The sequence below is a fragment of the Panicum virgatum genome, chromosome 9N (genome assembly GCF_016808335.1).
Source record: "Panicum virgatum strain AP13 chromosome 9N, P.virgatum_v5, whole genome shotgun sequence".
Lineage (NCBI taxonomy): Eukaryota > Viridiplantae > Streptophyta > Magnoliopsida > Poales > Poaceae > Panicum > Panicum virgatum.
In genome coordinates this window covers 15,563,578-15,635,273 of record NC_053153.1, presented here as the reverse complement: position 1 = coordinate 15,635,273, position 71,696 = coordinate 15,563,578, and the positions used below count along the sequence as shown (strand labels likewise).

General features: G+C 47.8%; 3 protein-coding genes and 1 pseudogene across 3 annotated transcripts in view; 2 read left to right on the top strand and 2 right to left on the bottom strand.

The window, feature by feature from the left end:
- Positions 1-11,022, top strand: part of LOC120688757 (putative wall-associated receptor kinase-like 16) — a 15,386-nt gene extending 4,364 nt beyond the window's left edge. The window contains exons 2-3 of the mRNA XM_039971130.1: positions 8,741-8,887; positions 9,443-11,022. Coding sequence (XP_039827064.1) covers positions 8,741-8,887; positions 9,443-10,605 — 1,310 coding nt within the window. The 3' untranslated portion in view covers positions 10,606-11,022. The remainder of the gene's footprint in view (positions 1-8,740; positions 8,888-9,442) is intronic.
- A 13-nt stretch (positions 11,023-11,035) lies between these two features.
- LOC120688756 (hsp70-Hsp90 organizing protein-like) lies at positions 11,036-12,250 on the bottom strand. Its single transcript, XM_039971129.1, has 4 exons — positions 12,083-12,250; positions 11,884-11,963; positions 11,687-11,739; positions 11,036-11,049 (listed from the first exon to the last, which is right to left on the bottom strand). Exons 1-4 carry the CDS (start codon positions 12,248-12,250, stop codon positions 11,036-11,038), a joined length of 315 nt encoding a protein of 104 aa, XP_039827063.1.
- Positions 12,251-48,692: 36,442 nt separating this feature from the next.
- Positions 48,693-60,384, top strand: LOC120688755 (wall-associated receptor kinase 2-like). The gene is made up of 4 exons (XM_039971128.1): positions 48,693-48,798; positions 49,863-50,747; positions 58,103-58,249; positions 58,805-60,384. The coding sequence occupies exons 1-4, from the start codon at positions 48,693-48,695 to the stop codon at positions 59,965-59,967; spliced, it is 2,301 nt and encodes a 766-aa protein (XP_039827062.1). The 3' UTR covers positions 59,968-60,384.
- Positions 60,385-60,397: 13 nt separating this feature from the next.
- Positions 60,398-67,077, bottom strand: LOC120688754 (annotated as a pseudogene).
- Positions 67,078-71,696: the final 4,619 nt, after the last annotated feature.

The window sequence follows — 71,696 nt, the reverse complement described above, 5'->3', positions numbered from 1 at the left end:
CACTCTCGTGGTATAATCAATACGATTACAGATGGATTCGCAAGTGCACGGATATACCGTTATAGCATTTCACCCGGAGAGTAAGGGTATCGTCATTTATTTGTGTCTCAAAGGACGGCAGTGGCAAATGTATTGTACTCAACATTAACCATGACATTGTGCCTCAATCAATAGGCAATACTCTAACAGGGGTAAGTACAGATAAAGAATAAGCAAGGGTAATGCGACACAGCACACATCCACACTCCAAGAGGAAGGAATAAATGAGAGAAACTATAAAACAAAGGACTACTCTATCCTACGTCAAGTCAGCTGGAGCATAGGCTAGGTTAGGTGTCCTAGTGCTTCTATCCAAAGCTGGGATTATGTTAGATCATGGTTAGGATTGCATGTGCCAGAAAAATGGGATAGCGGGGAGAAGGTCCCGCACCGGAGTACATCCAGTCCCGTTACCTCTTTGAATGAACTCCTACACCGAACTCGAACGTCGGGGAGTACGCTAAACGCAACACCGCTGTTACGCCGGACGGACAGGGCTGTCACCACCTGTCGTCTACCCCAGTCACACCGTGGAGCACGGTCATATCCGAAGGATCCCACATACCCGAGCACCACGCTCGTGTATGAAGTCACTACTCTAGTACCCCCAGGTCTCCCACCCTTCGGATGGACGAGTAAAACACTATAGCAAGCCCGAAAGCACAACGAACATCTATCCGTACCCGGATCATCTGGCCTAACCAAGATCGTAGCATAACTTATGAACGATCTAAGCATGGATTGATAAACTATCAAGATAGTAAAGTAACCATGGCAGAACTCTATATTATGAATAGAAGTCTGACAAGTCGGATACAAAGCCATACCAGGAGCCGAGGATTGCTCAACGACCCCGAGTACGACCTGCTCGCTAAAGAGAACTAGCCTAGCTCCACTACCTAGCTAAGAGAGCAAGAGAGAGGAAAGCCTTCTTGGAGAGAATGGAATGAAGTGTGTGTGTGTGTGTGTGTGTGTGTGTGTGTGTGTGTGTGTGTGTGTGTGTGTGTGTGTGTGTGTGTGTGAGGGGTGAGAGGGGGCCCTATTTATACTAGTGGAGGTCGGTTCCCACAAAATGCACGTATGGAAGGTAATCAGGAGACTTGGGGCCGACTCCTCCTCGAAATGCACCTGGACGGGAGGCCAGCCAGGTTCGGCCGACCCAGGGGGTCGGCCGGCCCCACCTGGCCGCCTCTCGTCCTTATCCTTCTCTGGCAGGCTGACATGTGGGTCCTGATATCTTTCTTTGTATGCATTATGCGTGGCGCGCCCGTTTGCTCGGCCAGATGGGCCCTCCTTGTAAGTGGGTGACGCCAGACGCGATATTTTGCGTAGTTGTATGGCGTCTACTGCGTGTTTTCGTCTTATTCCGCTCCTGCTCATCTGAAATGTACAAAACTCAAAAACAACTGTGGAGCAAGGTTAGTGATACAAATATGCGAGTAAGGCATGCAGTTTTTCTTTATTATTGAGTATAGTTGACTGGTGAAAATGGCACTTAAGCACCGTCAATAGTGGGGCTTGCTCGGCCACTTGCTGGGCGTCCTATAGCGTGGTGCTGTGGCGCGGATGCGACGGCGAGAGGACGAGAGGATGGAGGGGCGGCGCAAGTGGGAGGGGCGGCAGCCAATGGCGAGGCGCCGTGTGCGCGGCCGGCTCTGCTTTGCCGTGGCTCGTCGGGGTGGGCGCGAGCGCCGAGGCGGGCAAGGGGGGTACGACGTGCGCAGAGGGCGGAACGGGCGAGCAGCAGCCGCAAGCGGGGGAGGCGACGCCCAGGGAGGGGCTCGGCGCAAGGGGGGCCGGCGTACCGAGCTCTGCTCGTGCAACGCGTGAGGGAAAGGAGGAGAAGAGGGAGAAGGAGAAAGGAAAGGAGGCGGAAAAGAAAAGGGAAAAAAGAAAAAAGAAAAATGGAAAAAGAAAAATGGAGAGAGAGAAAGAGATAGAGCAGTCGGCGGGATTCGCGGCGGCGGTCGGCCACGCGCGCGCTGCGGCGTTCGGCCGGTCAGCGACGAGCACGCGGAACGAGAGAAAGGGAAAGGGGATAGGACGACGATTGGTACTGGTGTCGAGACGGCGGATTGCCGGGACATGATTTTGGGAGATTGGGAGCTCGTGCGGAAAATAATTTTGGAGTGATTTGAGCTCAGCGTTGAAAAAGGTTTTGAAAATAATATTTTTAGCGGGTGATTTATTTGGGCAAATTTTCGGGATGTTACAAACTCCTAGCTAACACTGAGTCAGACACTACATCTGCTCTCGGTACTAGGATTTCTGTTGAGGCCTTCAACAGAAATCCCCCTCAACCTAGCGAACTAATTTGAGTTCACTAGTCCGGGCGAGAAAACCCATAAGACAAGCTCCGACAAACAAGAGGGATAACTTAAACTGAACTAGAAGTAAACTACTTCCGCAGACAAGTGCTAGTACTTGAAAAGATAAACGACTTGTGAAAAGTAAAGCTGACTCAAGTAAATAAAAAAGATTACTTATATTGATAAAGTCAAAGAAAAAGATACAAGAGTTTATACCGAGCTCCGATGACGACTCCGGATCCCCAAGACAAGATCGACTGGACTGTAACTCCCAACTACTAATCCTACTCTAGAAATGAGAGAGTGAAGAGAACTCCTTTGGTGTGTGTTTACAAGTGATGAATGGGGTCCTATTTATAGTGGCCAGATGTCGGTAAACGAGTAATCGCTGCAAGAGTACGCTACCCCTGACTTGGTTTGAACTTCACGCGAAAGGGGAGCTCCGGAGGCTGCAGTGTGGGGCTGGGCAGCCTGGCCTAGGCCGATCATCCTGGCTCTAGCACCAAGTGTACACCGACTTCGCTTGGACGTCTCTGATTAACTCCAGGAGGTCGGAAAGTTGGGTATTTTCCTCGGATGTTGGAATCTCAGGTCGGACGGCCCGGGGGAGGCCGGGTGGCCTGGTCCCGAGGCCTGTTGGCCCTCCGTTTCACCGACTTTGAAGATCAACGCTCCACATTGCCTCTGAGTTGGGTAACTTCCACGTTTACAGATCTGGGCGCTAACTTGTGGGTCCTCTACTTGATTCACATGTCTTCCGGATCCACCGACTAAATTAGAGGTGATTTCCCAGTTCAGAGGCATTGTGAGCATGTCACGTTGCTCCTGTAACAAGGGTGTACCCCTGTATGTTGAGGTGTCAGGCCGGCCGGCACGGTTGAGGCCGGGTGGCCTGGATTTTCTCCGTTTTCGACCATCTTTGGACTATGATCTCCTATAGGCACAACTCATCCAATACTTGTGGAACTTATTAGAATTAAATAAAATATACATAGAACATAGTGTAAGAGATCAATTTATTTCCGAGAAATTGGCAATCAGAACGTGAAATAATGTCCATCAACAGTAGCCTGAGGCCGATCCCCGGCGGCGGCGGTAGGGCCAGAATTTGGCTGTGTGTGCGTCGGGCGCTTGCTTGACTCGGCTATGGCGACGCCGGCGGCCGGTGCTTGATATTGCTCGGCATGGGCGGCGACCAACCCTCTTCACTGCGGTGGCGCCAATGTCCGCGTCTGGCTCGGCCCAGTTTCATTGCGGCGGTCGGTGCGGCATGGTCCAGTTGCGTCGGTGTTCGCGACTGCCACGGTCTGCTGGAGCGGCGACGTATTTGACGCGGCAAGGGCCTGGCTTTGGCTTTTGGCGGCGGCTGGTCAACCCCGTGCCGCTATGTGTTGGCGGCTTCCTGATGGCGGGTGCCGGCAATTGTTTGCTCGGACGTATGGCAACATCGCAGTGGTGATGTTGTTGGCTGGGATACGGGTGAAAGCCCATCCCTCCTTGGGACCATGTTGATGGTGCTATTGGCGTCATTTCATCGAGCATCTCTAGCACGAGGCTCCTGTCGGAGGCCAACGATTTGGATGTCGGCCTTTCATGTCTGATGTGGCGGGTGAAAACCCAATGTCATTATCTCACCATGCTAGCGTGTTTGGTGAGATGAGATGCTTATTAGATTCCTCCAATGTGACCACGCGTATGCATTATAATATAGCTAGCTCTGGCAAGAGCAAATCGCGGGAGTCCTAAATTCATCGTAGCTCTCCAGCCTGTGGCCAAGCATTGCTGCAAGTCATCAAGAAAACTGTTTTTTCATTCATTTATCATGCTGTGGGAGTACGTGTGATGATTTTGCATAGTGTTCCGTTCGACAGTGCAAAAGTTGTGCAGAAGAAAATGAAGTACTACAGAAGAAAATGATGTACTGCAAAAGTTGTACAGAAGATGAATACTCGATGGTTTTGACAACCACTATCGTACAATACATTTCCAAAATCCAAATGAGCTGTGTGGGATTAGAAGAGTACTTCAAGTCAAATCTACTATGATTTTTTTGTGGTTCTAAAGTTAATATTTCCTGCCTAAGGTGTCAATTATTGGCAAATGAGGAAATTAAGTAGCAAAAAACATCATTTCTCAATTAAGTAGCTAGGCAGCATGTTCATTTCTCAAGGTGTCAATTATTGGCAAATGAGTCATTATGGCTGCTGCAATCGTCGAAGAACTTCATACCGCCGCCACCCCATCTCCTTGTTGGTAAAGGCGGTGATGTCAAGGGTGTCCAGTCTCAGCGCCAACGCATCTTGCCGACGCTGCTGTCACGCCACACTTAGCTTCCTCCTGGCGATCGCGCAATGCCTTGCCTAGCCAGTCTGCGCAGGAACAACCATGGTACTAGGTTGAAGCAAAGGGTGGGCTTGCACCTGCCACTGCATGCTGGTCGGAGAGAGGGGAAATATTATGCCGATCAGCTCATGCTAGAGAAAAACTAGGATTAGCCATTCTAAACTTTTTGTCAATCTAAACAAGTATTTTGGTTCCCTCCAACACTTCAGTGAAATCCAATAAAAGCAAAGGGTAAGTTTAATGGAGTAATCATATGAGTGCCATCAATGTAAGCCCATGGAGTATATATGTGCAATCCTTCGTCGTTAAATTCATCCTGGCTAGCTAGATTGTAACCTGTAACTGTAAGCATGCCAGTGTTGCCACCCACAAGCCCACAAGTCATGCAGTAATTATGTTTCATTCATTTGGCATGCTGCGGCTGCGCTCCGGTTTCGTGCGATCGTTTTAGTGCTTTCATATTACTATTCTGTTGAAAAGGTTGAGTTGTGGAAATGAAAATAGGCTGACGAACTGCGTTATGCTTTAGGCATTTATTGTAGCTGCCCGAAAAGAATTTTGGGCGCACCTAGGAGAGGACCCCTTACAAATTTTAGCTGCAGGTTTGGATTCAGATTCGAACAAAAGATCGTTGTTTCACCAGAAAATTTTGCGAGTTCCAGTAAAAACAAAACGGTTCGAACGAAAAATGCCAATTTTCAATTTCTTTTAGGATTTTATTGAGGCTCTCTGGTCAACACGGTACAGGATCAACTCAAAGAAGTAGCCTCGTGATTCATCGTCACCACGGTCTCTGCTTTGCCGGCGCCCGGCGTCGCGCTGATTTCAGAGATGTCGCCTGCGGTGGCCGTGCGGCTGATCTTGAACACAGTTGGCAGCTGAGGCGCCGAGCCATTGGCGCTTGAGCAAAGAAACTGAAACACCCAATCCGATCAGGGACAGGGACAGCCGCTCATGAAACTCGGATACGAATCCAGACGAAGGAATCCAATGCCAGAGCAATGCAATCTTGCACGAGAGCGTTGCCAGTTGCCAGATCAATCAATCTGATCGAGCAAGCTGATGCACCTGGCGGATCGGAGCGGCTACCGGAGGACGTGCGCCGCCGCGTTGGCTCGGCGCGTCTGCCGGACGGTGGCGCGTCTCCTCCTGCGCTCTGTCGCCGAAGGTATACCATAGGAGGTTAGCTTATACTCCCTCCGTTCTAAATTATAAGTCATTTCAAAAAATTTGGAGAATCAAATTTTTTTTAAGTTTGATCAAATTTATATAACAACATGATAACATTTACGATACCAATTAAGTATCATTAGATTCTTTGTTAATTATATTCTCATAGTATATCTATTTGCATAAATTTTTGTGTTTTTTCTATAATTTTGGTCAAACTTTGAGATAGTTTGACTCTCCAAATTTTTTGAAATGATTTATAATTTAGAACGGAGGGAGTATTAATTTACATTTGTACAGATTGATGTATGGACCTTGATATATAGTACGCTTTATGCGAAATAAATGGAGTTCTCCAATTATTTTTTTCTTTTGTCTTCCCGGCCTAAACAAGGTCTAGTTTCCTTGATCTGATCCGATCCGTACTAAAAAGAGGTTGTTTCTTCTTCTTATTTTTGACATTTTTTTCATTTTGATATAAAATAGTTAAGGATATCAAGTCTCATGGCTGGGTAGCGTGTTTGGTGAGATGAGATGTAGGTTCCTCCAACATGGTCACACCCACGCGGATATACCCGTATTTGCATTAGAGCAAGTTAATAATATAGCTAGATGCTGGCTGCAACAAGAATTCTTTCAGCTCACTCGTAGCCCACCTCTCAGTCCATTCTCCATTGTGTTTGCAAGAATTCTTGCAGCCCATGTCTCAACCTCTCAGTTTATTCGTATACTAGTTAGTTCTTCATCATTAATATATGACCCATTTATTTCTTTCTCAAGTGAGTCATTGCAGTGCTTCTCATAAGCTCTGCGATCAGCAGCAGTTGCATTGTCAGGGAGATCATCAGGATATGGCTGCTCAAGAACATACTCCTTTTTCTCTTGCCTGAGAACAATTCTCAGGTTGCGGTACCAATCAATAAAGTTTGTTCCATTCAACTTTTCTTTCTCAAGAACAGAACGCAAATTGAAAGCGGAATTGTTACTGGCAGACATGATCTACAACATTAAAGTAAAGCAAGATTTCAGCACTAAGTTTATGTAAAGACTTTCATTAACTGACTTAACAAAAGACAACCTACTATATCAAAGTCATCTTCCCTCTAATGACATATAGTGGTTCAAGATCCATAATCACTAAAATTCTAGTGAGCTTTAGCATCACGGCTAGAAAAGTAGTGATACAGGTAAGTGATAAATTACTAATCACATCTCTATGCGACTCTTGTTTGTTGGGTGGCATCCAATGCCCCGGCCCCAACCCTATGCCTTAAAGCCCAAAACTGTTTTGATAGCTTTGCTGAGTAAACCAATACTATGCTTGTGAATGTCCGACATCCACCCTATACAAAAGTGATAGCTGAGGGTACTCTACTTTGGTAAACCTACCACACAACGATCAAAATTTATAGGTGCAGCTATTGGTAAAAGGCATCAAAAACTCAACCTTTTCTGAGGGAAGCTATTCTATCATGATTAAAGCATCCACCATATGTAAAAGCATGAAAGAATAGTATGACAGGAAAATAAATATCACAAGCATATAATCATATTATATTGTGAATAGTATGGCCTCTTGCATCACAATGGGCACCATCGCCATGGCTCCAAGGTGACCTCCATTGCCATCCGTTCTGTCTTGTGGTGATCATCATCGCCATCATGATTGAAGCCTCCATGAAAAGATACTAAGCTACTACATCTAATAGCTAGTGAAATAATTACATGAGGATTCAAACATCACAAGTCGACACGCAGGTCGTTATACAATAATGGTGCAACCTCAACCCGGTTGTGTTAACTTGCGACACGCAGGCCGCACAAATCATCACATACATCATCACATGACATTGAGGCCATACCATTCACATCACACCCTGCAAAAACAAGTTAGGCGTACGACGTGTTCTACCAAAGTAGCGCTTGAGAAGCCGCTACAGCGAGAAAGCAACGGCGGTCCGAGCCATTCATAATGCCTCAATTTTCACTAGGTCAATCACCTTGACCGTGCAAACTTTGCACTTGAGAAGACTGCATCTACACATGACCTTGATCTGTTGGTTCAATCTGCTGACTATGCACACAGTTAGTCCCGATGGTGATTCCAGCCGGTAGGGACATGTCGTATGCATAACAGAGAAAGAACACAAACTAATCTTTTGTCATATGCCGCGCAATCAACTCGCTCCAGTTTTAACCCCTTATGACCAATTGATCTAATCAAACCGTGCAAAAGTAATAGATCCAATCTACTACAACAACATATCACCTATATGCAAAAGATCCAGACCAAAAACTACGCAAGATGGCTCTGGTACCACTGTAGGGAAACGGGTAGGCTACGCTAGCATCACTACCGCATATACCCAAGATACTTGCGAGTAGAAGATCATAGATCGTTACCACTAGACGCACAGCGCAGCGGAAGAAGTCGCGCGTCGATGTAGAGGAAGTAGTCGATCACGTCCCACGAACCGAGCTCCTCGTACTTGATCCCAGCAGCCGATCAGCGCAGCAGTCGCAGCAGCGCCTCCACGGAGTCCACACGTACGGGGATGAAACGCCGGGCGTCGGTGTGCTAGCACCGCACGCACGGCAAGGGCGGCGGCCGAGAGAGAGAGGGAGGGGCGGCGACTAGGAGGTGGCGCGGCTCACTGGGGTGTCGCCCCCCTAGCCCCTCCCTCGTATATATAGGGCGTACTAATGGGCTTCTATCTCATAGGCCCATTAGTAACCCTAATCCCTCTTGGATCAATATCCTCTTGGGCCTTTAAACCGTATTGTGATGATGGGCTCTTGGGCATATCACCAACACACTTAGTCTTCTTCCTCCGTCGGTTTCAATTTCAAATGGGTGCGATCGACCCGAAATCATGCAGATATCAACGAGTGCAAGCTGCCGCCGGAGGTCAATGGCTGCTTCGGCGACTGCTCCAACACGGAGGGACGGTTCGTCTGCCGGTGCCCGCCACGAACCAATGGCGACCACACTCAGAAAGGTGGCTGCGCCCCGGCTGCTTTGACAGGTCAGTACCGTTAATTTGCCTGCCCAAAACACATTACCAACTGCTGCTTGTTTTCTCACATACCGGTAACTTTTGCCAACTTAAATCATCTAGTGTTTTTGTCTCTTGAACCTCATCAAAGTAGAGTTCGCAAATCTCAGCGCCAAAACCAACAAAATATTTTACAGATATATACCCCTCATCTCATCTCCCTCCGTGTTGATTTTCTTTATATATACCTCTGGCCTTCGATCCTGACGGAGGCTGAAGTTGACATTGTTAATGGAACAGCTAAGACAAACTGACACATGTTCAGATTAATTAATAATAGTGGATTCTAACTACCATGTGGTGCGATCTCTCTCGTGTCAGCTAGATATATACTACTTGTAATCGTGGAACTAAATCATGTATCACAGTTGTACACAAATGCTCCAAACGTGGCGCCACATATATGCAATCATTTCAGTTCAAAAACATGTGCATGAGGACAACCAAACATTACCATTTTATCTTTATCATTTGAATATTTTCTTTCCGTTTCACATCTCTAGGATTTGGCTATGGAAGTGACAGCAATATACCTTCACACACTTTCAGGTTTCAGCGCTGGTATAGGTCTTGGTAGCGGGGCAGGCCTTATACTTTTGCTTCTTGCTGCAATATTTGTTACCAAAAAGATCAGACATAGGAGGATTAGAAAGTTGAAACAAAAATTCTTCAGCCAAAATCGTGGGCAGTTGTTGCATCAGTTAGTATCACAAAGGGCCGACATTGCTGAAAGGATGATCATCACGCTGGATGAGCTCGAAAAGGCAACAAACAACTTTGACAAATCTCGTGAGATTGGTGGTGGAGGGCATGGCACCGTGTACAAGGGGATTCTATCGGACCTACAAGTAGTAGCCATCAAAAAGTCAAAAATAACTGTCCAGAAAGAAATCGACGAGTTCATAAACGAGGTAGCAATCCTCTCCCAGATAAACCATAGGAACATAGTGAAACTTTTAGGGTGTTGCTTGGAAACTGAGGTCCCATTATTGGTTTATGAGTTCATTTCCAACGGAACTCTTTTTTACCATCTTCATGTCGAAGGGCCAACTTCTATAACATGGGACAGTAGATTGAGGATTGCCACTGAAACCGCAAAAGCTCTTGCATATCTTCACTGGTCAGTTTCAATCCCTGTAATACATAGAGATATCAAGTCTAGCAACATACTTCTTGATGATGCTATGACATCAAAGGTTTCAGACTTTGGAGCTTCAAGGTACGCTCCGGTGGATTCCACAGGGTTAACCACAAAGGTGCAAGGAACTATTGGATATCTGGACCCTTCGTACTTCTACACGGGCCGTCTTACTGAAAGAAGCGATGTCTTTAGCTTCGGTGTCATTCTTGTGGAGTTGCTCACCAGGAAGAAACCATTTTCATATTTGACCTCCGATGGTGAAGGCCTTGTTGCACATTTTGTGAGCCTTCTTAGAGAGGGGAATATTTCCCAAATATTGGATCCACAAATTATAGAGGAAGGTGGCAAAGAAGTCCAAGAAGTTTCCGTACTTGCAGCATCATGCATAAATTTAAGAGCTGAGGACCGACCTACAATGCGAGAGGTGGAACATGCACTCGAAGGTCTTCAAGTATCCAAGAAGAAAGGATCTATGGTAATGTCTTTCAAAAAAGGATATATGGTAAGAGATGAATTCGAGGATGATGATGGTGTTGCGATGAATTGACCGTTATCCAAAGAAGTGCAAAGCATCGGAGAATGTAATCAATATTCGAGCAGGGAGATACAGCTTGGGAGGCAGCTTAGGAGCCATGTGGTGATTGGGATGCATTTCTTGGAATAATCTCAGCTCTGTTTGTTGTTGGTATGCATTTCATACGGGCATTAACAAAGTTTAGCCTTTGGCATGCCCTCAGGCCGCTCTGCATCATTTTGGATGTCCAGGATTAAATTTTGTCATGCTCTTATATTCTCAAATCTCAAGTCATGTTCTTCTTCTCTTCACTAGTATGCATATGCTCCTTTATTTAGATGTCAGATTCATGTATGGATGTAGTTCCTGTTGTATGTTCCTTTTTGTTTTTAGACAACTAACATGATCACGAGTTAATTGGCATGCTTGATCATCTAGCATGCTTATATAGGTTCTGGATTATTCAAGCATGTAAACCTGTCAAGAGAACATCACCAAGTCACTAGCAGTGCATGAACCTCCAGCTTCTTGCCCGGGTGCTCCCAGAACGGTGGGTGGAGAGTGGAGAAAGCCAGAGATGATGCTGTACGCGTCGTCATCTGCGCCCGTCCCCGCGCAGACATCGTCAGCAGCAATGCTCTTTCAGTGGATCATCCAAGTAGGCCTTGGCATGCCCGCGCCGAGCGTCCAGCGCATCATCCAGGCGCCAGGCAATCCAAGTGCGTGGTAGCTACAAGTTATCTGAAGATCTCCGGGCACAGTAAATGACTCCCGATGGCGTCAGGAACTCAGCAGAGTGACAAAAGAAGTAGCAGAGTATTCAAGCATGGGAACACTCGGTCTGAAGCCCAGAAAAAAAATCCTTCACGTCGTGTGATGCTCCCAGCCAGCATCATATATATAGGTGAACACATCGTGATTCAGCCACTCACAGCAGGCTTCCCAACCTGGCAACGAAGAACACCAAGCGCTGTTGTTCCAGAGTACAGCAGACCCTGATACCGCTGCGTACAGTGTTTCTAGCTGCAAACTACTGACCACCGAGTGTTTCTACCCAAACCTCAAAAACATCCCAAGAAAAGAAAAAAAGGGAAAATGGAGATCCAGTTTTCACGTGTGCTTTCTCTAAGCCGCTCACTGCCGACATTCTTCAGTTCCATTGCCTCCCTACAAGGTTAAAGCCAATTAGTAGAAACTCGAAAACGGCGTATAGTTGGTGGATTCAAATAAACAGAACGTTGTTAGTTGTAGCAGTCCTACAGTTGCTGCAAGGAAACATAAGAAGCAATGGGCTGGTCTCTACTATCTTACCAGTATAGCTTATCGAGCTCATCGTTCAGAGGGTCCAGCTCTAAACCTTCAGCGATTGTGTCACATGCTTTTTCATAGTCCTAAGTAACACGATTAAAAGCGCATGGCCAGTTAAATTACTTATATGAGAGATGAAAGGGACAATGAAATATCAAATTCAGTTGGACACTGGAGCTGGACCCAGGGTGTTTTGTCGCACCTTCATGAGCATCAGAGCTTGTCCGTATCGGAAGTAGGCCTTTGCCCACTTTGGCCGCAGTATCTTGCATTTAACTGCATCTCGCAAAGCCCTTCTCCCATCACCTCTGCGGAACCAGCAAAGACTCCTGTTTGCGAACAATTCAGCATCATAACGATCCACCCTCATTGCCTGCAGTAACATAAATTAGCTGTGACGGTGTTACTGCTGTTGCCACGTTCCAGAAATGCTGCATACGTTAGCTCATAGACTTGCCATTTGCTTCTTAGGTACGACTGGGCTGAAATAAAATAATGTGAAGCAAAGAGCGATTCCCTCACAGAATTTCTCCCTAAAGCTAGACGCAAGAGGTCATCGGGAATATACATCACATCACTCAACCTCCTCCTGAAATTACTTAAAAGAGGTGGTGTTCCATGACCAACCCAAGGCTATCCAAGCTAGTTGATTGCTGGTTTCCATCTCAGAATATTTTACTTGTGGATATCGTGAGACAACAAAAAATGGAGGACAACAAATTCTACCAGTAGTACCAAGTTTTGTGAACACAAGAGCGTGCATGGTACTGCTTTTTCCAAGAAATATGCTTTGGTGATTGTGATGTATCATCACACATGGTACTCAGAAAATGTGAGCTGTTTGATTGACCACACCAAAGGGTATTTTAGGGATTCGATCAATTCGCAAAAAAGTACATACGGCTGAATAGATACCATTACATACCACGCTCTTGTTCTATGATTATGTTCAAGAAAACCTTTAACAAGGATGATTAAAAAATTAAAACGCAATAGAAGCTGCTGTCCATTCAAGGTCTTACAGCGGGGAGGTAACATTTCTGAGCATATTATAAGATCCCAAAAGACTTACAGATCAACTTAGCTTAGGTACTTTATTAGGAAAACTGGGATCTACCACAGAATTTAGGCAACTCTCAGATAGATGCCAATATCTCAACACCATCAGATTAAACTGGGTGAATGGATGACTCGTTTAGACTACTCTCCATACTCTATGGCTAAAACTAATTGCCTATCTAGACTTCCAATTTATAAGCTTCAACTAGTATATGCTCCATAATTTAGGAACCTTACAGATACATATGTACACTATCTCAATATCATCAAAATGAAGTTTATGAATGGATGCAATTACCTCCAAGTGTATAAAATTTGACCAAGGGGCAAAAAATGTCCCCTAGCTGCCTTAAGAGAGTGGAGTATTGAACCCTTTAGGGGAACAACTAGCACTAGGCTTGAGCTCGGGTGGGTGGTCTCTCAAATGGAGGCTCTACCAACCAAGGTATCAATCGGTTCTCTAGTTTCAAGCATTTTAGGAAGTAAATGGTTTCTTAGCTTCTTACAGACAGACAGCTCTAGGCAACTAAACTTTACAGTCAGCACGATGAGCTGTACACAAAGAGATGCTGACACTGCAGTTAACACAATGAGCTGTATACAAGAAGATGCTAACTCTAATCACTAAAATAGTTAACAATTTTCATGCTGCTGATGTTAATATAAGTTTAGTACAACATACCTGTGTGTAGTATGCTGATGCATTTCTATAATCTTGCTTCCCAAATGCATCATCACCCTGTTTTTTCAATTCAGACTTTCTTGTTTCAACAAAATCATCATCCTAAACAACTTTTGAGTCAGAGATGGATCCAAACGATATAAGCAGTTAAACAGTAACTTAAAAGGATTCCCATTTCCCAGAAACCCTTGTAGGTATCAACTATCAAGAGTATAAAAACTAGGCATATATCAGTGATTCCTAGAAATCCAATCATCCATATTGGCCCGCTGGTAACACACAGGAACAATCATTAAACAGCTACATACTTATTTATTTGTACACATTTGTGTCAAAAAAAATCTTAACTGCTAGTAACCACCAGTTTTTTTCCAGTATTTCATGGTAAACAGACAACTGCTACCAGCCTAGCTAAGTCTAAAATTCTTCCCACAGCCAGTTTCAGTAATCTTAATAAAGAATAACCAAAGAGTTAATTGCAGTACATGGCAACTAAAATATGCATGTCTGCCCAAAGTTCACTAGTCCTGCTTGTTGCAGTGCAACTGTGCAAAATAATTAAACATGGAAATTAGTGGTTTGCTAGAATATATCCTACTTATAAAATTTATTTTCTACAGGGAAAATGAATTGAACTTAAATGAACGAGCATTCCAATAATACAAGCTATCCAAGAAAGCATTCAAATTAAACAAATTTCCTAGACGAAACCTAGACAGAGAGATTAGGCAGCAATGCAAATGTGTTTGAACGCTAGCATTGTTAATCTTGATTTGTTTTTCAAGTCCTGACACATAAATATTACTAAAGTTGCACAGCCAAGTGCATAAATAAAAAGAATTGCTACAGTGGCATACCTCTAGTTGCTTTCTTTCCAGTTTCATGTGATTGATTATTCCATCAACGCTCCAATTTGTCACAGCTTGAATTGGGGAAGTGAATGGGAACAGAATTTCAACATCTTCACTTGTGCCATATACAGCAGCCCACTCTACTCTACTGGAATTCTACCATACTGTTGAACAGAGTATCGCAAGAAGACATTTAATATAAAAATGAGAAGAGGACACTTCCAAGAAAATAATAAGGATAATTATGCTCGCAAAGAGACCTAATGAAACTATGCAATGCCACCGAATAGATGCCTAAAGAAATCACTAGTCCAGATTGCAATGAGTAATTCTTGCCATACCCCAAATTTCCTTGATACGACACCATTGAAAATTAAAATGGACCAAAGTAGTACTGAAGGTTATAACTATGCATATATCCAGATTCCAGACTATCAGACTAACTAGTGGGATTTATGCTAAGCCGTTGCCACACACAACGGTCGAGTGATTTGCACGATAGTTGAATTAGGCAAGATGACACATCAACTCGGTACTTAATTGTGACAAAATGAATATCTCCCAACCTTCTTGCTCAACCACAAAGGTACAAGCACACCTTCTGGCAATTCACACAGAAATGCCATCCATCTCATCGAGACACAACTTTCATTTGTTTTCCATAAATCCAACTTTTTCCTTCCCACACACACACACTTCCATCTCAAAGCCTTCCGGGAAGTCCTGATCGAGGTACTGTCCTTCGGGGTCGCGGTACTGGTCCTCGCACACTTGCTCGCGGTACTGCTCATCGACGGGTTCTTTCTCGTTCATCCCCGTGGTCTACAGCGCACACAAACAAGCACACAATAATGAAAAAAATAAAGGTTTTATCGTTGAGCTCGGGTCGGGAAAAATTAAGATATGGAGATAGGAGTAATATTTTTGAGTGATTTTCTAATGGTACAGCTGAATTTACGTTAGAAAAGGTGTGGTAAAGTTTCGGGGCAAACGAAGGATTTTTGGCGCATGAGATGACGGGTCGAAGAGGGGTCTAGGGGCTAAATAGAGATCCGAGGGCCTATTTGTAATTAGTTTTGAGGGTGGAAGGACTTGATTAATATTTCTGAAAATATTTGGGCTACTCCAGAAAAGGACAAGGGTCTATTTAGAATTAATTTTATATAGTGGAGGGGCTTATTCATTAAAAGAAATAAGAGAGGGGTTTCTTTTGGAAATATTCTCGGGATGGCAAGGGCTTAATTATAATTATTGGGAACGTTTTGGGTCACCCTGGAAATGGCTGGGACCTATTCATAATTATTTTGTAAAGTGGAAGGTTAGATTGGAATTATCAAAGATAGAGGGGGTTTTCTTTAAAAAGGAAAATAGAGAGTGGGAGGGCTCTTAAAAGAAAAGGGGGCTCAAGGCAAAATTGCCCCCTTTCTTCTACCTCTCGACACGGGAAGAACAGAGGGGGGGGGGGGGCGCCGGCGGCCTTGGACCCGCGGCCCTGGGGGCTTGGGGCGGCCATGGAGGACGGGGAAACGGAGAGGAGGGCTTGGGGGTTCTATTCCCCTACCAATCTCGAGCAGAGGCGGCCCGTGGAGGCGTGCCCGCGGTGGGCGGCGGAGGTCGCCGGAGATGGTGGTGGTGGCGGCGCTGTGGGTGTGGGGATGGGAGGGCTGGAGGTGGCGGGTGAGCTTTTGGTGCTTGAGGGCGGCGCAAGGGCCTATTTATAGCCCAAGGCACGGCGGGGAAGTGGGGGGCGCGACGGTGGTGGCCGGCGAGCTCGAGGACAGCGATTAATGGAGGTGGGGCTTGCTCGGCCACTTGCTGGGCGTCCTCAAGCGTGGTGCTATGGCGCGGACGCGATGGCGAGAGGACGAGAAGACGGAGGGGCGGCGCAAGTGGGAGGGGCGACAGCCAATGGCGGGGCGCCGTGTGTGCGGCCGGCTCTGCTTCCCCGTGGCTCGTTGGGGTGGGCGCGAGCGCCGAGGCGGGCAAGGGGGTACGACGCGCGTAGAGGGCGGGACGGGCGAGCAGCGGCCGCAAGCAGGGGAGGCGGCGCCCAGGGAGGGGCTCGGCGCAGGGAGGGGGCCGGCGCGCCGAGCTCTGCTCGTGCAGCGTGTGAGGGAAAGGAGGAGAGGAGGGAGAAGGTGAAATGAAAGGAGGGGGAAAGAAAAGGAAAAAAATAAAAAAGAAAAAGGGAAAAAGAAAAATGGAGAGAGAGAGAGAGAGAGAGCTGTCGGCAGGATTCGCGGCGGCGGTCGGCCACGCGCGCGCTGCGGCGTTCGGTCGGTCAACGATGAGCACACGGAACGAGAGAAAGGGAAAGGGGATAGGACGGCGATTGGTACTGGTGTCGGGACGGCGGATTGCCGGGATATGATTTCGGGAGATTGGGAGCTCGGGCGGAAAAGAATTTTGGAGTGATTTGAGCTCAGCATTGAAAAAGGTTTTGAAAATAATATTTTTAGAGGGTGATTTATTTGGGCGGATTTTCGGAATGTTACAAACCTACCCCACTTAAAATGAATCTCGTCCTCGAGATTTGACTGAGTTCTGAACAGATGGGGAAATTCCTTCTTTAACGCATCTTCGCGTTCCCACGTAGCTTCTTCCACTCCGTGTCTGCTCCATTGCACTCTGCAAATTCGTACCTCTGAATTCCTTGTTCTTTTTTGACAGTGTCTATGATTTTGACAGGCACTTCTTGATACCAAAGATTCTTTTGCAGGTCAATTGTTTCCACTGGTACTATTTCTTCTTCAGGTACCCTAAAGCACTTTCTGAGCTGAGACACATGAAATACCGGATGTATATTCGACATTTCCTCAGGCAATTGAATACAGTATGCTACCGCTCCAACTCTTTTCACTACTTGGTATGGTCCAATATACCGAGGAGCTAATTTTCCTTGAACTTGAAACCTTTGAGTCCCCCGGATCGGAGAGACCTTAAGGTATACAAAATCTCCAACCTCAAAACATAATTCTCTTCTTCACTTGTCTGCATAACTCTTCTGCAGTGATTGGGCTGCCTTTAGCTTCTCTCTAATCTCAGCCACACGTTCTTCTGCCTCTTTTATGAGAGCTGATCCGGTTAGTGTACGCTCTCCTACTTCTGACCACATCAAAAGGGTCCTGCACTTTCTTCCATAGAGAGCCTCAAATGGCGACATGCCTAAACTTACCTGATAACTGTTGTTGTAGGAGAACTCCGCATAGGGTAAACTTTGCTCCCAATCTTTACCATAGGTAAGGACACATGCACTTAACATATTCTCCATAATTTGGTTTACCCTTTTAGTCTGTCCATCAGTCTGCGGGTGATAGGCCGAACCAAAATCCAACTTGGTCCCCATGGCCTTATGCAGACTTTTCCAGAACTTGGAGGTGAACTGGGTCCCGCGATCTGAAACAATTCTACTAGGCACACCGTGCAGCTTTACTATATTAACCACATAGAGCTGGGCTAGTTTTTCTCCTCCATAATTCGTTCGTTTGGGTAGGAAGTGAGTGACTTTGGTGAGCCGGTCCACTATTACCCAAATGGAATCATAACCTTTCTGGGTCTTGGGCAATCCTACCACAAAATCCATTCATATTTCATCCCATTTCCAAATTGGGATAGGTAAGGGTTGTAGTAATCCTGCTGGCTTCTGATGCTCAGCCTTGATCCTTTAACAGGTGTCGCAATGGGCAACGAACTGGTCAATGTCTGACTTCATTCCATTCCACCAATACTTTTGTTTTAAATCCAAGTACATTTTGGTGGACCTGGGTGGATGGAATATGCCGAGTTATGAGCTTCGTCCATGATCATTTGCCGGAAGTCTCCTTCTTTGGGCACACAAATCCTATCTTTATACTACAGGGTTCCCTTATTGTTCACTCGAAAATTCGGTGCTTTGTTCTCTCCGGTATGTTTGCGGATTTTCATTAAATCTTTGTCCGAATCTTGGGCTTTTCTGATGCTGTCCTCCAGGGCAGGTTGAACACTCAGCTGGTGGCTGGAACCTCGGGGGACAATGTGCACATTCAATCGTGCCATTTCCTCTTGCAGATGGGCATCCTTGGGTCCATACGATTTCCGGCTTAAGGCATCGGCTACCACGTTAGCTTTGCCAGGGTGGTAGTGAATTTCCACATTATAATCCTTGACCAGTTCTAACCATCTTCTCTGTCTGAGGTTTAGATCTGGTTGGGTGAAGATATATTTCAGGCTCTTACATGTTTGGGGATATATATATCCCGTACAGCAACTCTTTCCCAACTAACCAAATCTCTTCTTATTCGACTCAAACAACTAACTTAATCTCTAACAAACCGACTCAAACAACTAACTCAATCTCTAACAAACCGAACTCAACAAACTAACTTGATGTAATCTAAATCCAACGACGACCATTAACAAACTAACCAAACTGACGATGATCTGTGACAGCTAACCAGCCACCTTCTTGCACCTGACGTACTGCTTTCCCCACATCACATCACTCCCCCCCTCGAGTAACAGCTTGTCCTCAAAGCTGAAATGATGGATAGCGAGTCTGAAACGAGGCTAGATCTTCCCATGAAGCTGATGATGGGGGCAGACCCTCCCACTGAACCAATAGCTGACGAACACCACGATACAGACGAGCTTTCAGCACCTTTGACGGAACAGCGATGATTGCTCCATGCCGCGTTGGAGGGAGTGGAGGTGGACTGGCTGGTGGTTGACCCACAAATTTCTTCAAGAGACCCACATGAAGTGCATTGTGCAACCGAGTACCAGGAGGTAATGCCAAATGGAAAGCCACTTCATTGATCTTCTCAATAATCTTGTAAGGACCAAAGTAACACTGACGTAGCTTCCTGCAAGCCGAGTCAGGCAGGGAGCCACGAGGGCGATGATGGAGGCAAAGCCAGACCCAATCCCCGACGTCTAGCTGAATTGGTCGATGACTGCGATCATAGGAAGCTTTGCTGATGGCCTGAGCTTGTTCCAGACGTAGAAGAACATCCTCAATGAACATGTCGCGTTCTTCCATGGTTTGAGCCACTGCAGCAACTCTGATGTCTCCCGATTCATAGGTTCGTAGCACCGGTGGATCGCGGCCGTAAACCACACGAAAAGGAGTGTCCTTTAGGGCTGTGTGATAGGCTGTGTTGTAGATGTACTCGGCCCAAGGAAGCCAACGGAGCCATTGACGTGGCCGATCTCCCGTCATGCAGCGCAAATACATGCCAATTGCCTTGTTGACAGCCTCCGTCTGACCGTCCGTATGTGGATGGAAGGCCGAGCTCATGAGCAGCTTAGACCCCGACGATGCGAATAAAGCCTTCCAAAATGCAGATGTGAAAACCGGGTCGCGATCTGAAACAATAGATGCCCGAATGCCATGGAGGCGGACTACCTCGGCAAAGAAGACGCGCGCCACAGATTCAGCAGTATACGGATGTCCCAGGGGGATGAAATGTGCGTATTTTGAGAACCGATCCACCACTGTGAGTATGACAGACTTGCCTCCAACCTTGGGTAATGCTTCAATGAAGTCCATATTGACATCTTGCCAAACTGCAGATGGAACGGGCAAGGACTGGAGGAGGCCGGCCGGCTAGAGATGCTCAACTTTGTTCCGCTGATAGACCGAGCAGGCGCGCACATAGTCTTGAACAGCGGTGCTTGCATGTTCCACATGGAAATCACAACGGAGGCGATGAAGAGTGCGTTGCACCCCTTCGTGATTGTCATCGTGAGCTACAGCAAGTATCTCCGGTAGCAAGGGAAACGTGGCCGGCATGAACAGCTTGTTGTTGTATGTGATCAAGCCGTCCACGATTTTCCACTGATCGCCCAAGGCGCCATCTTCCACCCGTGCAAGCATCTGTTGCATGCCCTCATCAGTAGCAGCTGCCGCACGAAAAGCCTCCAGGAGGTTGAATGACGGCGTCGACACGGCGAGGAGAGTGGCTTCTTCGGCCTCGCAATGGGAGAGCGCGTCGGCCACGACGTTCGTCCGGCCCGGCTTGTACTCGACTGTGAAATCAAATCCCAGGAGCTTGCTGACCCAATGGTGCTGTGGAATAGTAGCCAGGCACTGGTCGAGGATGAACTTCAGGGGTTGGTGATTCGTGCGGAAGACGAAGCTGCGACCCCAAAGGTATGGTCGCCAATGGTGCACCGCCTGTGCGAGACCAATAAGTTCACGCTCGTAAGCTGCTAGTCCGCGATGCCGGGGTGGAAGCGCGTGGCTGAAGAACGCGATTGCCCCATTGTCTTGGTGCAGAACCGTGCCAATGCCCGACCCTGAGGCATCACACTCCACCGTGAAGGGTTGGTCGAATTCAGGCAGCGTGAGGGCCGGGGCCAAGGTGAGTGCGCGTTGTAGCTCCTTGAATGCAGCCTCTGCGGATGATGACCATTGGAACGCCTCCTTCTTCAATAATGCTGTCAGGGATGCTGCGATGGATCCAAAATCTCTGATGAAGTGACGATAGTACCCTGCCAACCCGAGGAAGCCACGAAGTGCACGAACTGACGAGGGCGTTGGCCAGTCAAGGATAGCCTGAACTTTGCTGGTGTCCATGACGACGCCCTGAGCAGAGATCACATGTCCTAGGTATGCCACTGATGTTTCACCAAACGAGCACTTGGAATGTTTCAAGAATAATTGGTTCTCCCGTAGAACGGACAGCACTGCACGAATGTGGCTAAGGTGCTCGGCCCATGATGCACTGTAGATGAGAATGTCGTCGAAGAAGACGAGCACGAACTACCGGAGGAATGGCTGAAGCACATCATTCATCAAAGCTTGGAAGGTTGCCGGCGCGTTGGTGAGGCCGAAGGGCATGACAAGGAACTCGTACAAATCATCATGAGTTCTGAATGTTGTCTTTGCAATAACAGCCGGATTCATGAGAACTTGGTGGTACCCGGAACGGAGGTCCAATTTGGTGAAGAATCGAGTGCCGAACAGCTCATCCAAGAGTTCCTGCACCACAGGGATTGGAAATTTATCCTTGACCGTGCGTTCATTCAGTGCTCTGTAATCGACGCATAGGCGCCAAGTGCCGTTGGCCTTCCTGACCAGGAGTACTGGATTTGAGAACGGTGAGGAGATGCGCCTGATCAACCCTTGTTATTCCATGGCGCGACACTGCCATTCCAGTTCATCTTTCTGCAACTGCGGGTATCTGTAGGGTCTGACGACCACTAGAGGAGTCCCCGGCATGAGATGGATGGAGTGATCACAAGCGCGCTTGGGCGGCAGGCCAACCGGAGTGGCGAAGACATCCGTGAATTCATCCAGGAGGAGGTCCAAAAGCTCACGGCATTGCAAAGACTGTAGACGCGCGTCGGGCGGTCCAGGAACGCCACGCCACCGGACACGTCTGTTGGAGCGCCATGGCGACATGGTGTGACGGCCGAAGTCCCATAGGATTGGGCCCAAGGTCGCTAGCTAGTCCGTCCCAAGGACCATGTCGTGTCCACCCAGAGGTAGGACGTAGACGTTGGCGCGGAAGTGCTTGTTATCGATGGCGAACGCGGCATCGCGGAAGACTCCGGGGCAGCGGACGCGGTCACCATTGGCGACTGTGACGGCCAAGTCGGTGCGTGGGATGAAGCACAAGCCGGTGTGATGCGCATCCGCCTTCGACATGAAGTTGTGGGTAGACCCAGAGTCGAGAAGTGCTGTCACCGTGACACGTCCCAGCTGGACGTTCAGTTGCATGGTGTCGCGGGTGCGGACGCCGGCGATGGCGTGCAGGGAGATCTGCGATGGCTTTTCAATGTCTGTCTCCTCCGGGCCGTCGTCGTCGTCCCTGCTCTCCACCTCCATGACGAAGAGGCGGGCGCACACACGATTATGGCCGTGGACGTACTTCTCGTCGCAATTGAAGCATTGGCCATTGCGGCGGCGTTCCTCAAGTTCTGCCGGCAAGAGGCGGCGCACGGTGCGGCAGGCGACAGTGACAGTGTTAGGCACTATTGAAGAGGCAGGCATGGCCGGGGGTGCTGGCGCCGCGGTGCTCTGGGCAGCTGTTGCAGATGAGGGACTAGGAAGGAGGCCGCGCGAGGACGATGGTGCCGAATGACCCGGACGCGCTGGTGGCGCCGTGATCTGTTCCCGTCGCTCATACGCACGAGCGAGACTCATGGCAACTTCTAGAGAATTTGGATCTTGGAGTTGAACATCAATGCTGAGAGGCTCACCTAGGCCGGCGATGAAGAGTTGAACTTGCTGTGATTCCAACAAGGGTCCGGCGTGGGTGAGAAGCGCCAGGAACCGTTCCTGGTAGTCCGCCACCGATCCTGAGCGTCGGCATGCTGCTAACTCGCCGAGTGGATTGGATCTGATGGGAGGTCCAAAGCGCATGTCCAGGAGGGTTGAGAATCGGCGCCATGAGGGAATGCCTTGGAGATGGAGAGTAGCTAGCCAGACTTGTTCCTCCTCGAGCGTCCGCTGGCCACGGAAGTAGTGCTCGCAGCGATTGAGGAAAGGCAGTGGGTCGCCGGTGCCATCAAAGGATGGGAACTCCAGCTTGTGGAAGCGCGTATGGCCGAGAGGGCCCTCCTTGCATTGCTGGAGGAGCTCAGGTCCTTGCGCATGAAGACTCATCTGTTTCTGCGTTAGTTCGATGCGACCGAGATGCTCTTCCAGCGAGGACAGAACGTCAAGCTTCTTGAGGAGAGCTGCCATCAGCTCCCGGTGCTCCTTCTCAGCTTCAGCCAAAGACTCTGCTGAGGCCTTGCGCTTGTCGTCGTCACACATGGCATAGGATCCCTGGTCGCTGATACCAATGTAATGGCCAGGAGTTCCCCAAGCCGATAGCTGACTACAGAGGGGGAGGATCATTGGCTCCCTGCCCTATGCTTGTTAAGAAGAGAGGTGGACGAAGAAGATTCTTGTATATTGATTGGTCTCTAGATTACATGTTTGGGGATATATATATATCCCGTACAGCAACTCTTTCCCAACTAACCAAATCCCTTCTTATCCGACTCAAACAACTAACTTAATCTCTAACAAACCGACTCAAACAACTAACTCAATCTCTAACAAACCGAACTCAACAAACTAACTTGATGTAATCTAAATCCAACGACGACCAGTAACAAACTAACCAAACTGACGATGATCTGTGACAGCTAACCAGCCACCTTCTTGCACCTGACGTACTGCTTTCCCCACATCACATCATGAGGCCTGAGTTGGTGGGAAGCATATGCAACAACTTTCCCATCTTGCATAAGGACACACCCTAAACCTTGTCGGGATGCATCGCAATAAATGACAAAATCCCGATTAATGTCCGGTAGGGTGAGTACTGGGGCGGTTGTCAATCTTTTCTTCAACTCCTGGAAACTCCTTTCACAGGTTTCTGTCCAAACAAACTTCTTTTCCTTTTTAAGCAGCTCTGTCATGGGCCGGGCGATCTTGGATAATCCTTCAATAAATCTTCGATAATACCCAGCTAATCTAAGAAAGCTTCTGATTTCACTAACATTGGTCGGTTGCTGCTAGTTGGAGACTGCCTCAACTTTCTCGGGGTCAACTGCTACTCATTCTGCGGTCAAAATATGACCAAGGAAGGCTACTTTCTCAAGTCAAAATTCACACTTGCTGAATTTGCATATAGCTTATGTGCTCTTAGCTTTTCCAGAATCACTCTGAGCTGTTGTTCATGTTCATGAGCACTTTTGGAGTAAATAAGTATGTCGTTGATAAAAACTACGACAAATTTATCTAACTCATCCATAAACACCTTGTTCATGAGGTTCATAAAATAATCAGGTGCATTAGTGAGTCCAAAAGACATCACAGTAAACTCAAACTACCCATAACGAGTGACAAAAGTTGTCATTGGAATGTCATTTTTCTTAATCTTGAGCTGATAATATCCTGACCTCAGATCAATCTTGGAGAAGTACTTGGCTCCTTTTAGCTGATAAAAAAGATCATCAATCCTGGGAGGGGGTATTTATTCTTGATGGTAACCTCATTCAGTGCACGGTAATCTACACACAACCTAATACTCCCATCTTTCTTCTTGACAAATAGGACTAGGGCTCCCCATGGGGATGAACTAAGCCTAATAAAACCACTTCGTTATAAATCCTCTAGTTGTTTCTTTAGCTCTGCTAGTTCTGAGGCTGCCATCCTATAGGGTCTCTTGGCAATGTGAGAGGTTCCAGGGATAAGTTCAATGACAAATTCTATATTTCTGTCAGGTGGCATTCCGGGGAGTTCTTCCGGAAAAACATCAGGGTACTCATTCACAACTGGAATTCCTTCTAGGGATTTCCCATCCATACTGAAAACCATTGGGTCTGGTCCACTTCCCCCAGTATGGCAAGTCACTTACATCCCATCTGAGTTGGTTAGATGTACTATCTTGTCAGCACAACCTATGAGGCCATTGTGTAGGCTTAACCAGTCCATTCCAAGGATCACGTCTATTTCCTTAGACTTAAGTACTACTAGGTCTGCTAGGAATTCCACCCCACTTAAATTGATCCTTACCCGTAAACAACCTAGTTGACACTTAATGTCACCTCCAGGCGTCCAGGTTAATAGGAGTGTTTTTAGTAGTACCGTAGGTATTTTATGCTTATCCACGAAGCTTGACGATATCAACGAGTGTGATGCTCCAGAATCAAATAATACTATTGCCAGAGTTGATCTGACTAGGAACTCACCAAGTACCACTCCTTGCGCACCCTGTGCCTCCTGTGCGTTGATGTGCTTGACGCGGGCTCGTCCATAAGGCTGCTGGCTGTTGTTGTTGCCCTTGTTGTTGCTTCCGACGGGGACACGGTTGGCTCTGGATACAGGTTGCCTAGGCTCATTCACCGAGTTGGAGAAGGCTGATGCAGCATGCCTGTTTTTGGCATATGGGCAGTTGGCAATGTAATGTCCTGTCTCACTGCAGTTGAAACAGGCCCTAGCATTGTTGCTGTTAGTGATGACTTGGCTGGCATTGTTCTGCGAGGCTTTCATGGTGTTCTGGTTCCTGAACTGTGTGTTAGGGGTCTAGGGGCCTGTCACTTGGGACTGGGTCCTATACTGCATTGGGGCCTGAGATCCTGGTGCAGTATAGCTGGAGTTTCTTGGTTTCTGGAAGCGGTTCTGCTGGCGGGCCTTGCTTTCCGGGAACTTACGCTTGTTTTCTTTCCTTTCTTCAGCTTTGGCCCTTTCTGTGAGAATGGCCATGTTCATTAGAGTATTGAAGTCCGGGTATATCTGAGGGGTAAGCAGGGTCTGGAGTTCTGGGCTTAATCCCTTCTTGAACATGTCTTGCTTCTTCTCATCTTTATCCACTTCCTCCGGTGCATAGCGGGCAAGTTAAATGAACTGGTAGGTGTATTCTTCCACAGACATGCTCCCTTGCTGCAGTGCGCGAAACTCATCCACCTTGCGCTTCATGGTGGCTGCGGGGATATGGTAGCGGCAGAACTCTTTCACAAATTCGTTTCAAGTGATGGTGGTGGCATCTTCGGCAGCGGCACAGTAATTCTCCCACCAAGTTAAGGCAATTCCGGTGAGTTGGTGAGCTGCCAGAAGAACTTTGTCTTGGTCTTCGCATTCGAATGGCTCAAGCTTCCTTTTGATCACACGCAGCCAGTCATCTGCCCCCAGCAAAGGTGGGTGGCTTGGTTCTCAGGAAAGCTGGCCGCTTATCATTCATGGTCTGCTCTCGTAGCTGCTTATTGACGAGGGCATTGGCCAGGGCTTCCAGTATGAGGGTCTGATTGTTTATCGCCTGTACCAGGTCTCCAACAGGTGGAGGTGGTGGCAGTGGCACTTCTTCTTGGTTCCCTCCTTCGTTCTGGTTCACTTTCTGTTCTCTGAGATGGTCCTGTCCGTGCTCATTTTGCGGTCCTTCTGCACCAGGGGCTGTAGAGGCCCAACTGTGGGAGGGTCATGAACCGTGTCGGGAAGCCATCTGTAGATTGGATAGAGTCTTTGTGAGACTGGGATTAGGATTAAGTGATGTTTAAATTATTTAGTTCGTATTTTTGAAAAGGCAGAATCCACCTCCGGCCGAAGGCACACCAACTAACAACAAACACACAGGCTAGCAAGCAACAAGCACAAACAACTGCATTACTGCAAGAGGGGGTACAACACTGGGGCAAGGTCAAAATGCATACTACATGTCTGGGTACACAACTCCAAAAGAGGGGGGCACAACTCTAACTTTGGACAACATGGCTTCATCCCTTGACGGTCACTGGCGTTCAGGCAGACTCGTTGGCCTGAGTGGGTTCTTTCTAGGGTGGCTTTGGGACATGCTACTCGCGGGGCGAGCCTTCTTCTTGGACGTAGTGTGCCTCCAGGGGAATGAGCAGTCCTTGCTCACCGTTCTCTGGGTTTCTGTGTTCCAGGGGTTGCTCAGCAGCTTCTCCTTCATCGGCGACAGTAGGCCCTTCAGGGTTCTCGGGTGGGGCTTGTGGGGTCCCCAAAAGTGGTCCCCATCCCATGATGGGCGTCCCAAGTAGGACATGGGTTTATCTAATTGCTGGGACTGGCATTCCACTTCTGGTCCATTCCTGTATACGCAGATCCCGGGCCTGCCTGTGGCTCTCCCGGGCAACCGCCTCACCACTGACCGCGGCTGTGGCTGTTGCCTCGGCTTGAGCCACCCGGATTTGATGCATCCTTACTGCGAGCTCTGCTTGCTCGGCCCGATGGGTCTGCTCTCTCAGAGCTAATCCAAGGAGCCTAGGTAAGTAGCAACTTGGTACAGGGGTCCTCCTCATGGCGGCGCCGCTCCAGGCTTCTTATGCGAGCCTCCCAAACTGTGGTTCTGATGGCCGGAGGAAAGATCCTCATTGGTGTGGGGGCGAGGTGTCCCTCAAAAATTCGGCACAGATAACGGAGTGCCTTCCTGACGACTAAGGGATAGGTGTCTTGGTACCTAAACCTGGTGGTGGTCACTCGCCATGGCTGGATGTCGGGGTAGCGGTCACTTTTGGTGATGACCAGGATCACCCTGCAGCGGAGGGTACCATGGTGCTCGTACTCCCTGCTGTAGTACCTTGGGCATTCCGAAACACCAAGGCTCTCCAGGGCATTGATCAAAAGGCTGGGGAAGCCAGGGGCAGCTTGGCAAATGCCCTGGGTCTATCCTTCCTCAGCCATCTAAAAACAAAGATAGGGTGAACAAGCCTTGCACAGATACTTGGGTACAAAGGAGATAGATGGTTCTTATTATTACAACAGTGGGGTACATTTTTCATGGATACATGATTATTAGGATAGAGACTCTAGCCTAGGTGTACTACTCTCCTATCATGGGGATTCTTCCTCGATCTGGATAGGGCACTTCTTTAGTGGAAGACACTGCTCCAACATCTCATCTTCGGTCTGAGTACCCTTATCCCAATGGGTTTCTTCGGGTTCCTCTTCTAACCATCCACCTGCTCCTCTGTGAGCCTCGTGGTTTTGCCAATGGGTTTGAAGAGTGGCTAGGGAATTCTCGGCTTGTACGGCTCTTATCTGTTGTGACTCCATCTCTTCGATTGCTTTTTCTGCCCTGCGGATTTGGTATTTCAGTTGTGCCGCCTGTTCGCGGTAGAGTTGGTCAAAGCCGGTGAGGTAGATGGATAGGTGGGAGACCGTATCCTCTAGTTCTTCTTCTTCCTTTCCAAGTCCTCTCATCCGGGCAATCCATGAGCTTCCTCTTCCTTCAGTAGGCGGGAAAAATCACATAGGAGTCCGCTGAAGATGATGTTTATAAACCACACGCTGACGTCGTAGGGCTTTTCGGGCGGCCTTTCGGTAGGTGTCTGGGAAACAAAAGCCAGTGGTGGAGATGAACTAGGGTTCCACGTCAGGATAGCGGGTGCTCTTTCCCACAAAGATCATTATGTCACACCGACGGGTGCCCCTGGAGTCGTACTCCCGGTAGATGTACTCTGGTGTGTCCACAACACCGACGCGTTCTAGGCTGAGTAACAATAACTTAGGGAGGCCAGCCTCTGCGAAGCAGATTCCGTTACTCCATCCATTATCAGCCATCTGGAACAGGGCAAGAGTCAGGTGAGTGTGTGTGTGGAAAAAAAGCTAAACAAGAAAAGTCCTAATGTGGAAAGGCTTGAAAAAGGGTCTCGATCCTAGGGGTCACGTCCTACGGCCAACCTACAGCCCTGATACCACCTGAAGCATCTCCTCGTAAGAGGTGACTTAAATGTGATATAAATATCAGTCATAGGGGCTGATAACATATTTATTACATCAGATGATACATCACCGTACAACTCTGCACGGTAATGGGTAATCAAGCGCCACTATCGCGAGGATAACAACTAAAACCCAAACAACGATATTAACTACGAAGAGGTCATCAAAGTCTTGCGCCATACCAAGCTTTCTGCAGGTGACCCTATCCACAGACAAGGTTGGGTGTAGAACAGAACCCCTACTCAACGTCCTCGGGAATAAAGTCTGGATCTTCCTCTGTAAAAATTAAGCAATGGGTGAGTACAAACGTACTCAACAAGTCCAACCGCACCCACGGAGGGGGTATAAACAGAGTTCATGCACAGGATAAATCAAGGATAAGGCTATGGTTTAATTTGCGAAAAGCTAATTTTAACCCATGCAAGGGTTTATTTTGAAACAGGTTTTCAAAACAATTCTTTTCTAATCGGTGGGGTTGATCCACACAGGATCCAAAATTTTAAAAGTTCCTACCGGACTCCTCATCTGCCGTAGCACACGGCACAGCTGCCGGACACTTTTCCAAAACAACACACGCCATCCCAACCATCCCCTGACGAAACGCTAGTTATGTGACCAAACCGTAACTCGCCCAGTACCGTGGGCATGGTTATTCGAATAGGTTTTAACTCTGTAGAGGTGTGCAACTTTACCCACAAGTGGGGTACCACAGCACGATCACCTTAGTATCAGTGTAGATCCCAATCAAGCCATTACCCACCTTAGCTAGACCTGACTAGCCACCACAGGATCCACCATGGGGTCATTGACCCATCACCGAGGTTTAACCGGGGCATAAGTCACACAGAGTTTATCCCTTCTCTTTGATCACCCGTTGCTCTCAGCTCTCCTGATGACTATCAGACTAACTAGTGGGGTTTATGCTAAGCCGTTGCCACACACAACGGTCGAGTGGTTTGCACGATAGTTGAGTTAGGCAAGATGACACATCAACTCGAACCTTAATTGTGACAAGATTGATAATATTTGATGTGTAGTAGTAGAACAAGTATAAGGTCCTAAGCAATTCTAGCATGATTAACATCCACATAGAACGAATCGCATGTAGACATCAATCTAGGTGGTCAAGGAATGGTTATAACAAGTCAAGGGGTGGCTATCCAACCATGTTTCAGCAGTAAAAACATATGCAATTTTGTAAAACAGGCCAATAGGTTGTGTTTATAAAACTGGGACAAAATATGCATCAAAGGATGGGATTGAACTTGCCGTTCTCAAAGCCTTCCAGGAAGTCCTGATCGAGGTACTGTCCTTCGGGTTTGGGGTCGCGGTACTGGTCCTCACACACTTGCTCGCGGTACTGCTCGTCGATGGGTTCTTCCTCCTTCACACCATGGTCTACAGCGCACACAAACAAGCACACAATAAAGAAAAAGAAATAAAGGTTTTATTGTTGAGCTCGGGTAGGGAAAAATTAAGATATGGAGATAGGAGTAATATTTTTTGGTGGTTTTCTAATGGCACGGCCGAATTTACATTAGAAAAGGCGTGGTAAAGTTTCGGGGCAAACGGAGGATTTTTGGCACATGAGATGGCGGGTCGAAGAGGGGTCTAGGGGCTAAATAGGGATCCGAGGGCCTATTTGTAATTAGTTTTGGGGGTGGAAGGACTTGATTAATATTTTTGAAAATATTTGGGTTACTCCAAAAAAGGACAAGGGTCTATTTAGAATTAATTTTATATAGTGGAGGGGCTTATTCATTAAAAGAAATAAGAGAGGGGCTTCTTTTGGAAATATTCTCGAGATGGCAAGGGCTTAATGTGACACCCTAATTTTAATTTCAGCATTTTTTTTTAATAAATTTAATTGGTTTTATTCAAATTTCTAAGATTTATTGTGTTTAGTTGGCATTTAAATCTAATTTTTGTTCAATAAATAATTAAAATCCATCATAGGTTAATTTTGTTGTTGCATCATGCTGGAGCATCTTTTCTTTTGTTGTGTGGTTAGGTTTTGAATTCAAATTAGTTTGAATTCAATTAGTTGTTTTGTTTGAATTAGAAATAGGAAAGGTAACCCAAGACCCAAAGCCCAACAAACCAGAACCCAGTCCAACCCTTTCACCCGGCCGGCCCAGCTCGCCCCCCGTTCCTCCCTTCCCCAGCGCAGCGCTCCGGCCCAGCTGCAGCCCGCCAGCCTCCCCGGCCTGCCCCGCGCCACGCGGCCCGCTCCCCCGCACACGACCGGGCCGCTCCACCCCGGCCTGCTTTGCACAACAGCCGCTCGCCCGCACCGCGCGACGCCCACCCGCTGAGCGCCCGGGCCCACTGGTCAGCCCCCTTCTTTCCCCCCCCCCCCCCCCCGCGCGCGGTCAGCTCGCTCAAGCACACCCCGCGGCTTCCCCTCGCTGGCGCTGACGAACCGACCCCACCTGGAGGTATCTTCTCCCTCGCAGAGCAACAACCCCGCCATCCCCTCCGAGTTTCCCGGTGAGCCTTCCATCCGGGGCACGCCTCCCCAGGATCACCTGGGATGCTCTATAAACGGCGCCCGCACCCTGTAACCCTAGCCTCCATCCGCAGCCATCTCCTCAGCCCTCTACGCCGCGCCACCCCCTGGGATTTCCCTTGGAGCCGCCGCTACAGGTAACACGGCCGCCGCCCGATTTCTAGCCGCCGGCAATCCCCAAGCCTCCCTGACCCCTGGAACATCACCGCAGATCAACGCTGAAGCTTTGCGTGAGATCCAGAAGCCGGGACGCCCCTGCTGCAGCCTTGTCCGCGAGCTCCGCGTCGCCTCCACCGCTGGTCAGCTTCGCCGTCGACCCTGCATGCCAATCCAGCCCGTCTCGATCCCTCGGTAAGCGGCAGCTCTTTTCCTGGTCCTTTTGCTCTGGAGTTTAGATCCCGTGGGCCACGCCAGAGGCCGGACCCCCAGCCACCGGCGTTGCGCCGCCGCGCAGGCGCGGCCCTGCCGTGGCGGGCATGCTGCGGCATGGCACCGCCCCGCACGGGCAACGGTTCCATTTGTTTTCGCACTGTGCGCCCTCACCGTCACGATTGCACCCGGTTTTGAGCGCCACACGGCACGAACACGACCTCGCCGGTGGACCTCGCCGAGCCGAACCGCCCGCGCCGCTGCATCCGTGTCCCTGAGCCCTGCCGAGCCCAATTCAGTGCCCTGGGTGGTTTATCCATTCACGTATACCCTTCCTGATCCAATCCCCGCCCGATCAAGCCCCGGAGCACGAGATTGGCGGAATCCGGCGAGCCCGTGTCGCGCCGCCGCGGAGCAGGGGACTCCGGTGACTGCGCCGCCACCCGCGCCCGATCGCCAGATCCGTCCGATCCGGATCAACGCGCGCGATTAGATCTTGGATCCATCAGATCCTGACCGCCGATCCAGATCCAACGGGCCTAGATCCAAGATACCGGTTCGGTCAGTGTTTTTGTTAAAGAGCCCCTCCCCTTAGATTAGCGTCTTTCTTTGAAAAGTAATTACGGATCGGCCCAAACTTTGCAAGAACACCCCTGATCTTCCTAGAATTAGCACCCGCAGTCCAGGCCTTGTGTTTTTGCACGTCAGCCCTTAGATTTAATGTTTATTTATGTTTTAGCCCTCGGTTTTAGCAGAAAACCCCCTGGAACTTCAGTTTTCTTACAAATAAGCCCCTAGGACTTGTTTTAGCCTAGAAAATGTGTTTTAGCTCCCACCGAGATTAGTTTGCTTGTATGCTTATCGTTGTGCATTGTTTTGGCCATGTGTTCGTGAGTAGATGTTGATCCATCTGAGGAGCCTCAGTACCAGTACCTGGAGCAGCCGTCTTCGGAGCACTTTGAGCAGCAGCAGGAGCAGTACGAGGAAGGCAAGTGTAACATGAACAACCTATCACTTTTAATTACAATTTCATACTGCATTTTAATACTGTATGCCTTTAAGGATTTCCTAGCCAGTTTGTATCCTTTAAATATACCTTTGGGTTGCATTTTTTGGTTAGTTGTGCTAGGTTGCTGCGCTATAACACACTCTGGTCCTTTTTAATTAATTTGATTAATGGTTTACTTGAACTTAATTCTGAGAGTGGCCCTCTGTGTGGATGAGTGGCTCACGTCTCGTTAAAAGATGTTTTTGTAGAAACATGGTTTAGGGGGCCAGCACGGTGCTTAGTGCTTGGTTGGCCACTCTCCATAAGGACCGGTTCATAGAGCGACAACCTGGGACAACAGCGCTACCACAAGGCTAGAATGGGATAGACTTGGCGTAATAATTAGATCTTTTTTGTTTGGAGTAACTTACCTGCGGGGCAAGAGTAGTAAGCTTCAATGGTCCCTGCTCCTCCGGCTTGGTCTGTGCTTGGATTGCGCTCCTGTGCTTGTACCCCCGGAGGTGGGCCCCATCGTCGCCGATCTAACTCTCGCGGTTACGCCTTACCAACGAGATTCTTTTTAAAGGCCTCGTAGTGAGTCGCTAGTCATCTCACCTAAGGAAGTGTGATGAACAACTGGCATAGCTCACGACTTGTGGGTAAAGATGTGCAACCTCTGCAGAGTGTAAAACTGGTATACTAGCCGTGCTCACGGTTATGAGCGGCCCAGATCCTCCTTTTGATTAGTGAAGTTATCTCCTTCCGACGAGGGAGGTGCTTCTCGGGGTTTACCTTGGTGGTTTGGTTTCGGTTTGGTTTCTCAGTAGTTACATGATTAAACTTGATTAATTACTATGTAACTGGGTTAACGGTAATTCATCAACTCGTAGTAAATAGATCTAATAAAATTTTGCCAACACTTAAAAGCTAATGCAGTTGAGTCAGCCAGCCTAGAGCTTCATAGTTTGTGTTATACTTGTTGAGTACAAGTTGTGTACTCACTCTTGCCTCTTCTCTACTTTTTCCTCTTGGCTTCGCTACTGCTGCTCAGTTCCTGCCGACACGAGGGAGTTCGTCCAGCGCTACCAGGACTACGAGGACTTCTAGGTGCTTCGTCTCCCAGTCGACGTCCCTGTGGCGCCCTGCTTCAGCTTCAGAGAGCTTTTTCGTATTTTGTGCTTCGCTTCCACTGTATCAGACATTTTGTCATTATTGTAATAAATAACATTCGTATTCGCTTTATTATGTCTTTTTACGTGATATGTGCTATGATATACTGTTCATTCTGTTGTATATACGTGTGACTTGATCCTGGCACGTATATGATTGCTCGGTTTATGTTCTTTTATAAACCGGGTGTTACAGAGTGGTATCAGAGCCGTATCGACTGTAGGACGAAGCCTAGATAGAACTGGTCGAGTTTTAGGACTTCTTCTCACCAATCCTTGTCTGCTGAAACTATTTTACTATTATACCCCTTGACTTCTTTGACTTTTTACCTTTCTTGCCTTGATTTCTCTCTCTGAAGAATAGTTTTCGTAGATTTTGGCCTGAATCAGTCATCTGACCACCCTGAGTATAGCTAGGTGACCCTTTTATAATAATACGATAGCACGTTCTGCGACGCGTTGTGTTAGTCGAGTCTATTGCTCAAACTCGGCTAAGTCGTGAAAATTGTCTGCTTGTTATTATGCTACATGCTTGATTTGGATTTTTGACTGATTGCATAGTTTAGTAGTTTAAATTTGTTTAAAGAAAATCACTCTGATGTTAAAGATAACTAATTAATAAAATGAGTTAGATCGTTGGGGGTAAAACAGTCCACTCTATCCTGTCTACTTTATCATGGCTGAGTCTTTTTCCGCAAAGAGTTATCATATCCATCTGAGTTTATTCCTGCAATATCCTTAATCGTGAAATCTTTTGTTCAAATCAGATGGTGAACACCAGGAGCACCGGTTCAGGTTCTGGCCAGCAGCAGGGTCAGAACAACCAGGGTACTGGGATCCCGATGCCGCCGCCTTTGACTCCGGAGCAGTACTTCCAGCTCCAGATGCAGATGATGGCTACCCTGAACAACACCGTTCAGGCTCTTCAGCACGCTCACACTCAGCCTCCGCCTCCTCCACCGCCGCAGCCTCGCAACAGGCATGCTGAGTTCCTGAGGGGTCACCCGCCGACGTTCTCTCACACGTCCGACCCTCTTCAGGCTGACGACTGGCTCCGTGCAGTGGAGCGTCAGCTGGACATCGCCCAGTGCGATGACCGTGAGCGCGTCTTGTACGCAGCAGGACAGCTGCGAGGGGCAGCTTTGGACTGGTGGGAGTCCCACCCAGTTCACGACCGCGAGGCTCTCACTTGGCTCCAGTTCAGGGAGCGTTTCCGCAGCCACAACGTCCCCGCGGGCGTTATGAAGATGAAGCAGAAGGAGTTCCTTGCACTGAAGCAGGTAATCTTAAATATAATCATTCAGCGGTTTCTTTTGAGCTAATGCCCCTTGTTCTATCCTTATGAATCTTGAGTTAATCTTCCGATATCTATCTGTCTTTGTGAATTCAGGGGACTATGTCGGTCACGGAGTATCGTGATCGCTTTCTTCAGCTGGCATGCTACGCCCCTGCCGAGGTTGCGGATGACCGCAAGAAGCAGGAGCACTTCATGGAGGGTCTTGAGGACTACCTCCAGTACGCGCTGCTCAACCTCCGCTTCGACGACTTCAACCATCTGGTTGACAGTGCGCTCAACACTGAGCGTAAGCACCTCGAGATGGAGGACAAGAAGAGGAAGGTTGTCCCCGTTGCTTCCGGCAGCAACACTCGTCCTCGACTCCAGCAGCCCCAGCAGTACCAGCCTCAGTACCGGCCTCCTCAGCAGTACCAGCAGAGGCCACCGCAGCAGTACCCGCCTCGACAGCAGCAGGCAGGTCAGGGCCCGAGGTTACCGGCACCTCCGGCTCGTACTGCTCCACCAGCTCCACCAGCACCGCAGGCTCCACGTCCGGCAGCTCCTACCGGACAGCAGGCTCAGGGACCTCCACGCACCTGCTTTCACTGCGGCCAGCCGGGGCACTACGCCAACGCTTGCCCCCGGAAGGCGCAGGCGGGACAGCAGGGGCGCCCAGCTCAGCCCAGGGCGCCAGCACAGGGCAGGGTGAACCACGTGACGGCCGAGTCAGCGGCCGAAGCTCCCATCGTGGTCATTGGTACGTTCATGGTTAATTCATATCCAGCTACAGTGCTTTTTGATACTGGTGCTACGCATTCCTTCATTACTCAGTCTTTTGTCGAGCATCATGGTATTCATACTAGCACATTAAAGAGGTGCCTGTTAGTATCTTCACTGGGAGGACAGTTGAGGTCTCACACTTACTGCCCGAGAGTCAGTGTTTCTTTGAGGGGAGTAGAGTTCTGTACTGATCTGATGGTGCTAGACACCAAGGGCATTGATGTCATTCTGGGAATGGAGACTCTGGCCAAGTGGGGAGTTCGGATAGATTGTGCTCAGAGGACAGTCTTGCTATCAGCTTCCAGTGGCCAAGAGGTTGTTATCAGTGCAGTAGAGCCTTCTGGATTTCTTCATCAGATGGAGGCTAGACCCACGGACGGTATTCGCGTGGTGTCTGAATTCCCGGATGTCTTTCCGGATGATCTGCCAGGTATGCCGCCTGAACGCGCCATTGAGTTTTGTATTGATCTCTTGCCTGGCACAGCTCCTATTGCAAAGCGGCCCTACCGTATGGCACCTATAGAGCATGAAGAAGTTAAGAAGACTATTGATGAGTTGCTAGCCAAGGGCTATATCCGTCGCAGCTTCTCTCCTTGGGCTTTTCCATTGCTGCTAGTAGATAAGAAGGATGGCTCGAAGAGGATGTGTGTGGATTATCGTGAGCTGAATGCAGTCACTATCAAGAACAAGCATCCACTGCCCCGTATTGAGGATCTCTTCGATTTGCTTCGAGGTGCTCGTATATTCTCGAAGATTGATCTTCGTTCGGGATATTTTCAGCTGAGGATCCGTCCTGGGGATATTCCGAAGACGGCATTCACCTGCAAGTACGGGCTATATGAGTATACAGTCATGTCCTTCGGCTTGACTAATGCCCCGGCTTTCTTCATGCATCTGATGAACATGGTCTTCATGGATTATCTGGATGTCTTTGTGGTGATTTTCATTGATGATATTCTGATCTTCTCCAAGACAGAAGAAGAGCACGAGGAGCATCTGAGACTCGTATTGCAGAGGCTGAGAGAGCATCAGTTGTATGCCAAGTTCAGCAAGTGCGAGTTCTGGATTGACGAGGTTCCATTCCTCGGTCATGTTATCTCTCAGGGAGGCATTGCTGTTGATCCGAGCAAGGTGAAAGATGTGCTCGAGTGGGAGACACCGCAGACAGTAAAGGAAGTCAGGTCTTTCTTGGGCTTAGCAGGATATTATCGGAGGTTCATTGAGAATTTCTCCAAGATCGCGAAGCCTTTGACTTCTTTGCTGGAGAAGAATGTGGCTTTTGTATGGACCGATGAGCGTCAGATGGCTTTTGATGAGCTGAAGAAAAGGTTGACTACGGCGCCAGTCCTGACTCTGCCAGACCAGACGAAGAGGTTCACGGTATATTGTGATGCTTCGAAGGATGGTCTTGGGTGTGTTCTGATGCAGGAGGGCAGAGTGATAGCGTATGCTTCACGGCAGCTACGCCGGCATGAGCTGAATTATCCTACTCATGATCTTGAGTTAGCCGCAGTTGTGCATGCTCTGAAGATTTGGAGGCATTACTTGTATGGGCAGCGATGTGATATCTACACTGATCACAAGAGCCTCAAGTATATTTTCACGCAGAATGAGCTGAACATGCGACAGAGAAGATGGCTAGAGTTGGTCAAGGACTATGATCTGGAGATTCACTATCATCCGGGCAAGGCCAATGTTGTAGCAGATGCTCTGAGCAGAAGAAGTTATGTCAACATGGCCGTGGCTTTCCAGATGCCTCCAGAGTTATGCGAGGAGTTCGAGCAGTTGAGTCTGGGCTTCTTGCATCATACCTCCAGTGCAGCATTTGAGGCAGTACCGACTCTAGAGTCAGAGATCAGGCAGCATCAGAAAGATGATGAGAAGCTGCAGGAGATTCGTGAGTTGCTCAAGAAGGGCAAGGCTCCTCATTTCAGAGAGGATGATCATGGTACTTTGTGGTACAAGAACCGGATCTGTGTGCCAGATGTGAAGGATCTCCGGAAGTTGATTCTGAGTGAGGCCCACGATACAGCTTACTCTATTCATCCGGGCAGCACGAAGATGTACTATGATCTGAAGGAACGTTTCTGGTGGTATGGTATGAAGCGTTCAGTGGCAGAGTACGTGGCTATTTGTGACACCTGTCAGCGTGTCAAGGCTGAGCATCAGAGGCCAGCAGGTCTGTTGCAGCCTTTGAAGATTCCAGAGTGGAAATGGGAGGAGATCACTATGGACTTCATTGTTGGATTGCCTCGTACTCAGAAAGGGTACAACTCCATTTGGGTAGTAGTGGACCGTCTGACGAAAGTTGCTCACTTCATTCCAGTGAACACTACTTACTCCGGTGCTAGACTTGCAGAGTTGTACATCTCTCGGATTGTCTGCTTGCATGGTGTGCCGAAGAAGATCATATCTGACAGAGGGTCTCAGTTCACTTCTCGTTTCTGGGAGCAGCTCCATGATTCGTTGGATACGAAGCTGCGTTTCAGTACAGCTTATCACCCTCAGACAGATGGGCAGACAGAGAGGACCAACCAAGTGTTGGAGGATATGCTGAGAGCTTGTGCTATCCAGTACGGTACTAGTTGGGATAAGTGCCTGTCTTATGCTGAGTTTTCATATAACAACAGCTATCAGGCCAGTCTGAAGAAGTCTCCCTTCGAGGCATTGTATGGCAGAAAGTGCCGGACTCCTCTCTATTGGGATCAGATTGGTGAGAAGCAGCTCTTCGGTCCTGAGATCATAGATGATGCAGAGCAGATGGTTCAGGCTGTGCGAGAAAATCTGAGGATTGCACAGAGCAGACAGAAGAGCTATGCAGATGGCAAACGGAGAGACCTGACTTTCAGTGTTGGTGATTATGTGTATCTGAAGGTGTCTCCGATGAGAGGAATCCGCAGATTTAATGTCAAAGGGAAGTTAGCACCTCGTTATGTGGGGCCATTCAAGGTGCTAGAGCGGAAAGGCGAAGTTGCTTATCGCCTGGAGTTACCTCTCAGCCTCTCAGGAGTTCATGATGTCTTTCATATATCTCAGCTGAAGAGGTGTTTGCGAGTACCCGAGGAGCAGGCACCCCTGGATGGAGTCAATGTCCAGGAAGATTTGACTTATACCGAGCATCCGGTGAAGATTCTGGAGACATCAGAGAGGGTCACTCGGAACAAGCGCATCAAGATGTGCAGAGTTCAGTGGAGTCATCACAGTGAAGCTGAGGCTACATGGGAGCGAGAAGATGAGTTGAAGAAGACATATCCAGATCTCTTTGCTAGCCAGCCCAGCTAAATCTCGGGGACGAGATTTCTTTAAGGGGGTAGGGTCTGTGACACCCTAATTTTAATTTCAGCATTTTTTTTTAATAAATTTAATTGGTTTTATTCAAATTTCTAAGATTTATTGTGTTTAGTTGGCATTTAAATCTAATTTTTGTTCAATAAATAATTAAAATCCATCATAGGTTAATTTTGTTGTTGCATCATGCTGGAGCATCTTTTCTTTGTTGTGTGGTTAGGTTTTGAATTCAAATTAGTTTGAATTCAATTAGTTGTTTTGTTTGAATTAGAAATAGGAAAGGTAACCCAAGACCCAAAGCCCAACAAACCAGAACCCAGTCCAACCCTTCACCCGGCCGGCCCAGCTCGCCCCCCCGTTCCCCTTCCCAGCGCAGCGCTCCGGCCCAGCTGCAGCCCGCCAGCCTCCCCGGCCTGCCCCCGCGCCACGCGGCCCGCTCCCCCGCACACGACCGGGCCGCTCCAACCCGGCCTGCTTTGCACAACAGCCGCTCGCCCGCACCGCGCGACGCCCGCCCGCTGAGCGCCCGGGCCCACTGGTCAGCCTTCCCCCCCGCGCGGTCAGCTCGCTCAAGCACACCCCGCGGCTTCCCCTCGCTGGCGCTGACGAACCGACCCCACCTGGCGGTATCTTCTCCTCGCAGAGCAACAACCCCGCCATCCCCTCCGAGTTTCCCGGTGAGCCTTCCATCCGGGGCACGCCTCCCCAGGATCACCTGGGATGCTCTATAAACGGCGCCCGCACCCTGTAACCCTAGCCTCCATCCGCAGCATCTCCTCAGCCCTCTACGCCGCGCCACCCCCTGGGATTTCCCTTGGAGCCGCCGCTACAGGTAACACGGCCGCCGCCCGATTTCTAGCCGCCGGCAATCCCCAAGCCTCCCTGACCCCTGGAACATCACCGCAGATCAACGCTGAAGCTTTGCGTGAGATCCAGAAGCCGGGACGCCCCTGCTGCAGCCTTGTCCGCGAGCTCCGCGTCGCCTCCACCGCTGGTCAGCTTCGCCGTCGACCCTGCATGCCAATCCAGCCCGTCTCGATCCCTCGGTAAGCGGCAGCTCTTTTCCTGGTCCTTTTGCTCTGGAGTTTAGATCCCGTGGGCCACGCCAGAGGCCGGACCCCCAGCCACCGGCGTTGCGCCGCCGCGCAGGCGCGGCCCTGCCGTGGCGGGCATGCTGCGGCATGGCACCGCCCCGCACGGGCAACGGTTCCGTTTGTTTTCGCACTGTGCACCCTCACCGTCACGATTGCACCCGGTTTTGAGCGCCACACGGCACGAACACGACCTCGCCGGTGGACCTCGCCGAGCCGAACCGCCCGCGCCGCTGCATCCGTGTCCCTGAGCCCTGCCGAGCCCAATTCAGTGCCCTGGGTGGTTTATCCATTCACGTATACCCTTCCTGATCCAATCCCCGCCCGAATCAAGCCCCGGAGCACCGAGATTGGCGAAATCCGGCGAGCCCCGTGTCGCGCCGCCGCGGAGCAGGGGACTCCGGTGACCTGCGCCGCCACCCTGCGCCCGATCTGCCCAGATCCGTCCGATCCGGATTCAACGCGCGCGATTAGATCTTGGATCCATCAGATCCTGACCGCCCGATCCAGATCCAACGGGCCTAGATCCAAGATACCGGTTCGGTCAGTGTTTTTGTTAAAGAGCCCCTCCCTTTCTTAGATATCAACCCGCGGTCCTTTTCTTTTGAAAAGTAATTACGGATCGGCCCAAAACTTTGCAAGAACACCCCTGATCTTCCTAGAATTAGCACCCGCAGTCCAGGCCTTGTGTTTTTGCACGTCAGCCCTTAGATTTAATGTTTATTTATGTTTTAGCCCTCGGTTTTAGCAGAAAACCCCCTGGAACTTCAGTTTTCTTACAAATAAGCCCCTAGGACTTGTTTTTAGCCTAGAAAATGTGTTTTAGCTCCGTTTTTAGCGTTCTTTATATCCACGCGATCGTTGTAACGCGTAGAATAGTTCTAGAGTAGTTTTGGGCGCTGTTTTTATGTATTGTTGTACTGTTCTTTAACTTTTTGTTAGAGTTTGCTTGTATGCTTATCGTTGTGCATTGTTTTGGCCATGTGTTCGTGAGTAGACGTTGATCCATCTGAGGAGCCTCAGTACCAGTACCCGGAGCAGCCGTCTTCGGAGCACTTTGAGCAGCAGCAGGAGCAGTACGAGGAAGGCAAGTGTAACATGAACAACCTATCACTTTTAATTACAATTTCATACTGCATTTTAATACTGTATGCCTTTAAGGATTTCCTAGCCAGTTTGTATCCTTTAAATATACCTTTGGGTTGCATTTTTTGGTTAGTTGTGCTAGGTTGCTGCGCTATAACACACTCTGGTCCTTTTTAATTAATTTGATTAATGGTTTACTTGAACTTAATTCTGAGAGTGGCCCTCTGTGTGGATGAGTGGCTCACGTCTCGTTAAAAGATGTTTTTGTAGAAACATGGTTTAGGGGGCCAGCACGGTGCTTAGTGCTTGGTTGGCCACTCTCCATAAGGACCGGTTCATAGAGCGACAACCTGGGACAACAGCGCTACCACAAGGCTAGAATGGGATAGACTTGGCGTAATAATTAGATCTTTTTGGTTTGGAGTAACTTACCTGCGGGGCAAGAGTAGTAAGCTTCAATGGTCCCTGCTCCTCCGGCTTGGTCTGTGCTTGGATTGCGCTCCTGTGCTTGTACCCCCGGAGGTGGGCCCCATCGTCGCCGATCTAACTCTCGCGGTTACGCCTTACCAACGAGATTCTTTTTAAAGGCCTCGTAGTGAGTCGCTAGTCATCTCACCTAAGGAAGTAGTTACATGATTAAACTTGATTAATTACTATGTAACTGGGTTAACGGTAATTCATCAACTCGTAGTAAATAGATCTAATAAAATTTTGCCAACACTTAAAAGCTAATGCAGTTGAGTCAGCCAGCCTAGAGCTTCATAGTTTGTGTTATACTTGTTGAGTACAAGTTGTGTACTCACTCTTGCCTCTTCTCTACTTTTTCCTCTTGGCTTCGCTACTGCTGCTCAGTTCCTGCCGACACGAGGGAGTTCGTCCAGCGCTACCAGGACTACGAGGACTTCTAGGTGCTTCGTCTCCCAGTCGACGTCCCTGTGGCGCCCTGCTTCAGCTTCGGAGAGCTTTTTCGTATTTTGTGCTTCGCTTCCACTGTATCAGACATTTTGTCATTATTGTAATAAATAACATTCGTATTCGCTTTATTATGTCTTTTTACGTGATATGTGCTATGATATACTGTTCATTCTGTTGTATATACGTGTGACTTGATCCTGGCACGTATATGATTGCTCGGTTTATGTTCTTTTATAAACCGGGTGTTACACTTAATTATAATTATTGGGAACATTTTGGGTCACTCTGGAAATGGCTAGGACCTATTCATAATTATTTTGTAAAGTGGAAGGGTAGATTGGAATTATCAAAGATAGAGGGGGTTTTCTTTAAAAAGGAAAATAGAGAGAGTGGGAGGGCTCTTAAAAGAAAAGGGGGAAGAACAGGGGGCTCAAGACAAAAATTGCCCCCTTTCTTCTACCTGTCGACACAGGAAGAACAGAGGAGGGGGAGGGGGGCGCCGGCCATGGAGGAGGGGGAAATAGAGAGGGGGGCTAGGGGGTTCTATTCCCCTACCTGTCTCGAGTAGAGGCGGCCCGTGGAGGCGTGCCCGCGGTGGGCGGTGGAGGTCGCCGGAGATGGTGGTGGTGGCGGCGCTGCGGGCATGGGGGGGAGGGCTGGAGGTGGCGGGTGAGCTTGTGGTGCTTGACGGCTGCACGAGGGCCTATTTATAGCCCGAGGCATGGTGGGGAAGAGGGGGGCGCGACGGTGGTGGCCGGCGAGCTCAAGGACGGCGATTAATGGAGGTGGGTGTTGACATTTCTTAGCGCAATCACTAGGAATGGTTAATCCTTAGCAACAGTGCCAGAAAAGCCTGTTGGCAGTCCTTAGTGCAATCACTAGGAATGAGGGCGTCGAACCCATCCTAGCAATTGCACCCAAGGGGTGCCACTCTCGTGGTATAATTAATACGATTACAGATGGATTCGCAAGTGCACGGATATAGTAAGGGTATCGTCATTTATTTGTGTCTCAAAGGACGGCAGTGGCAAATGTATTGTACTCAACATTAACCATGACATTGTGCCTCAAGCAATAGGCAATACTCTAACAGGGGTAAGTACAGATAAAGAATAAGCAAGGGAAATGCGACACAGCACACATCCACACTCCAAGAGGAAGGAATAAATGAGAGAAACTATAAAACAAAGGACTACTCTATCCTACGTCAAGTCAGCTGGAGCATAGGCTAGGTTAGGTGTCCTAGTGCTTCTATCCAAAGCTGGGATTATGTTAGATCATGGTTAGGACTGCATGTGCCAGAAAAATGGGATAGCGGGGAGAAGGTCCCGCACCGGAGTACATCCAGTCTCGTTACCTCTTTGAATGAACTCCTACACCGAACCCGAACGTCGGGGAGTACTCTAAACGCAACACCTGCTGTTACACCGGACGGACAGGGCTGTCACCACCTGTCGTCTACCCCAGTCACACCGTGGAGCACGGTCATATCCGAAGGATCCCACATACCCGAGCACCACGCTCGTGTATGAAGTCACTACTCTAGTACCCCCAGGTCTCCCACCCTTCGGATGGACGAGTAAAACACTAGAGCAAGCCCGAAAGCACAACGAACATCTATCCGTACCCGGATCATCTGGCCTAACCAAGATCGTAGCATAACTTATGAACGATCTAAGCATGGATTGATAAACTATCAAGATAGTAAAGCAACCATGGCAGAACTCTATATTATGAATAGAAGTCTGACAAGTCGGATACAAAGCCATACCAGGAGCCGAGGATTGCTCAACGACCCCGAGTACGACCTGCTCGCTAAAGAGAACTAGCCAAGCTCCACTACCTAGCTAAGAGAGCAAGAGAGAGGAAAGCCTTCTTGGAGAGAATGGAATGAAGTGTGTGTGTGTGTGAGGGGTGAGAGGGGGCCCTATTTATACTAGTGGAGGTCGGTTCCCGCCAAATGCACGTATGGAAGGTAATCAGGAGACTTGGGGCCGACTCCTCGAAATGCACCTGGACGGGAGGCCGGCCAGGTTCGGCCGACCCAGGGGGTCGGCCGGCCCCACCTGGCCGCCTCTCGTCCTTATCCTTCTCTGGCAGGCTGACATGTGGGCCCTGATATCTTTCCTTGTATGCATTATGCGTGGCGCGCCCGTTTGCTCGGCCAGATGGGCCCTCCTTGTAAGTGGGTGACGCCAGATGCGATATTTTGCGTAGTTGTATGGCGTCTACTGCGTGTTTTCGTCTTATTCCGCTCCTGCTCATCTGAAATGTACAAAACTCAAAAACAACTGTGGAGCAAGGTTAGTGATACAAATATGCGAGTAAGGCATGCAGTTTTCTTTATTATTGAGTATAGTTGATTGGTGAAAATGGCACTTAAGCACCGTCAATAGTGGGGCTTGCTCGGCCACTTGCTGGGCGTCCTATAGCGTGGTGCTGTGGCGCGGACGCGACGGCGAGAGGACGAGAGGACGGAGGGGCGGCGCAAGTGGGAGGGGCGGCAGCCAATGGCGGGGCACCGTGTGCGCGGCCGGCTCTGCTTCGCCGTGGCTCGTCGGGGCGGGCGCGAGCGCCGAGGTGGGCAAGGGGGGTACGACGCGCGCAGAGGGCGGAACGGGCGAGCAGCAGCCGCAAGCGGGGGAGGCGACGCCCAGGGAGGGGCTCGGCGCAAGGGGGCCGGCGTACCGAGCTCTGCTCGTGCAACGCGTGAGGGAAAGGAGGAGAAGAGGGAGAAGGAGAAAGGAAAGGAGGCGGAAAAGAAAAGGGAAAAAGAAAAAGGGAAAAAGAAAAATGGAGCGAGAGAAAGAGAGAGCTGTCGGCGGGATTCGCGGCGGCGGTCGGCCACGCGCGCGCTGCGGCGTTCGGCCGGTCAGCGACGAGCACGCGGAACGAGAGAAAGGGAAAGGGGATAGGACGGCGATTGGTACTGGTGTCGAGACGGCGGATTGCCGGGACATGATTTTGGGAGATTGGGAGCTCGTGCGGAAAATAATTTTGTAGTGATTTGAGCTCAGCGTTGAAAAAGGTTTTGAAAATAATATTTTTAGCGGGTGATTTATTTGGGCAAATTTTCGGGATGTTACAAACTCCTAGCTAACACTGAGTCAGACACTACATCTGCTCTCGGTACTAGGATTTCTGTTGAGGCCTTCAACAGAAATCCCCCTCAACCTAGCGAACTAATTTGAGTTCACTAGTCCGGGCGAGAAAACCCATAAGACAAGCTCCGACAAACAAGAGGGATAACTTAAACTGAACTAGAAGTAAACTACTTCCGCAGACAATTGCTAGTACTTGAAAAGATAAACGACTTGTGAAAAGTAAAGCTGACTCAAGTAAATAAAAAAGATTACTTATATTGATAAAGTCAAAGAAAAAGATACAAGAGTTTATACCGAGCTCCGATGACGACTCCGAATCCCCAAGACAAGATCGACTCGACTGTAACTCCCAACTACTAATCCTACTCTAGAAATGAGAGAGTGAAGAGAACTCCTTTGGTGTGTGTTTACAAGTGATGAATGGGGTCCTATTTATAGTGGCCAGATGTCGGTAAACGAGTAATCGCTGCAAGAGTACGCTACCCCTGACTTGGTTTGAACTTCACGCGAAAGGGGAGCTCCGGAGGCTGCAGTGTGGGGCTGGGCAGCCTGGCCTAGGCCGATCATCCTGGCTCTAGCACCACGTGTACACCGACTTCGCTTGGACGTCTCTGATTAACTCCAGGAGGTCGGAAAGTTGGGTATTTTCCTCGGATGTTGGAATCTCAGGTCGGACGGCCCGGGGGAGGCCGGGCGGCCTGGTCCCGGGGCCTGTTGGCCCTCCGTTTCACCGACTTTGAAGATCAACGCTCCACATTGCCTCTGAGTTGGGTAACTTCCACGTTTACAGATCTGGGCGCTAACTTGTGGGTCCTCTACTTGATCCACATGTCTTCCGGATCCACCGACTAAATTAGAGGTGATTTCCCGGTTCAGAGGCATTGTGAGCATGTCACGTTGCTCCTGTAACAAGGGTGTACCCCTGTATGTTGAGGTGTCAGGCCGGCCAGCACGGTTGAGGCCGAGTGGCCTGGATTTTCTCCGTTTTCGACCATCTTTGGACTATGATCTCCTACAGGCACAATTCATCCAATACTTGTGGAACTTATTAGAATTAAATAAAATATACATAGAACATAGTGTAAGAGATCAATTTATTTCCGAGAAATTGACAATCAAAACGTGAAATAATGTCCATCAACAGTAGCCTGAGGCCGATCCCCGGCGGCGGCGGTAGGGCCAGAATTCGGCTGTGTGTGCGTCGGGCGCTTGCTTGACTCGGCTATGGCGACGCCGGCGGCCGGTGCTTGATATTGCTCGGCATGGGCGGCGACCAACCCTCTTCACTGCGGTGGCGCCAATGTCCGCGTCTGGCTCGGCCAGTTTCATTGCGGCGGTCGGTGCGGCATGGTCCAGTTGCGTCGGTGTTCGCGACTGCCACGGTCTGCTGGAGCGGCGACGTATTTGACGCGGCAAGGGCCCGGCTTTGGCTTTTGGCGGCGGCTGGTCAACCCCGTGCCGCTATGTGTTGGCGGCTTCCTGATGGCGGGTGCCGGCAATTGTTTGCTCGGACGTATGGCGACATCGCAGTGGTGATGTTGTTGGCTGGGATACGGGTGAAAGCCCATCCCTCCTTGGAACGATGTTGATGGTGCTATTGGCGTCATTTCATCGAGCATCTCTAGCACGAGGCTCCTGTCGGAGGCCAACGATTTGGATGTCGGCCTTTCATGTCTGATGTGGCGGGTGAAAACCCAATGTCATTATCTCACCATGCTAGCGTGTTTGGTGAGATGAGATGCTTAATAGATTCCTCCAATGTGACCACGCGTATGCATTATAATATAGCTAGCTCTGGCAAGAGCAAATCGCGGGAGTCCTAAATTCATCGTAGCTCTCCGGCCTGTGGCCAAGCATTGCTGCAAGTCATCAAGAAAACTGTTTTTTCATTCATTTATCATGCTGTGGGAGTACGTGTGATGATTTTGCATAGTGTTCCGTTCGACAATGCAAAAGTTGTGCAGAAGAAAATGAAGTACTACAGAAGAAAATGATGTACTGTAAAAGTTGTACAGAAGATGAATACTCGATGGTTTTGACAACCACTATCGTACAATACATTTCCAAAATCCAAATGAGCTGTGTGGGATTAGAAGAGTACTTCAAGTCAAATCTACTATGATTTTTTTGTGGTTCTAAAGTAAATATTTCCTGCCTAAGGTGTCAATTATTGGCAAATGAGGAAATTAAGTAGCAAAAAACATCATTTCTCAATTAAGTAGCTAGGCAGCATGTTCATTTCTCAAGGTGTCAATTATTGGCAAATGAGTCATTATGGCTGCTGCAATCGTCGAAGAACTTCATACCGCCGCCACCCCATCTCCTTGTTGGTAAAGGCGGTGATGTCAAGGGTGTCCAGTCTCAGCGCCAACGCATCTTGCCGACGCTGCTGTCACGCCACACTTAGCTTCCTCCTGGCGATCGCGCAATGCCTTGCCTAGCCAGTCTGCGCAGGAACAACCATGGTACTAGGTTGAAGCAAAGGGTGGGCTTGCACCTGCCACTGCATGCTGGTCGGAGAGAGGGGAAATAATGCCGATCAGCTCATGCTAGAGAAAAACTAGGATTAGCTATTCTAAACTTTTTGTCAATCTAAACAAGTATTTTGGTTCCCTCCAACACTTCAGTGAAATCCAATAAAAGCAAAGGGTAAGTTTAATCGAGTAATCATATGAGTGCCATCAATGTAAGCCCATGGAGTATATATGTGCAATCCTTCGTCGTTAAATTCATCCTGGCTAGCTAGATTGTAACCTGTAACTGTAAGCATGCCAGTGTTGCCACCCACAAGCCCACAAGTCATGCAGTAATTATGTTTCATTCATTTGGCATGCTGCGGCTGCGCTCCAGTTTCGTGCGATCGTTTTAGTGCTTTCATATTACTATTCTGTTGAAAAGGTTGAGTTGTGGAAATGAAAATAGGCTGACGAACTGCGTTATGCTTTAGGCATTTATTGTAGCTGCCCGAAAAGAATTTTGGGCGCACCTAGGAGAGGACCCCTTACAAAATTTTAGCTGCAGGTTTGGATTCAGATTCGAACAAAAGATCGTTGTTTCACCAGAAAATTTTGCGAGTTCCAGTAAAAACAAAACGGTTCGAACGAAAAATGCCAATTTTCAATTTCTTTTAGGATTTTATTGAGGCTCTCTGGTCAATACGGTACAGGATCAACTCAAAGAAGTAGCCTCGTGATTCATCGTCACCACGGTCTCTGCTTTACCGGCGCCCGGCGTCGCGCTGATTTCAGAGATGTCGCCTGCGGTGGCCGTGCGGCTGATCTTGAACACAGTTGGCAGCTGAGGCGCCGAGCCATTGGCGCTTGAGCAAAGAAACTGAAACACCCAATCCGATCAGGGACAGGGACAGGGACAGCCGCTCATTAAACTCGGATACGAATCCAGACGAAGGAATCCAATGCCAGAGCCATGCAATCTTGCACGAGAGCGTTGCCAGTTGCCAGATCAATCAGTCTGATCGAGCAAGCTGATGCACCTGGCGGATCGGAGCGGCTACCGGAGGACGTGCGCCGCCGCGTTGGCTCGGCGCGTCTGCCGGACGGTGGCGCGTCTCCTCCTGCGCTCTGTCGCCGAAGGTATACCATAGGAGGTTAGCTTATACTCCCTCCGTTCTAAATTATAAGCCATTTCAAAAAATTTGGAGAATCAAAAATTTTTAAGTTTGATCAAATTTATACAACAACATGATAACATTTACGATACCAATTAAGTATCATTAGATTCTTTATTAATTATATTCTCATAGTATATCTATTTGCATAAATTTTTGTGTTTTTTTCTATAATTTTGGTCAAACTTTGAGATAGTTTGACTCTCCAAAATTTTTGAAATGATTTATAATTTAGAACGGAGGGAGTATTAATTTACATTTGTACAGATTGATGTATGGACCTTGATATATAGTACGCTTTTTGCGAAATAAATGGAGTTCTCCAATTATTTTTTTCTTTTGTCTTCCCGGCCTAAACAAGGTCTAGTTTCCTTGATCTGATCCGATCCGTACTAAAAAGAGGTTGTTTCTTCTTCTTATTTTTGACATTTTTTTCATTTTGATATAAAATAGTTAAGGATATCAAGTCTCATGGCTGGGTAGCGTGTTTGGTGAGATGAGATGTAGGTTCCTCCAACATGGTCACACCCACGCGGATATACCCGCATTTGCATTAGAGCAAGTTAATAATATAGCTAGATGCTGGCTGCAACAAGAATTTTTTCAGCCCACTCGTAGCCCACCTCTCAGTCCATTCTCCATTGTGTTTGCAAGAATTCTTGCAGCCCATGTCTCAACCTCTCGGTTTATTCGTATACTAGTTAGTTCTTCATCATTAATATATGACCCATTTATTTCTTTCTCAAAAATTTTTAGTTCTTATGTTAAAACCAACTGTAAATTTATAATTTGCTTCCACCTTATATTCTTTCAGCCTTTTATAATACCTGCTCTATCTGTAGCAGGAGCAGATCGCGCGTCACTAAACTAGTACTCCTAGCACTAGGCACTAGGCAAATTAGCAAGAAACCATGGCAGCAGCGGTGCTACTAGTGGCTGCGGCGGTGGTGGCGATGGCGGTGGCGTCGACACAGCGCGCGGCGGCGGCGGACGACGCCCCGCTGCCGCTGGTGGCCCCTGCGCCGGTAGGGCTGCCGAACTGCACGACCACGTGCGGCGACGTGCTGGTGCCGTACCCCTTCGGCCTGGGCCCGCCGCGCTGCTCCTGGCCGGGCTTCAACCTCACCTGCGCCGACGACACCGCCAGCCGCCCCGGCGCGCCGCCGCGGCTGCTCCTCGGCGACGGCACCCTCGAGGTCGTGGACGTCTCCCTCCGGAACACCGCCGTCCGCGTGGTTCGCCGCGGCGCCGTCGCCAACGTCACCTCCGGCCGGAACGTCACGTTCGGGCGCAGCTTCACGGGCGGCTACAGCGGCTACACGCTGTCGGACCGCAACGAGCTCGTCCTCTCCGGCTGCAACGTGGTGGCGGTGCTGGTCGGGGACCTCGACGAGTACTCCAACATCATCAGCGGCTGCGCCTCCTTGTGCTCCTCCGACGACGGCACCAGCAAGGGCGACATCAGGCAGCCGGCCGGCAAGTTCTGCTCCGGCCTGGGCTGCTGCCAGGCGCCCGTCACCATGAACTACAGCAGGCCCGAGGGCGTGCAGGTCAGCTGGCTCCGGGGCGGCGACGACCGCCGGCAGGACCTCCTCCGGCTGGAGCCCTTCGTGCTCGTCGCCGAGAAGGGGTGGTTCGACCAGAGCCCGGTGGCCGACCAGCTGGTGGGGCCCCCAGGCGGGAGCCAGAGGCCGGACGCCGCCGCGATTGAGGTCCCCCTCGTCCTGCAGTGGACGGTCACCAACGTAGCCCCGCCCGACGACAGGTACCCCGGGCCGGCGTGCTCGCCGGCGGTGGCCCAGAGGCTCTGCAGGAGCGCCAACAGCGAGTGCACGACCAACGGCAACGGCGACTACTCGTGCCAGTGCCGAGAGGGCTACGACGGCAACCCTTACCTCGACGGCGGATGCCAAGGTGATTGTTACTACTGGTTACTGACGCGCTACTCCAATACCACTCCACATAGCGGGCATTTTGTAGGGAAACGGGTAGACTACGCTAGCATCACTACCGCATATACCCAAGATACTTGCGAGTAGAAGATCATAGATTGTTACCACTAGACGCACAGCGCAGCGGAAGAAGTCGCGCGTCGATGTAGAGGAAGTAGTCGATCACGTCCCACGAACCGAGCTCCTCGTACTTGATCCCAGCAGCCGATCAGCGCAGCAGCGCCTCCACGGAGTCCACACGTACGGGGATGAAACGCCGGGCATCGGTGTGCTAGCACCGTACGCACGGCAAGGGCGGCGGCCGAGAGAGAGAGGGAGGGGCGGCGGCTAGGAGGTGGCGCGGCTCACTGGGGTGTCGCCCCCCTAACCCCTCCCTCGTATATATAGGGCGTACTAATGGGCTTCTATCTCATAGGCCCATTAGTAACCCTAATCCCTCTTGGATCAATATCCTCTTGGGCCTTTAAACCGTATTGTGATGATGGGCTCTTGGGCATATCACCAACAATCTCCCACTTGCACTAGAGACAATCATACAGGCAAGCTTTCCAACATTCCAAACCCCTTAAGTGTGTGACCCGTTAGGTTCATGTGTAGGTGGTCGTGATCGAAAATCATTTCCAAATCACAAGTCAATAGCGGCACCTAGCAGGGCATAGTGACTCACAAATACACATAAAGATCATATCGGCCGAACCTTAGATATACTCATACACCGATCCCTTTGCCACATGATACCAGTCAAGCTCAAAGCGAGATGCGTGCCACCTTTGTGATAGCTCGACCATTCTCTCGATCTAATAGTGGATTCTATTCATAACTAACCTTTAGTCATCATGATTAACTCTTTAATCACTTTGGCATGGCCATGCACTTTCAAATCCAACTATCTCGAGGGGCCCAGAGATATCTCTCCCGTTATCTAGGAGGGGCAAATTCCATCTTGATCCGCTCACATCCCATTCCATGTTTCATGACATACCTGTAAGCTGCTTTTGTAACTACCCAGTCACGGAGTAGCGTTTAGCAGCCCCAAGATGCACCACTACACACAGTGAGAAACAATGGCGATCTCAGGTCTAAGGATTCAGTAGGTATAACACTCAAGAACAACTGATGGCACATACAAAATAACAATCCCAACATTGTCTTGGAGTGGGTCAATCCAACACCATGTTCACCAACATGTGTCCACATCATTAATCCGATATCTCCATATCCATGATCCGTGAAACATGATCATCAATTAATGCATGTGCTAGTCTCAACGTCGTTGTTGTCCCACACAACGACATAAACTAGGGATAATTTAGAATCATATCATTTTCAACAAAGAGTTTCACGAACAAGTCACATACTTGATAATCAATGTAAAATAATCATCCATGGAACAAATAACAATTATTTATCATTACATAAACATACTCATGACACAAAATCTCCCACGCACACTAGAATCACTGATGTAAGTATCTAATACCCATAGATCTCATGTGCGCCTCATGCTTTGGTTGTGGGAGAGGCTTCGTCAACGGATCAGCAACGTTTGAATCCGTGTGCACCTTGCAAACCTTCACATCACCTCTCTCAACAAAGTTACGGATGAGGTGATACTTTCGCAGTATATGTCTGGACTTCTTAGTTGTTCTAGGCTCCTTTGCTAGTGCAACGACACCACTATTATCACAATAGAGGTCCACTGGACTGGACGCACTAGGAACAACACCCAAGTCAGAAACAAACTTTCTGATCCAAACAGCTTCTTTTACAGCTTCGGAAGCTGCAATATACTCGGCCTCTGTCGTCGAATCAGCCACCGTATCTTGCTTGGAACTCTTCCAGCTCACTGCCCCACCATTGAGGCAGAAAACAAAACCGGATTGCGATTTGGAGTCATCTTTGTCTGTTTGAAAACTAGCATCGGTGTAACCCTTTACAAGGAGCTCATCTTCGCCTCCAAATATTAGGAACATATCCTTAGTTATTCTCAAGTACTTAAGGATACTCTTTACAATTGTCCAGTGAGGTTCACCGAAATCTGACTGATACCTGCTCGTAACACTTAGAGCAAAAACATCTGGGCGCGTGCAAAGCATAGCATACATGATCGACCCTATGGCTGAAGCATAAGGAATCGTACTCATCCTCTTTTGCTCATCAGGTGTCGTAGCACACTGACTCTTGCTTAGAGTAATGCCATGTGACATTGGCAAGAAACCTTTCTTGGAATCTTGCATATTGAACCGATTCAATATCTTGTCAATGTACGTGTCTTGGCTCAATCCAATTAGCCTTTTTGATCTATCTCTATAGATCCTAATACCCAGAATATAAGCCGCCTCTCCTAAATCCTTCATCGAAAAACTCTTTTTCAATGAGGTTTTAACGGCTTCAAGCATTGGAATATCATTTCCGATCAGTAATATGTCATCCACATATAGGACCAGAAACACAAGTGCGCTCCCACTAGCCTTTTTGTAAACACAAGGCTCATCTTCATTCTTGATGAAGCCAAACCCTTTGATTACTTCATCAAAACGAATATTCCAACTCCGAGATGCTTGCTTCAATCCATAGATGGACCTCTGAAGCTTACATATTTTCCCAGCATTTTTAGGATCGACAAAACCTTCAGGCTGTGTCATATACACATCCTCACTTAGATGTCCATTAAGAAAAGCGGTTTTGACATCCATTTGCCATATCTCATAGTCATAATATGCGGCAATTGCTAGGAGAATCCGAACAGACTTTAGCATTGCGACGGGCGAAAAGGTTTCTTCATAGTCAACACCTTGAATTTGTCGGAAACCTTTCGCCACCAATCGTGCCTTATAGATGTGAACATTTCCATCCATGTCTAATTTTTTCTTAAAAATCCACTTACAGTCGACAGGTCTTACACTGTCAATCTGATCGACCAAGTTCCAAACTTGATTATCATGCATGGATTTTAACTCGGATTCCATGGCTTCAAGCCATTTGTCGGAGTCGGGTCCCATCATTGCTTCTTTGTAGGTTAAGGGCTCATCATTTTCCATCAATAATACATGGCGCTCCTCCGTAATAAGGAGGTTGAGCTTGTCAGTAGCGCGACGTGCCCTTATAGACCTTCGTGGGGCTGGTGCCTCAACTACGGGTTGTGCAACATCTTGCACATCCCGTGGATCTTCAGTGGGTGCTGAAACAGTTTCGGGTGTTTCCTGAATTTCTTCAAGTTGCACCTTGCTCCCACTAAATCCTTTTGAGAGAAACTCCTTTTCTAAGAAAACACCATTGCGAGCGACAAACATTTTGCCTTCCGCCTTATTGTAAAAATAATATCCTTTGGTTTCCCTAGGATACCCCACAAAGAAACATTTGTCTGACTTTGGAGTGAGCTTATCTGACATCAAACGTTTGACATAAGCCTCACATCCCCAAACTTTGAGAAAAGATAATCCGGGACGCTTCCCAGTCCATATCTCATATGGTGTCTTCTCAACAGACTTACTTGGAACCCTATTCAGTGTGAACGCAGCAGTTTCAAGAGCATAACCCCAAAATGACAATGGAAGATCAGCTTGGCTCATCATGGACCTAACCATGTCCAACAAGGTTCGGTTCCTCTGTTCGGAACCCCATTCCATTGAGGCGTTCCGGGCGGAGTTAGCTGCGGAACAATTCCACATTGCTTCAAATGATCACCAAATTCAAGGCTCAAATATTATCCTCCACGATCAGATCGCAGAAATTTAATTGTCTTGCCTAATTGATTTTGTACTTCATTCTGAAATTCTTTGAACTTTTCAAATGATTCAGACTTGTGCCTCATTAAGTAGATATAGCCATATCTACTAAAGTCATCAGTGAAAGTAATGAAGTACTGAAAACCACCTCTGGCTATTGAGCTCATTGGTCCACATACATCGGTATGTACAAGTCCCAACAAGTCACTCGCCCTCTCACTCTGACCAGTGAAAGGCGCTTTGGTCATCTTTCCAAACAAACAAGACTCACATGTGTCAAATGATTCAAAATCAAATGAGCTTAACAATCCATCTTTATGGAGTTGTTCAATGCGCTTCTCATTTATATGACCTAAGCGACAATGCCAAATAAAAGTGGGATTCAAATCATTTGGTCTAAGCCTCTTAGTATTAATGTTACAGACAGATTTATCCTCAAGATCAAGAACATATAATCCATTCACCAATGGACAATGAGCATAAAAAATACCATTGCAAAAGATAGAACAACGTTTGTTCTCAATTACAATCTTAAAATCACCAACTTCTTCCAAACACGAAGAAGAAATAATGTTCTTGCTCAAAGCAGGAATGCAATAACAATTATTTAATTCCAAAACTAATCCGGAGGGTAGAGACAAGTGGTAGGTGCCGACCGCCAACACCGCAACCTTTGCGCCATTGCCGACCCGAACGTCCAACTCGCCTCTTGCAAATCTTCTAGTCTCACTTAGACCCTGCAATGATTTGCAAGTGTGAATCATCGATCCAGTATCAAATACCCATGATTCACTAGAAGATAATGCAATATTTATTTCTATAACATTTATACCTGAAGTGGAAGTCTCACTTCCCTTCTTCTTCTTCTTTTCTTCCAAGTACTTCTTGCAGTTCCTAGACCAATGTCCCTTTTCATGACAGTGGAAGCATTCATCTTCAGAAGTAGGGCCAGATTTGGCCTTAGGTGCTGGCTTTAGCTTAGAGCCTGAGGACTCACCACCGGAACTCTTTTCCTTGCCTTTACCTTTGGGATTAGGAGGCGTCCAACGCTTCCTCTTTTTGTTCCCCTTCTGAATCATCATCACATGATTGGGATTCTTCTTAATGCTCTCCTCTGCTATTTTTAGCATCCCATGCAACTCACTCAATGTTTTATCCAAGCCATTCATCTGAAAGTTCATGATAAAAGGCTCATAACTCGCCGGGAGCGACTGGAGAATAACATCAGTAGCCAAGTCTTGGTGAAGTTCAGAACCAAGTCTATCCAAAGTCTCAATGTAACCAATCATTTTGATCACATGAGGACTGACTGGGCTACCTTCTGCCAGCTTGCACGCAAACAAGGATTTTGAGATATTGAACCTCTCAGTCCTGGCTTGGTTCTGAAACATCCCACGCAGCCCCTCGATCATGGTATGAGCATCCGCATGCTCATACTGCTTCTGCAGATCAGGGGACATGGTGACGAGCATCAGACAGCTGACATCAAGTGAGTCATTGCAGTGCTTCTCATAAGCTCTGCGATCAGCAGCAGTTGCATTGTCAGGGAGATCATCAGGATATGGCTGCTCAAGAACATACTCCTTTTTCTCTTGCCTGAGAACAATTCTCAGGTTGCGGTACCAATCAATAAAGTTTGTTCCATTCAACTTTTCTTTCTCAAGAACAGAACGCAAATTGAAAGCGGAATTGTTACTGGCAGACATGATCTACAACATTAAAGTAAAGCAAGATTTCAGCACTAAGTTTATGTAAAGACTTTCATTAACTGACTTAACAAAAGACAACCTACTATATCAAAGTCATCTTCCCTCTAATGACATATAGTGGTTCAAGATCCATAATCACTAAAATTCTAGTGAGCTTTAGCATCACGGCTAGAAAAGTAGTGATACAGGTAAGTGATAAATTACTAATCACATCTCTATGCGACTCTTGTTTGTTGGGTGGCATCCAATGCCCCGGCCCCAACCCTATGCCTTAAAGCCCAAAACTGTTTTGATAGCTTTGCTGAGTAAACCAATACTATGCTTGTGAATGTCCGACATCCACCCTATACAAAAGTGATAGCTGAGGGTACTCTACTTTGGTAAACCTACCACACAACGATCAAAATTTATAGGTGCAGCTATTGGTAAAAGGCATCAAAAACTCAACCTTTTCTGAGGGAAGCTATTCTATCATGATTAAAGCATCCACCATATGTAAAAGCATGAAAGAATAGTATGACAGGAAAATAAATATCACAAGCATATAATCATATTATATTGTGAATAGTATGGCCTCTTGCATCACAATGGGCACCATCGCCATGGCTCCAAGGTGACCTCCATTGCCATCCGTTCTGTCTTGTGGTGATCATCATCGCCATCATGATTGAAGCCTCCATGAAAAGATACTAAGCTACTACATCTAATAGCTAGTGAAATAATTACATGAGGATTCAAACATCACAAGTCGACACGCAGGTCGTTATACAATAATGGTGCAACCTCAACCCGGTTGTGTTAACTTGCGACACGCAGGCCGCACAAATCATCACATACATCATCACATGACATTGAGGCCATACCATTCACATCACACCCTGCAAAAACAAGTTAGGCGTACGACGTGTTCTACCAAAGTAGCGCTTGAGAAGCCGCTACAGCGAGAAAGCAACGGCGGTCCGAGCCATTCATAATGCCTCAATTTTCACTAGGTCAATCACCTTGACCGTGCAAACTTTGCACTTGAGAAGACTGCATCTACACATGACCTTGATCTGTTGGTTCAATCTGCTGACTATGCACACAGTTAGTCCCGATGGTGATTCCAGCCGGTAGGGACATGTCGTATGCATAACAGAGAAAGAACACAAACTAATCTTTTGTCATATGCCGCGCAATCAACTCGCTCCAGTTTTAACCCCTTATGACCAATTGATCTAATCAAACCGTGCAAAAGTAATAGATCCAATCTACTACAACAACATATCACCTATATGCAAAAGATCCAGACCAAAAACTACGCAAGATGGCTCTGGTACCACTGTAGGGAAACGGGTAGGCTACGCTAGCATCACTACCGCATATACCCAAGATACTTGCGAGTAGAAGATCATAGATCGTTACCACTAGACGCACAGCGCAGCGGAAGAAGTCGCGCGTCGATGTAGAGGAAGTAGTCGATCACGTCCCACGAACCGAGCTCCTCGTACTTGATCCCAGCAGCCGATCAGCGCAGCAGTCGCAGCAGCGCCTCCACGGAGTCCACACGTACGGGGATGAAACGCCGGGCGTCGGTGTGCTAGCACCGCACGCACGGCAAGGGCGGCGGCCGAGAGAGAGAGGGAGGGGCGGCGACTAGGAGGTGGCGCGGCTCACTGGGGTGTCGCCCCCCTAGCCCCTCCCTCGTATATATAGGGCGTACTAATGGGCTTCTATCTCATAGGCCCATTAGTAACCCTAATCCCTCTTGGATCAATATCCTCTTGGGCCTTTAAACCGTATTGTGATGATGGGCTCTTGGGCATATCACCAACACACTTAGTCTTCTTCCTCCGTCGGTTTCAATTTCAAATGGGTGCGATCGACCCGAAATCATGCAGATATCAACGAGTGCAAGCTGCCGCCGGAGGTCAATGGCTGCTTCGGCGACTGCTCCAACACGGAGGGACGGTTCGTCTGCCGGTGCCCGCCACGAACCAATGGCGACCACACTCAGAAAGGTGGCTGCGCCCCGGCTGCTTTGACAGGTCAGTACCGTTAATTTGCCTGCCCAAAACACATTACCAACTGCTGCTTGTTTTCTCACATACCGGTAACTTTTGCCAACTTAAATCATCTAGTGTTTTTGTCTCTTGAACCTCATCAAAGTAGAGTTCGCAAATCTCAGCGCCAAAACCAACAAAATATTTTACAGATATATACCCCTCATCTCATCTCCCTCCGTGTTGATTTTCTTTATATATACCTCTGGCCTTCGATCCTGACGGAGGCTGAAGTTGACATTGTTAATGGAACAGCTAAGACAAACTGACACATGTTCAGATTAATTAATAATAGTGGATTCTAACTACCATGTGGTGCGATCTCTCTCGTGTCAGCTAGATATATACTACTTGTAATCGTGGAACTAAATCATGTATCACAGTTGTACACAAATGCTCCAAACGTGGCGCCACATATATGCAATCATTTCAGTTCAAAAACATGTGCATGAGGACAACCAAACATTACCATTTTATCTTTATCATTTGAATATTTTCTTTCCGTTTCACATCTCTAGGATTTGGCTATGGAAGTGACAGCAATATACCTTCACACACTTTCAGGTTTCAGCGCTGGTATAGGTCTTGGTAGCGGGGCAGGCCTTATACTTTTGCTTCTTGCTGCAATATTTGTTACCAAAAAGATCAGACATAGGAGGATTAGAAAGTTGAAACAAAAATTCTTCAGCCAAAATCGTGGGCAGTTGTTGCATCAGTTAGTATCACAAAGGGCCGACATTGCTGAAAGGATGATCATCACGCTGGATGAGCTCGAAAAGGCAACAAACAACTTTGACAAATCTCGTGAGATTGGTGGTGGAGGGCATGGCACCGTGTACAAGGGGATTCTATCGGACCTACAAGTAGTAGCCATCAAAAAGTCAAAAATAACTGTCCAGAAAGAAATCGACGAGTTCATAAACGAGGTAGCAATCCTCTCCCAGATAAACCATAGGAACATAGTGAAACTTTTAGGGTGTTGCTTGGAAACTGAGGTCCCATTATTGGTTTATGAGTTCATTTCCAACGGAACTCTTTTTTACCATCTTCATGTCGAAGGGCCAACTTCTATAACATGGGACAGTAGATTGAGGATTGCCACTGAAACCGCAAAAGCTCTTGCATATCTTCACTGGTCAGTTTCAATCCCTGTAATACATAGAGATATCAAGTCTAGCAACATACTTCTTGATGATGCTATGACATCAAAGGTTTCAGACTTTGGAGCTTCAAGGTACGCTCCGGTGGATTCCACAGGGTTAACCACAAAGGTGCAAGGAACTATTGGATATCTGGACCCTTCGTACTTCTACACGGGCCGTCTTACTGAAAGAAGCGATGTCTTTAGCTTCGGTGTCATTCTTGTGGAGTTGCTCACCAGGAAGAAACCATTTTCATATTTGACCTCCGATGGTGAAGGCCTTGTTGCACATTTTGTGAGCCTTCTTAGAGAGGGGAATATTTCCCAAATATTGGATCCACAAATTATAGAGGAAGGTGGCAAAGAAGTCCAAGAAGTTTCCGTACTTGCAGCATCATGCATAAATTTAAGAGCTGAGGACCGACCTACAATGCGAGAGGTGGAACATGCACTCGAAGGTCTTCAAGTATCCAAGAAGAAAGGATCTATGGTAATGTCTTTCAAAAAAGGATATATGGTAAGAGATGAATTCGAGGATGATGATGGTGTTGCGATGAATTGACCGTTATCCAAAGAAGTGCAAAGCATCGGAGAATGTAATCAATATTCGAGCAGGGAGATACAGCTTGGGAGGCAGCTTAGGAGCCATGTGGTGATTGGGATGCATTTCTTGGAATAATCTCAGCTCTGTTTGTTGTTGGTATGCATTTCATACGGGCATTAACAAAGTTTAGCCTTTGGCATGCCCTCAGGCCGCTCTGCATCATTTTGGATGTCCAGGATTAAATTTTGTCATGCTCTTATATTCTCAAATCTCAAGTCATGTTCTTCTTCTCTTCACTAGTATGCATATGCTCCTTTATTTAGATGTCAGATTCATGTATGGATGTAGTTCCTGTTGTATGTTCCTTTTTGTTTTTAGACAACTAACATGATCACGAGTTAATTGGCATGCTTGATCATCTAGCATGCTTATATAGGTTCTGGATTATTCAAGCATGTAAACCTGTCAAGAGAACATCACCAAGTCACTAGCAGTGCATGAACCTCCAGCTTCTTGCCCGGGTGCTCCCAGAACGGTGGGTGGAGAGTGGAGAAAGCCAGAGATGATGCTGTACGCGTCGTCATCTGCGCCCGTCCCCGCGCAGACATCGTCAGCAGCAATGCTCTTTCAGTGGATCATCCAAGTAGGCCTTGGCATGCCCGCGCCGAGCGTCCAGCGCATCATCCAGGCGCCAGGCAATCCAAGTGCGTGGTAGCTACAAGTTATCTGAAGATCTCCGGGCACAGTAAATGACTCCCGATGGCGTCAGGAACTCAGCAGAGTGACAAAAGAAGTAGCAGAGTATTCAAGCATGGGAACACTCGGTCTGAAGCCCAGAAAAAAAATCCTTCACGTCGTGTGATGCTCCCAGCCAGCATCATATATATAGGTGAACACATCGTGATTCAGCCACTCACAGCAGGCTTCCCAACCTGGCAACGAAGAACACCAAGCGCTGTTGTTCCAGAGTACAGCAGACCCTGATACCGCTGCGTACAGTGTTTCTAGCTGCAAACTACTGACCACCGAGTGTTTCTACCCAAACCTCAAAAACATCCCAAGAAAAGAAAAAAAGGGAAAATGGAGATCCAGTTTTCACGTGTGCTTTCTCTAAGCCGCTCACTGCCGACATTCTTCAGTTCCATTGCCTCCCTACAAGGTTAAAGCCAATTAGTAGAAACTCGAAAACGGCGTATAGTTGGTGGATTCAAATAAACAGAACGTTGTTAGTTGTAGCAGTCCTACAGTTGCTGCAAGGAAACATAAGAAGCAATGGGCTGGTCTCTACTATCTTACCAGTATAGCTTATCGAGCTCATCGTTCAGAGGGTCCAGCTCTAAACCTTCAGCGATTGTGTCACATGCTTTTTCATAGTCCTAAGTAACACGATTAAAAGCGCATGGCCAGTTAAATTACTTATATGAGAGATGAAAGGGACAATGAAATATCAAATTCAGTTGGACACTGGAGCTGGACCCAGGGTGTTTTGTCGCACCTTCATGAGCATCAGAGCTTGTCCGTATCGGAAGTAGGCCTTTGCCCACTTTGGCCGCAGTATCTTGCATTTAACTGCATCTCGCAAAGCCCTTCTCCCATCACCTCTGCGGAACCAGCAAAGACTCCTGTTTGCGAACAATTCAGCATCATAACGATCCACCCTCATTGCCTGCAGTAACATAAATTAGCTGTGACGGTGTTACTGCTGTTGCCACGTTCCAGAAATGCTGCATACGTTAGCTCATAGACTTGCCATTTGCTTCTTAGGTACGACTGGGCTGAAATAAAATAATGTGAAGCAAAGAGCGATTCCCTCACAGAATTTCTCCCTAAAGCTAGACGCAAGAGGTCATCGGGAATATACATCACATCACTCAACCTCCTCCTGAAATTACTTAAAAGAGGTGGTGTTCCATGACCAACCCAAGGCTATCCAAGCTAGTTGATTGCTGGTTTCCATCTCAGAATATTTTACTTGTGGATATCGTGAGACAACAAAAAATGGAGGACAACAAATTCTACCAGTAGTACCAAGTTTTGTGAACACAAGAGCGTGCATGGTACTGCTTTTTCCAAGAAATATGCTTTGGTGATTGTGATGTATCATCACACATGGTACTCAGAAAATGTGAGCTGTTTGATTGACCACACCAAAGGGTATTTTAGGGATTCGATCAATTCGCAAAAAAGTACATACGGCTGAATAGATACCATTACATACCACGCTCTTGTTCTATGATTATGTTCAAGAAAACCTTTAACAAGGATGATTAAAAAATTAAAACGCAATAGAAGCTGCTGTCCATTCAAGGTCTTACAGCGGGGAGGTAACATTTCTGAGCATATTATAAGATCCCAAAAGACTTACAGATCAACTTAGCTTAGGTACTTTATTAGGAAAACTGGGATCTACCACAGAATTTAGGCAACTCTCAGATAGATGCCAATATCTCAACACCATCAGATTAAACTGGGTGAATGGATGACTCGTTTAGACTACTCTCCATACTCTATGGCTAAAACTAATTGCCTATCTAGACTTCCAATTTATAAGCTTCAACTAGTATATGCTCCATAATTTAGGAACCTTACAGATACATATGTACACTATCTCAATATCATCAAAATGAAGTTTATGAATGGATGCAATTACCTCCAAGTGTATAAAATTTGACCAAGGGGCAAAAAATGTCCCCTAGCTGCCTTAGAGAGTGGAGTATTGAACCCTTTAGGGGAACAACTAGCACTAGGCTTGAGCTCGGGTGGGTGGTCTCTCAAATGGAGGCTCTACCAACCAAGGTATCAATCGGTTCTCTAGTTTCAAGCATTTTAGGAAGTAAATGGTTTCTTAGCTTCTTACAGACAGACAGCTCTAGGCAACTAAACTTTACAGTCAGCACGATGAGCTGTACACAAAGAGATGCTGACACTGCAGTTAACACAATGAGCTGTATACAAGAAGATGCTAACTCTAATCACTAAAATAGTTAACAATTTTCATGCTGCTGATGTTAATATAAGTTTAGTACAACATACCTGTGTGTAGTATGCTGATGCATTTCTATAATCTTGCTTCCCAAATGCATCATCACCCTGTTTTTTCAATTCAGACTTTCTTGTTTCAACAAAATCATCATCCTAAACAACTTTTGAGTCAGAGATGGATCCAAACGATATAAGCAGTTAAACAGTAACTTAAAAGGATTCCCATTTCCCAGAAACCCTTGTAGGTATCAACTATCAAGAGTATAAAAACTAGGCATATATCAGTGATTCCTAGAAATCCAATCATCCATATTGGCCCGCTGGTAACACACAGGAACAATCATTAAACAGCTACATACTTATTTATTTGTACACATTTGTGTCAAAAAAAATCTTAACTGCTAGTAACCACCAGTTTTTTTCCAGTATTTCATGGTAAACAGACAACTGCTACCAGCCTAGCTAAGTCTAAAATTCTTCCCACAGCCAGTTTCAGTAATCTTAATAAAGAATAACCAAAGAGTTAATTGCAGTACATGGCAACTAAAATATGCATGTCTGCCCAAAGTTCACTAGTCCTGCTTGTTGCAGTGCAACTGTGCAAAATAATTAAACATGGAAATTAGTGGTTTGCTAGAATATATCCTACTTATAAAATTTATTTTCTACAGGGAAAATGAATTGAACTTAAATGAACGAGCATTCCAATAATACAAGCTATCCAAGAAAGCATTCAAATTAAACAAATTTCCTAGACGAAACCTAGACAGAGAGATTAGGCAGCAATGCAAATGTGTTTGAACGCTAGCATTGTTAATCTTGATTTGTTTTTCAAGTCCTGACACATAAATATTACTAAAATTGCACAGCCAAGTGCATAAATAAAAAGAATTGCTACAGTGGCATACCTCTAGTTGCTTTCTTTCCAGTTTCATGTGATTGATTATTCCATCAACGCTCCAATTTGTCACAGCTTGAATTGGGGAAGTGAATGGGAACAGAATTTCAACATCTTCACTTGTGCCATATACAGCAGCCCACTCTACTCTACTGGAATTCTACCATACTGTTGAACAGAGTATCGCAAGAAGACATTTAATATAAAAATGAGAAGAGGACACTTCCAAGAAAATAATAAGGATAATTATGCTCGCAAAGAGACCTAATGAAACTATGCAATGCCACCGAATAGATGCCTAAAGAAATCACTAGTCCAGATTGCAATGAGTAATTCTTGCCATACCCCAAATTTCCTTGATACGACACCATTGAAAATTAAAATGGACCAAAGTAGTACTGAAGGTTATAACTATGCATATATCCAGATTCCAGACCAATAAACTTGGCACAGCATGAAGGGGGTGGGCGAGTAGCGAGGGTAAATTGTCAATAAGCTTGTATGTGAAAACAACTGAAAATACGCTCATTAGTTTTACTCACAATTGATATAAATACACACAATTGAAAAGGGGACAATTGGAAAAAGGAGAAGAATGTTCATTACCCTAAATTGCTAGTATCTAAAAATACAGCAGAACCAGATTACTTTAAGCCTTGAACATCTATACCAATCCAGTTTCATAAGCCTATTCACAAACAGTAACAAATGTTGAAAGTTTACCTAAAGTCCTAAGCTAGCTCAGTTACTCAATTGGTGCTCAAACGTTTAAAAGTAGTGCCATTTTCCTTTTGGAAAAACAGACGTCTTCATCACTTTCTATTTTCTTTCACAGAAAAATTTCTAATGCTATGTGAGCATTTTTTTTCTACTGGAACTATGTAATGCAACTACTGTGTAATTGTAATATACCAGTGTCGCAAGGCAGTATCACCCAGAACTATTTCCAGTTAAGCAGCTCTCAGTGATAGTGTGGTGTGACAAAGAAGATAGAAGGCTCACCATGTCAGGAGTGTTGGGGTTTGCACCAGCCTCCAACAAGCACTTAATAGCCTCAGTTAAGCCTTTACGTGCAGCAAACGCCAAGGGATTACCAATGCCATTCACTTTAGCTCCAGCCTGCCAGTTTACGTATAGAAGACAAAACAGTGAGATGTTTCCATATATAAATTGACGGTTCATAAATATAATACAAGACTCAAAGCTGAGAAGAATATTGTACCTGAATCAATAGTTTCAAACAAGACAAGGAAGGAGCGTGTAATGCTGCAACCAAAGGTGTTGATAGGTTTACTTCCTTGTTGGGCTAGACAAGAAAAAAAAACTAATTAAACAAATAGTTTCAAACAAGACAAGGAAGGAGCGTGTAATGCTGCAACCAAAGGTGTTGATAGGTTTACTTCCTTGTTGGGCTAGACAAGAAAAAAAACTAATTAACCAGTATAGACAAGATCATGAAATCTTTTTTTAGTAAAGCTAATGTGTCAATTCCCTTTAATTTCTCAGCAGCTGTTGCTATGTGGGTCACCGCTCACATATGCCCAAGCTGGATCACACATTAACAGCTACCGGGAACTGAGCATGCAGGTAGAACTAGAGGTATGAAATATCATGCCCTCATGCTTTCAGGATGACATAAAGAATACAGCTCGTATTGTAAGCCAACAGATTAAAGAGAGAGCTAGTACATCTGCATTGTGGTCCAACAAAATCTTCAGAGTACTATCATATCCTCCAAGAACGGCAAGATGTACTGGTGTCGCATGGCATGATTTGCCATCAACGTAAGCTCCCCTAGAAAGCAGAAATTTTGCTATTGCACACCGTCCTGAAGAAACACATGAAAAACAAAGGTCATACTAAAGCAGGAATATATGAACAAACCAAACTTCAGCAACCAAGTTCCAACAGCTACAATTGACAAATTTACTCTCACAGTCTCACTCTTCACAGAAGACCATAAGGAAAAACTTATGGCAATCATAAGTTCATAGTACATGGAATAATTATTTTTGGATAATCTATTAGTTTTACTGGCTGAAGTCAAAATAAGGTAAGGCCCTGTTTAGTTCCCAAAATTTTTCCTACAGTACCCGTCACATCAAATCTTTCGACACATGCATGATGAAACATTAAATGTAGTTGAAAAAAATAACTAATTACACAGTCTAACTGATTAGCACGAGATGAATCTTTTAAGCCTAATTAGTTCATGATTGGACATTATTTGTCAAGTAACAACGAAACATACTACAGTAAATTTTCACCCTACTTTTTGCAAACTAAACGCAGCCTAAGAAACCAATATCCTGGCAGAAGATACACAAGGTACAAACTGATCATAAATACAAGGTCTGCCAACACAAACGGCAAGAATCCCAGATGCAATAAGCATAGGAATCTTAAGTCGAATAATACTTTGTGAGCAAACAAAGACTAATGTCAAAAAAATACTCTTTCCTTGAACGATAATATAACAATCACAGCAGTTGAGCATGAAAAGATTAGAACCAGGACAGCTTAGCTTTTGACAACATACGTCAAAGAAGAAAACTATAGTATTTGAACTACAGAATTTACCCAAGAGCGACCTAATTACAGAAATTGTGTTTTGGTATAAGCTTGCTTAGTTAATTGTTGAATATGATGTCATCGTCTGCAGTTGTATATAGATCCAACTAAAGAGTCTCCTGAGGAATTCCCTATGCTCCATGGTATATCCACCAAAAAGGGGAAACAAGATAAGTAGATGACAATAAAGACTGAACAAGTAGCCAGCGCGTGTACCAGAAGAAGAAAGAAGACATGAGTGGAGTTTGTTTGGTGTTTATACCTTTCATTGCAGCTGTATGAAGGGCAGTTAATCCATCGTGACCTTCCAGACTCCCTTCTTGATGGAGATCAGCACCATGATCAAGAAGGTACCGCACAACAGGAAGGTTCCCACTGAACACCGCATGCTGCAGGGGTGTCATGTTCTTCCCTGCAAAAAAAAAGAACACAATTTTGTCGAATTGGAGGCAACCCAGAGTTGGTGAAATGCAACAAGCAAACCTATTACGTTATTTGACTAACTGGTTTATACCCGTGAAGGTGTCACGCTATTTGACGTCCATCTTGGCCTCCTCAACCAGGTACCGGCAGATTGGCAGCAGGCCCTCCCCACCGGCGGCGGCGTGGAGGGCGTTCAAGCCCTTGTAGGCTGTGCGGCGCAGCATCGAATGGATCCCCCTCCCATCGACGTCCATGCGCCTCGCGATCTCTTCATGATAGCCCGGCCCAAGACCTGATTTTTTGGCCCGGCCCAAGCACGGCACGGCCCGATGGTTACTGTGCTCGGGCCGGCCTGGCCCGGTACAGCGTGCCGTGCTTGGGCCGCCAGTGAAGCACGTCGGGCGGCCCGGCCCGGCCCAATATTTAGGATTGGCCTGTTAACAGCCCGTATAACACATCAATTTCACAAGCCAGTAAATATCTTCTCTCCAATCTATCGGTGGCTCTGTCTTCCACCCGGAGCACCACCCGCCGGGAGTCGTCTCTCGACCTCTTCAGATCTCCATAGTAGAGAGCGGCGACCAGAGGGCAAAATCGCGTTCCTCCGTCGATTCGCCGTCTTCCTTGCCTCTGATGCCTTCGCCGGCGTCGGAGGAGGAGGGAGGCTGGTTGAATCGACGGCGGATTTGAGTTACCTTGTATATAGCTAGCTATATAGTGAGGTTAGGATTACGGTGGCGCATCTATGATGGCTGCCGGTGCTTTTGCTGTCCCTGAGCGTCGTGGGAGGGTGCAGGGGTCGTAGATTTGGCGACGATGTTGGCGAATCTGCAACACCTTCCTTCGGTGATGCTTCATGGAGAATAAAGGAAGAGCTTGGTGGATTTGGACTTGTGCTGAGTGTTCCAGATCCCGACCGGTTCTTCTACTGTCCCTCCCTTGTCCTCGTCGGCGCCGGGGCTGGCGTTTATGGCGGAGACCTTTGGAGGTTTGTTTACCAGATTGAGAAATTGGGTTGGTGTTTAGATCCCACCTTCTCTGGTGGTTTTGCATCCCTTTTTGGGTGTCTTCTTCTCCGGCGTGTTGGGGTTGACGCTGCCTACGGCATCGGTTACCTTCTTCACCGGCGAAGAGATGGCCTATGGCCATCTTCCTCGGCCTGCACGTTCATCGACTTCACGGCATACTGGATTCTCCAACGTGCTACTCTCGGTGCTATTTCAAAACTTTGAAGATGCTTCATCGAGGTGGTGGACGGCTTTAGTGCGTCTTCTCCGGCCGCCGGCGACGAGCACTACCGGGAGCTTCTTACAAGGATTTGTGTGCAATTCTTTTTTCTTTCATGGTTGTCCTTGTAAATTGTACTATGTAAACTATCAAATCTTTATGTGATATATATAATCCCGGTTTCTTAAAAAAATCTATAGGCGGCTCTCATTTTTTCTCCCTCCCTTATCCTTTCCGTGGCATCCCCACTCCGCACATCCCCTCCGCCGCCCAGCCATCGGTGGCTCGGTGCTCCTGCTCACTGGCTCGATCCGCCCCTCCCCTCCAAGCTTCGGCCTCAGGGCTCAGGCACGCGCGCGGCGAGGGTAGCGACGGCCAGCAGGGGCGGCGCGGCGGTGGCAGGTGGCGGCCAGGCCAGCAGGAGCGGCGAGCGGTAGCGAGAGGGCGGCGGCACGGCGGGCTCAGGCGGTCGGCCGCAAGCAGACACGGAGGAGCGGCAGGCGCAGGCGGCCGGCAGCGGACCCGGAGTAGCGGCGGGCGCAGCCGCGCAGGCAGCGGGCGTAGGCGGCCGGCGGAGGTCGCTAGGCGCGGCGGCGTCGGTTGGCGCGGACGATGCAGGCGGCGGCGTCGGCTAGCGCAGCAGGTCGAGGCGGGGGCTGGTGCTTGGTGGGCGCGACGCCGGCGGCAGGCGGGGCCGCCTGGAGCGAGCGGGCGGCGGAACAGCACGGGCACGACGGAGGCCTCGTGCTTTTCGGGCCGGCCAGACACAAAATGGGCTTGTGCTTGGGCCGAGGATGCAGTCCGTGGGCTGGCCCGGCACGACCCGCTGAGATATCGGGTCAGGCCAAGCACGGCACGGTGAAGGCCAGGCCAGAGCGGCCCAAATGGACATCTATACACCTAGCGCGTAGGGCTCCGGCAGGAGTGGTTTCTTTGGAGCTATATTAGAAAAGATTTAGTAAAACAGTTTCGTCTTATTTTTCATGAATAAATTGGAGAGAACAAATGTTCAAGATATCCTTAACTATTTAACGTGCTTGTGCACCTGAATTCTATATTTGCACTGATAGCTATTTCTATTTTTATGAACTAATAAAAAATAAATAAGAAATATAATTATAGATTAAACTAATATTTTATATTTAAGTTTCTTCAATTTTTCTTTCTTTCTTTTTTTCCTCATTTTCGTTTTCTCTATCGACGGACCTTGCCTTATCCGTTCCTCATCCTCTTCTTCTTGCTACTGCTGCTAAGTATTTCATCTCCCGCACGCCGCCGGGCGCGTTCCCATCTCCCGGCCGCCTCCACATGCGCCAAAGGCCATCTCCATGCTCCTTGCTCCCTCCCCGAGCATCTCCCTGGTCCCTACTCTCGCACCTCCCACTGTCCTGTCGCCGATGGCTCCAGCCCTCGCTCCACCCTCCCGTATCTCCAACCACAGTGTCTCTAGCCCCCTCCGCTGTCGGCCTCTCGTCGTGGCCCGCGCGTGAGTGTAACAGCCCCAGGGAATCGGCCCGATGAGCTAAGTGGGCTAGGCCACTTTCGCACGGACTGTAAGCCGGTACTGTAGCGTCGTAATACTGTAGCACCAAACGGCTGGGGTGCGTTGTGGGCTGGGTTTGCGGGTTACTATAGCACGGGACTGTTCACACAAAAAATACTGTAGTGCATCGGGAGCAGTTGGTTAGCCGCACCTTGCTTTCCGATCGCTGAGTGAGCCAACTTAAATATCGAGCCTGAGGAGAGTTGATAACTCCGGTTCAAACTTTTTGCGCGAAGCGATGACGAAAACGCAAGAGAGTTATTTAACAGGTGTGGTCTACTCAACGTGTAGAGTAAATCTTAGTCGTTTTCTTGGGCCGGGTCGTTACAGTGGTATCAGAGCCGACTCTCGCGGTTTCACGCCACATACGGGCAGAAGTGTGTGGGCATGAGCACACGGGCGCGTGGTTGTAGATGCCACCGGCATGTGGACGGACGCGTGCGAGGCATGGACGTCGCACAGGGACCGTTGACACTGAACGCACGGACGTGGCACATGGGACCGTTAGCACTAGACGTATGGGACGTGGCTAAGAGAGTAGATCCTGATTTAGTGTCCCGTCAGGGTAAGTTGGCTCCGCTGTTCGACGAGGACGTCGAATCCTTTAGGGTGGGTGTATGTAACAGCCCCGGGGGAATCGGCCCGATGAGCTAAGTGGGCTGGGCCACTTCCGCGTGGGCTGTAAGCCGGTACTGTAGCATCGTAATACTATAGCACCAAACGGGCTGGGCTGCGTTGTGGGCTGAGTTTTGCGGGGATACTGTAGCGCGGGTACTGTTTATGCGAAAAAAATGCTGTTGCGCGTCGGGAGCAGTTGGTCAGCGCCACCTTGCTTTTCGATCACTGAGTGAGCCAACTTAAATACCGAGCCTGAGGAGAGTTGATAACTCCGGTTCGAACTTTTTGTGCGAAGCGAGGACAAAAGCGCAAAAGAGTTATTTAACATGTGTGGTCTACTCAACGTGTAGAGTACATCTTAGTTATTTTCCCGGGCCGGGTCGTTACAGTGAGGAGGCGCAGCGCGCGAGCTCCGGTTGTCTCCTGCTCCCGCTCGAGGACAAGATGGGAAGACATGGGATGACAGCGAGGAGCCGAGTGGAGCACTTGAGCTACGTTCTGTGACTCCACCTCCCCAGTGGAAGTCGAAACGGGCTTCAGCTGCGGCTCCTAGGATGGAGTTGTTGTCTGCCCACCCGTTTAGCAGGGCTCCGGCTGGAGCCTGTTTCAGAGCCCTGCCAAACAGAGTCTAGCTCTCTTTACACGCTTGAGTTGTTTCTTCGCAATAGATTCGTCATTTGTGGTACATTTTGACTCAAAATTGTCCCGGATGCTGATCGTGCATCGGGACTGCTAATGAATTTTAGCCTACATATTTTAAGAGTGGATCCTAAAAGATCGGATTCTTATCTTATACAATTTTATATTTTGTTTTTCTATTTTTTGATCATCTCAAAGTTAAATATTTCTAAGTTTCGAGTTGTCAAATGTATTCGCATTTTCAAATTAATATATGTTGATGGACTTAACATATTTGCGTAACAAATTACCATTATGATTCTTCTTGGCACTCCACAACAAAAGAGTAAGAAAGGAAGGAAAAAAGGCCGAATTCCTTGTCATGGTGTGTTGTTGTGTGGCTTCGTTTTATGACTCACGTCCAACTAAAATCTAAAAATGAAAACTACTTTTGTCCTCTTCACTCTTTCTCCTCTCCATTAACCAGTCCTCTTATGGCAAGTTAAGTTCCTCTTCATGGGGGTTGTGGTCGAACGTCTTCATGCTCATCTTGCTTTGTGCTGGCTTATTTGCTTTACCTTTTGGTCATAATCTCCTCATGGCATTGGGCACCCTCGCGCTAGCTCAACCCCTTCTTGTTCGATATCCAAACTCCAAAGTCGTTGGATTTTCTATATTAAAACACAAGACATACTAGTATCATGTCTGCTAGTCGATGTGGTTATGCATCCAAAACTTTGGTATGAATTGAAATCAAGCATCTTTCTACAGGTTTTGCCGTTTTGACATTTTTATCTATCTCAGATCTGCACGCAAAAACACCTAAAAAGAAGAAGCGAAAACTCGGAGCGCGTGGTATTCGTAAAT

Excerpts from the sequence above, each read along its gene's own strand:
- LOC120688755 (XM_039971128.1), top strand. The coding sequence starts at position 48,693 with ATGCACCTGGCGGATCGGAGCGGCTACCGGAGGACGTGCGCCGCCGCG. Across the intron at positions 48,799-49,862 it reads CCTGCGCTCTGTCGCCGAAG|GGCTGCCGAACTGCACGACC; the intron begins GTATACCATAGG and ends CTGCGCCGGTAG. Across the intron at positions 58,250-58,804 it reads CGCCCCGGCTGCTTTGACAG|CAATATACCTTCACACACTT; the intron begins GTCAGTACCGTT and ends TGGAAGTGACAG.
- LOC120688756 (XM_039971129.1), bottom strand. The coding sequence starts at position 12,250 with ATGAGGGTGGATCGTTATGATGCTGAATTGTTCGCAAACAGGAGTCTT. Across the intron at positions 11,964-12,082 it reads AAGCTCTGATGCTCATGAAG|GACTATGAAAAAGCATGTGA; the intron begins GTGCGACAAAAC and ends CGTGTTACTTAG. Across the intron at positions 11,740-11,883 it reads GAGCTCGATAAGCTATACTG|GGAGGCAATGGAACTGAAGA; the intron begins GTAAGATAGTAG and ends TTAACCTTGTAG.